General features: G+C 49.1%; 2 protein-coding genes and 1 long non-coding RNA gene across 16 annotated transcripts; 1 reads left to right on the top strand and 2 right to left on the bottom strand.

Annotated features, from left to right (window-relative positions):
* Positions 1-26,129: 26,129 nt before the first annotated feature.
* On the bottom strand, positions 26,130-27,726 carry SST (somatostatin). The gene is made up of 2 exons (XM_071437791.1): positions 27,497-27,726; positions 26,130-26,628 (listed from the first exon to the last, which is right to left on the bottom strand). Exons 1-2 carry the CDS (start codon positions 27,632-27,634, stop codon positions 26,416-26,418), a joined length of 351 nt encoding a protein of 116 aa, XP_071293892.1. The 5' UTR covers positions 27,635-27,726; the 3' UTR covers positions 26,130-26,415.
* Positions 27,727-36,687: 8,961 nt separating this feature from the next.
* On the bottom strand, positions 36,688-54,933 carry BCL6 (BCL6 transcription repressor). The gene is made up of 10 exons (XM_071437789.1): positions 54,826-54,933; positions 46,186-46,224; positions 45,010-45,177; positions 43,724-43,945; positions 42,593-43,576; positions 41,806-41,987; positions 40,662-40,829; positions 39,452-39,582; positions 38,893-39,030; positions 36,688-38,000 (listed from the first exon to the last, which is right to left on the bottom strand). Exons 3-10 carry the CDS (start codon positions 45,168-45,170, stop codon positions 37,857-37,859), a joined length of 2,130 nt encoding a protein of 709 aa, XP_071293890.1. The 5' UTR covers positions 45,171-45,177; positions 46,186-46,224; positions 54,826-54,933; the 3' UTR covers positions 36,688-37,856.
* A 277-nt stretch (positions 54,934-55,210) lies between these two features.
* LOC139594993 (uncharacterized) lies at positions 55,211-69,386 on the top strand. Of its 14 annotated transcripts, XR_011680809.1 has the most exons (5): positions 55,211-56,011; positions 60,450-60,519; positions 60,882-60,980; positions 62,299-62,446; positions 62,647-63,580. It is a non-coding gene; the product is annotated as an uncharacterized lncRNA (long non-coding RNA). The 14 variants fall into 14 exon arrangements; XR_011680811.1 differs by lacking the exons at positions 60,450-60,519; positions 60,882-60,980; positions 62,299-62,446; positions 62,647-63,580 and adding exons at positions 64,006-64,170; positions 65,864-66,126; positions 69,084-69,386; XR_011680808.1 differs by lacking the exons at positions 60,450-60,519; positions 60,882-60,980; positions 62,299-62,446; positions 62,647-63,580 and adding exons at positions 64,006-64,170; positions 65,861-66,126; positions 69,084-69,386.
* The last annotated feature ends 359 nt before the right edge of the window (positions 69,387-69,745 follow it).

Genomic DNA, 69,745 nt, shown 5'->3' with positions numbered 1-69,745 from the left:
AGGACATGCTCATCCTGCCACAGTGATTTGCCTGTCTTGAGCTGTCCATTGAGCATCTTGGGTCCAGGGTGCTTTCATTCCTTTCTGAGTTCTCTCTGGAGCTTTGTCTGTAATGCCTGTAAGTGTCTGGCAGCTCCCTTGCACCCTCTGTGTAGCTGTGCTCATTCTGCATAAGGAGCATGCTGGAAATGCCTTGCTTGCCCCAAAACTGTGCCTGAGGCTGTCTGGAACAGATAGATATGGAAGAGTGAGAGGTTGGTTCTCTGCAGAAGGGTTCAGAGTCACTCTGGCCCTGCTCCAAGCAGACCCACAGTGGCCTCCACTCAGCCTGAGTGAAGACCTGTTACTCCCTGTGCAAGAAGGGCCTCCCTTCCTCACTGCCTCCTTCATCACTGATGTATTTCAAAACAAGAATTTTTGCAGTTCATTTTTGCCAGTTTCAGAGAAAAACCCTTCCTCAAGGCAGCAGTTCTCTGACTCAACAGCTTTGTTTATATCACTGCCTGCAAACAGGCTTCCAGAAGCCAGTCTCCAACTTATCTCCTAATAAAAAAGTTTCAAAGATACTGGTTTGAGGGAAGTTCCTGAAAGCTACTACATACCCAGGTCTTAGCAATGTTGCTCTCTGATAAAGCCAATGCTCAGGATGGTTTTTGTGAGCTCTGACTATTGCAGGGCCATTGGAGAGAACCCATGCAGGTGTGGGGAATGTCTTCTTCCCTGAACTGGAAAACATAAAAGCAAATTATTCACAAAACTCAGCCCCTGAATGGCAGTTAAAGTCTATGCTGGGACAGATCTTTCCAAACCATGGCCAATCCCCATTAAATGAGCCTCCTTCTGCTGCCAGCAGTGTTTTATCAGCTCCATGAATTCACAGACCAGGGCTTGCTCCTGGCCTTTGGCTATGACTGTGTGTCTGACTGCTCAGCCCCTGGGACATCCCTACTGCTCTTCCAAAGTTTCTCCCATGGACCAACAAATAAAACATCCCTGGTGCTAACAACTGATCTTGGAGATGTTTTATTCCCCCTTCGCGTAATGTCCTGGTTTCTCATAAGCACAGGAGAGCGCAGCCTCCAGTTCTGCGTGGTACACAAGTGCCATTAGGGCAGCCTGAGCAGCAGGCAATTTAGGATGATAGTGTGCTAAAACAGTTCAACAACCCACAGTCAATTCAAAAGCTTTCTGGCAGCTCTCCCTTCATTTTGGAGATTTCTATCTGACAGACCTTTATAAGAGCAGATTAGTAGAGATAAATTGGATAGCAGCTCTGCCTAATGTGTCAGCAAGGCTAGATTACAGCTCTCAGATGCTTTGTAATGCTTGGTGGTGCTGTCAGAGGTTCCTCCTAGGTCCTGAAGGAGGCTTTTGTGAGACTTTGCCCAGAGCACGGGGGCCAGAGGGGAGCAGCCATTTCCAGTGCTGAGTTTCATGGTGCTGGTCTCAGGCTGCTCTGTACCCAGATGCTGCCTTGTCCTTGTCTAGCTGTACAAGCTGTCTGTTCCCCTAATTACTCCATGGCCACTGGAAAGAGTAAGGGGTCTGTCAGAAATTGAGGAGGACTTCAGGCTTGGTGCCATCTCCAAATTGCTCCCTGGAGACATTGTTCCTCCTCCTCTGCTGCCTGCAAAGCAAGGAAGGACCCCCTGTGAATTTATCCTGTTTGAAGTGCTGAGAGGCAGCGAGCTGCCTCCAGTGTGGGCGAGCCTGCCTTGGTGCTTCTACAATTCCCTGTGATCCTCACCCTCCTCTCTGATCTTGTCCAGATGCCACCACCACTTGTTAACTACAGCATCTTTGCACCCAGCTGCTCAGCATCACCCGGCTCTGATATGCAGAGATTCACAGCAGAGGGTAGCTGTGAGCACGTTCCTTTCTGCCCATAAATACAGATATTTTTCCTTTTAAATCGTGACTATCTGAACTCCATTCTATTTACTCCATTACCCACAGGCAAATTGTAAAATGATAGCCCTGTACTTCAGCTGGAAGGCTGTGCTTTGAGCAGCTTCTGCAGCTCAGAACCTCTTATTAATGCTGTGCTGTGAAGGGAAGGGTTGGGGACCAGGGAACGTGTGATTATTCAAGATAAAAATAATGGGAAATACTCCAAGAGGAATGTACTAAAAAGGCCCCCCAGTCTATTAACCACTGAGACTGGAGGGTGTACTGAAGCTGCTCAGTTTAAACCTTATTTGCCACTCCAGGGGATTTTGCTCACTTTCCTGCTTTAATCCACTTACTTTTATAGGCAGACAGGCAGATGGACAGGGCCTGACCCCTCTCTCACTCCTCACCCCGTTATCTGCTGACTTTCGTCTGTCTGACACCATCATTTTGTGGCCTCTGCCTGCATTTTTTAAAGGTGTTCAAAATTATTCTTTGAGAGATAAATCCTCCTGCAGTTCAACTGAAAAATCTGAAATAGTCCTGGCTGGAGCAGGGATTAAGCAGCAAACCCTCATTTATTTTCTCCTCAATGCTCAAATCAGACTTTTCCTGCTGTTCCTGTGAGGTGTAGCTCATCCTGCCCCTGCAGACCCATCCTCTGCTGAAGGGCACTTCTGGCATCAACGTGCCCTGGGAATTGAGGAGAATCCCCTGACTGAGCAGGAGATGCTCTGGGGGATGTCTGGGGACCACAGGGGACACAGAAAGCAAAACAGCCCCATCTGCCCACAAAATTTCCCATCATTATGCATTTCATCTGCTTGTCCTAAATGCACTCACATATCTGGAAGGAAACATCCTTGTGCACATTTACTTTGTTAATATGCTTGTTTTTATCAAAATGCACTAACTCTGAACATTAAATTGTGTTTACTGCCCCTCTGGAGACGTTTTGGAAACTGCCTAGCAGTAATCTGGCCTCTAGCTGTAATCAAAATGGGAATCCCCAGAAAAATCTATGAAAGATGGTATCTGGGGTCTGAACCGACAGGTAATGGAGCCTTCAGAGCTAATAACTTCATGCCCTTTTGTTGACTGGCAGCTTCAAAATTGAATGTCTCTGGTTGTTGCTCTTGGGAGCAGAGCTTCCTGTGGCTGTTCCTCGGCAAACAGTGATTAAACTGCTTTATGCTGCCAGAAAAAAAAAGAAAAAAGATGGAGAAAAGTAGCTTTGTAAACAAGCTCTCAGGACAAGCCCTCCAGTGTGCCCTGATCACCTTGTACTTTCTCAAAGTGAACATAATCCTCCATCTCTTCAAAGTTCTGATGTTTACTTAAAAATTGCTAGACTAATTTTTAAAAAAAAAAAATTATTGCTGTTATTACAGTCTATGTTGGGAAACTAATTTGTCTTTTTCATTTTGCCATTGTTCAGGTTCTTGTTTTTTCAGCTTGACTCTGAACTGTATGGGCAGAGGAGAGCAAGACAGGGACCTTGAGCCCTGGCTGCACAGGACAAAGATGTGGGGATCACTCCTTGTCCAGGCAAACCCCTCTGCTGGCTCAGTCCTGCTCTCTTGGCTGCTCAGAGACTCTGTACCCCAAATGGGAGCTGCCTTGGACAGGCCTAGTAAGGGGCTAAGGAATAGCAGGGCTCTGTGGTTATCCTTCCTGGCACATGGAATTACAGCCTGGACACAGCCAGTTCTCCACTCAAGGCTGCTGCATCCCTGTATTCACCTGCTGAGCAAATTTCTGACAGAACATTTGAAAATTAGACACTCCTAAATGTCATAAATGAGCAATCACTTCCCCCCCCCCCCCCCCCCCCCCCCCCCCCCCATCCTTTGGCTGGTTTTTCATCTTCATTTTCACTTGTTGGTACTTGGGGTGAGACATGACTGCAGTGGGAGCAGCACAGGAGCCACCTCCCAGTGCCCCTTTGCTGTGCCAGGGCTCTGGAGCAGACACTGGCTGGGAGACCGAAGCAGATGCTGATAATAAAAAATACTGAGATTAAACCCAGAAAAATCCATCATTTTCCTTATGCCCTTCAAATAAAACTCTCCTCCTGTTGAACAGGGACTTATTATTGCAGCATCTTGAGAGGAGGGATGTTGCCATATAGCTAATGTGATGATTTCAGGTACAGTTGCTGCTGCCTGATGAAACATCTCTGGGATCAAGCAGACTGCTTGGATTGAACAGGCCATTATTCTATCCCGCTAACAGCAGACTCACAGAAGCAAGTTATAATTAAAATCAGGATAAATGTCATCACTAAATTTTGATGAAAAGAGCTTCTGGCTTTGTGCACATCCAGGCATGTTGGGTGAAATGCAGAGGACAGATTCTGCAGCTTCCTCCAATTCCTTTCCCTTCAGCACAAGGGAGCGCATTGTAGTGGTGGGTTAGGGATTTTTAGGGTATAAAACACAAGATAATTCAGAACTTGTAGGACTAGACTAGATCTGTTCCTATTGCCAGCACCAATTACACCGGCCATGCCCCAGGTTCAGAAAAGCTGGCTCAGGAGTTGGGGGCTGAGACCCTGAGTCCAAGCCCTGCTGTGGGTTTGGGGATATACTGTGGACAGCCTTGGTCTTGGGACTGATGTGGAATATTTAGAGGAGTAACAGAGAAGACTGAAGTAGTGGAGAAGATGGGAGAGCTGCCATAGGAAGAGACAATAAAAGAGCTGGGATTATTAGCAGGGAGAGGAGAGGCTTGAGAAGGATGTAATCATGAAGGTTTTAGGTAAGGTGACTTGTTAACTGCACCCCACAGCATCCTCACTGAAACTAGCAGGACACCAATCCAAAGCAGGTAGAAGGTGGCAAGGACTTGCACAGAGGCAGAACACGTCCTGAACATGCTGCCTGGAGATTGTGGACTCTGACAGTGTCAGCAGGGCTGGTGCAATTGAGGTGTTATTGAGGCTGTCCTTCAATCCACAGCACGGGGCAGAAGCAGCAAGGAGCACAGCACCATCCACTGCTCAGAGCTCAGCAGACTCTCTTGTTTCCCAGCGTAAGATATTCAAGTAAAGTCTGTACAATTCCTGAGGCTGCTTTGCATGTGGGATGTTTGTCATGATCAGCGTGGGGTGTCACTTAAACCTGATTCATCCAGATCCCCCTGGAATGACAAGTTCAATATGAATTATCTTTTTTTCCTCCTGCAATTTTCTGCTCCTCTCTATAGATCTGTGAGATATAGAAAATGCCATATAGCTTCTTTCAGGCAGCCAGTGTGGAAATTAAACATCTTACCTCCTCAAGGGACAGATTTTTCCCCTAGCAGGAGCCCAGGTAGCAGAGGTGGCAGGCTGCTTTGTCCCTTCTGGTTTCAGAGACACAGCCTTGGTCAAAGCCCCTTGGGGACACACGCTGTTTGTGCCCCACAGCCCTGGTAGCACTCCTGCACCAGTGCAGCTGGCTTCCACCTCTCTTTCCTGCCAGGAAAAGACAGGAAAGAGATAAAATCCTCCCAGGGAGGCTCCAGTGCAGTTCTTGCATCATGAGATGCCTGAATCTTTTTGTAAATGTGAAGCCCCCAAATTTGTATAGATGAGACATAAGCAAAGGGCTCCCATCCACACCTCCCAGCCTGGGACACAGCATGGGACATTTCCCAGAGCTTTTCCTCTTGGAAGTGTTTTCCATAACTTCTCTGGGTTTTTCCCTTCAATCCCACCCTGGCTCAGCACCACCTCATTAGTCCCACTGAAGTTTCCCTCTCTGAGGTGTTGTGGTTTAACCCCAGCCAGCATCAAGACCCCCACAGCCATTCACTCATTCCCCCACCAGCAGGATCAAGGGGAGAGTCAGAAGGGTAAAAGCCAGGAAACTCATGGGTGGAGATAAAGACAGTTCAATAGGGAAAGCAGAAAGTGATCAAACAAGCAAAGCAAAACAAGGACTTAATTCACTGCTGCCCATGGGCTGGTAGGTGTTCAGCCATCCCAGAAGAGCAGGGCCTCATCACATATTACACCATCACTCCAAATATCCTCCTCTTCCTCCTCCTTCTCACAATTTTATATATTGAACATGATGTCTGGAATACCCCTTTGGTCAGTTTGTGTCAGCTGGCCTGGCTGTGTCTCCTCCCAGCCTCTCCCCCATCCCCATCCTCCTCTTCATCATGGCAGTACAAAAAGCAGAAAAGGCCTTGGCTCTGTTTAAGTCCTGCTCAGCAATAACAATAACATCTCTGTATTTTCAGACCTGCATCCAACACAAATCCAAAACACAGCCCCAGACCAGCCACTGTGAAGAGAATTAACTCTACTCCAGAAAAATGGGGGTAATCTGCCCAGCCCAGCAGATTTGCTGCCCCAAGGCCGAGCTCTGTGCCCCAAAGGCCCACCAGAGAAGGCAGCCCTGTGGCTGGGAGTCTCTGGCCCAGTCACAGCTGCAATAGCCATGCACAGACACATCCCTGAGCAGGACCAAGGCTGTGGGCTGAGCAGTGCCTGGCTCTGAGTCTGGAGCAGGACCAGGGGCTCTCGGCGTCTCTCGTTGGCCAGAGTGACGTTGGAGAAACATTAGAAAGTCTCTTTTCCCAGCCCGGTGCTTGAAGAAGGAGTCAGAGCTCTTCATTTCTCGGTCTCAAGGTTGTTTATTGTATCTTATCTATAAAATTTTTTCTCCTGTCCAGCCGAGGTCCACTCAGCAAGACAGTCCAAGGCACTCTGCCTGCCCCCAGGGTGGTGTTATCTTTTCATACTAAAAGCTACGTGTACAATGTTTACAATTACTTTCCAATACCTATCACCTATGTTAGACAGTGAGCTTCTACTCTAAACCAGTCTAAAAGTGCCAACATCACCCAGAAGATGGAGGCTAAGAAGAAGAAGAAGGAGAAAGGCTGGACACATCCAGATTCCTCCATCTTGCCTCCTGTACCCCTATTCTAAAAACCCCAAAAAATCTATTTTTCACCCTGTGATAAATTCACTATCATTGTACTTAAACTTTTGTGGCTTGCAATTCTTCATATAAAGGTTGGTAGTTGTTTTTTCCAAGGGCTAAATCAAAGGCACAGGGATCTTGGGCTCTGTCCCAAGGTCTCTGAGCCCCCTGGGCAGGGACTCGATTCCTCCAGGGCAGCCAGAGGAATTTCCTGGGTTCTGACAATGGGCCACTCCACAAAGCTGAGGGCCAGCAGCCACACATGACAGGAGTGTGTGACAAGTGCCTGTGGGTCTCTGCACACATCCACTCCTCGTCCTTGCCTCTGCAGGGACATGTGCCTGCGAGCACACGTGTGAGCCTGCATGTCCAGACTCCTAACCCCATTTCTCTGGGAAGGAGCCACTCAAGAGCTCTTTCCAAGTAACAATTCCAATGAGGAAACCTGCGCAAATGGTGCGTAAAGCTTTCATGAATCAAGGCCTTAATCAGGACGTCGGGTTTCCGAGCACATCCTTCAGGCCTTACAGCCCTTTAATGCATTCATCACATTAAGAGTTAATTTACGACACGCGGTTCGAGGCGAGCTCTCGGCCCTTTGCTGAGATCTGCCTGAAATGTGAGCCCTGCATTAACAACCCAAATGTATTCCACTCTCAGGGGAAAAAAAAATTACCCTGGATATTTTTGCCCTTCAAGGGAGACTCTGGGCCATGGAACAACATGGCAATGGTGTGACAGGACCACCACCGCGTTCATGAATTTTAGATGCCTGCGAGAAATTATCTATTTTTCTGGACCCTTGCTGGGCTCAATCAGTTCCTCCGTGGTTGGTGACAATTAAAGAACCAATATGATGCAAGGAGGATATTTTAGACACTGCTTGACACCAAGGCTCCCATCTCACTGGCTTTGGCCTCTTCCCTACCTCCCAGGACATGTCCCTTCTATCTCTTGCCCCAAAAAGGATCAGCACGTTTAATGTGCTCCCAGGAAAACTCCAGGAAATGGGCTTTCATCTCCAAAGGTTGTGCATCTCTATGAAGAAATTACAAGTATGTTAGAGGAGGAATTCATCGCCTAATACCCTTTGCCCATGCAGGATGCTGGGAAGTCTTGGGGCTGGACTGTGGAGCACTGTGCTCCATGCAGTGTGGATATCAGAAAAGCACATCTTCCTCTCCTGTCTTTTCTTCTTCTCTCTGTTTTGAATGCAGATGACAAATTTCAGACCATTTTTCTCATTTGAGACAGTGCTGTTTTGGAACCAAACCGCAAATCTGCTGGTGAAATGAAAAGGCCATGCAAGGGCTTTGTTAAGCAGCATGTTTCCTGGGGAGATCTTGCAGAGCTTTGCAAAGCTCTGCACTTCCAGAAGGGCACAATAGTTACCAGAGTAATGTTACTGGTAAATAGAAACTGGTCAAAAACTGAGACACAGAGGGCATGAAGGGAGATTACAAAGCCTCACTGCTGGCACTGGGACACTTTCCTCCCTCCTCAATCCCACTGTCCCCCTTTGCTGCACCGAAAGGCACAGCTCCCTGTCACATCCTAGCTGCAGGTGTGGGTTCCACTGTGTTCAGTAAAGTCATACCCAGAGAAGGGAGATGATAATCAGCTGTGCCCCTACTAAAGATGGCCAGAAAAGCTTTACAGTTTTGGATGAAAAAAAGGCTATTTTGATTTACATGAAAATCTTTTTCAAAACATATCAATTTCAGCACAATATTGTCTAGGGAAAAGAGGCTCAAATTATCCTGTATTCATATGCTGGCATTGGATGATTTTCATTTTTAATCTGTTTTGATTCAAAAACAAATTCACAGTTTATAATGTGTATACCTCTCATATAGCTTTAAAGGTCAAACCAAAAAGCAGCTTGAATTTAGTAAAACTAGACATTGCAATTAAAACAGTTTTTACAAGCTGAGAACATTGGAAGAGTTTAAAACTTCATGGTTTTCTACTTCAGAAACAGAAAAGAAAAAAAAAGAAAAAAAAAGAGAAGGATTTGTGGAATTTCAATGAAAAAAATATGGGGTTCCCACACTGCTTTGCATGATGGAAGAAGGAAACCAGAGTTCACATCCCTCACCTGTGTACTTTGGAGATTTGGATGCCTCTTATATAAAGAAAAAACAACAACCCACTTTATTTTTCTGTCATGGGCTTCTGACATTTTGTCCTATTCAAACTGTTTCACTTTTCTACAAGATAAATAGAACAGACCTGTTAGGCTTTGCCTGGACCCTGCTTAGAGCAGCATCCCTCCATCAGGGTGTTTTCCTCTTCCTTGGTCTGACCAATTTTAAACAGCCAGAGGAAGCCATTGCTTTCGTTAGGTGAAATTTGCCCGGTCCTCCAATTAAAACCCCTCACATTTCCTGGCATGTCTCCAGCCTCTGCTCATTTCTGCTGTTGGGTTTCTCTCTGTGTTCCTTGCTCAGCAGAAAGACTCTGCCTGTGAGCACCTTCCCAACATTTCAAGGCCTGGCCACAGCTGAGGTTGTTTCTCTTTTCTGTTGCACAAGGACCTTGGTCAGGGTAATGCCGCTGTGTTTATGATGGATGAGGAAAGTTGGGTGGTGTTATTGAGAAGGCTTCAATTTCCCAGCCCAGGCAAATACTCCACTGACTTTTCCAACAGAGCAGAAACAAGTTCTCTGCTGCACAACAGGCAGACAAATAATCCTCATGCAATTTATCTCAAATCTCTTGATCCAGTTTTTGAATCTAGGAGCTTAAATCATGTAAATACATATGAAAGCCTATTAGCTCCTTTGATCACATTAACCTGCTGCTGTTCACAATTAGTTTGAAGTCTTTGTCTGAAAAGCTCCACATTAGTGTAAGAAGAGACACAGGGGAGGAATTCAGCCTGTCAGAAGAAAATGACTTTTGAGAAGGTGAAAATTTTGTACAGTTATGTGATTCAAACATAATTCTTGCTAGTCTAACATGGAAACCAAATCCAGCTGTAGCAGAAAGAGCTCCAGGATGCCACTGAGCCCTCTGCAAGGCTTGTCTTGGGGCAGACAGGCTCTGGCTGTGGGTGGACACAGCATATAATGGGGTGACAAGCATGGAAAAAAGGATAAGGTCAAGGCCTGGACATTAAAGAATTTATGATCTAAATAAACAAATATTTTTGGGAAAAAAATTATATTGTTCCCATTTTAAGGTCTTATCAGGGGCTAGTCCAGATGAAGTGCTGAGTTTTCAGCCCTGTATCTTGTCTTACTTGTGGGATGATCCCTTCCTATCTGGAGGGACTTGATTGTGTGTTCTTTGAAAATGTGTTGATTGGGCAATTGGAGAGAGGATTTTGTATAGTGCAATTTCACCTTGGCTGTTAATTATACCAATTTCATTGCCTGGAATACCTTTGTCTGGAAGGGATGACCATCTCCTGTTTCCTCCAAACATTGCCAGACAACATTCTTGGAGTAAGCTGTTGGAGAAGCTCACTATCCTTGTGAGCTCTGAGCTTGGACCCATCTCTTCTGTCCCATTCACCTGATATTTTTTTTTTAGCCCCTGCAATTAGGTGAACGGATCTAGGATCAATGACTGCATTTTTTGCCTATAGAAGGCATGGAAATTAGTGCTTCTAATCTTGGATTTCTGCCTTCATCTGCCACTGTTTGAGGTGGCTGGAGCTGCAGCCTCCCAGAGGAAATGTACAAAGCAGCCACATCTCCACTTGTGCAATAGCAGCAGTGTCTCTTGTCTGCAAAGACGATGTAAGTGGTGAAACACTCCATCTGAGCCAGGCACAGCCAGGTTTCCAGTTTAATTAAATGTGAGGATCTGTTGTAGGGGGAAGGGAAGAAATCTAACCCTGTTCAATGAGGGTATTCCAGAGGGAGCTGGTTAAAATAATCCACGGGGCTAATTAGGCATGTTATTTTCTTGTTATTTCTGTGTACCCTGCATGGTATCAAATGTTTATAGTGGCTATACTCCAATCATCAGCAAAAGGAAACAAAGAGCATCCTCTAAACATGATGCTGGAAGAAAGTTCACTCTACCACATCTTAATCTGTGCAAGACTCTGGGAGATCAGCATCTCTACACAGCTCCTTGGTCTGTCAGTGCTAACAAAATACAGTAGTTCTCCCTCTTTCATGTGTCTGGCAGTGCTCACATGCTCTGATATTCTGGGATAAAGCCTACCCCACTCTGCTAAAAAAATCTGCTAAGCTCCTTGCTGTGCAACTCACCCTGCTGCCATCCCTGTAGCTGACAGCCAGTCCACACAATGAGACTTAAGTGCTTTGTTTTTCAAGAGGGAGATGGAGGCAGATGAGAGCTACACATGCCTCATGTTTTGTATTTGCACTCGTCCTGATTTAGCCCTTGCAGAGGTTTAAGTAGAGCAGCAGAGAAGCTCTTGTGGCCACTCTGAAGGACCCAAAGGCACTTGTGTCCTGACTCTGCCTCACTGAGCCATCGATGAATTGTGGCAGAAGCGCACCAAGGTGGTAAGAAGAGAAGAAATCCACTTGTAAACCTAAAAAGAGTTTGGGAAGCCTTCACCTGAATGTGATAACCTGGTTTGTATCAGACAAGAAAGTGTTGGCTTAAAAACCCCAACCAAATATTTTGGTGCACAGAGCAAAACCTTCAGCAGTGGGAGGAGCTGTGCATACAGGATATCAGTTATGTGGTACGTGGCACTTTCAGAGGATGTGGGACCTCATCATTGGCAGAAAAGGTGCACATTACAAATTAAACTAATTTTCAGACCTGTTCTTGCCCTTCTAGCCACAAACACAATGTCACACCAGGCACAGAGCAGCAGCAGGGGATTGCTCCTGTTCCTGCAGGCAGAGGGGATGGCTCCCAGTTGCACACACGTCCAGCAAAAGCAGTGCCACCTCCCACTGCCAGTGGGCTGTGGAAAAGCCACATTCCTTGGGCAATTTGATAGGGCATGATACTGGGAATAATAACAACATCTGAACATTGCCATGCTTCTCTCCTCACTGAGCCAAGTGACACATGCTTTTCTGGCACTATGAGGGACTGTTTGCTAAATGACACAGCAGCCAGGCATTTCCAGACTTGTGATAATGTGGGGAATTGTAAAGAAATAAATTGTTTGCCAGCTGGATAGAGAAAAGAGAGGAGCCAGGAATGCAAAACCTGAGGAATCTGTTCTCTGCTCCCCTGCTAGTGATGATACTCTGAGAAATGATAATTCAGGAGCAGCCCTTTGCCTGGCAGAGATGATTTTCCAATTAGCCAAACTTCCAGGTCAGCTCACGTGAGCTCTGTGGAGAACTCACCTATGCATTATGCAGATCTGCTTGTCATTTCTACCCTTTCAATTCACCTTGATTTCTGCTCTTCAAAAACTAGGAGAGTCAGGAACAGGTTCATACCTGGATATGTTCTATATCCAGGAAAATGCCAGAGATCTGCTTCACAACAGTTGTAGCCATGAAGAAGAAATGAAGGCAAAGGGAGCTCTGCTGCTCTCTCTGGGGTTTGTCCTGAGTGTTGGACTCCTGCAAATGCTACTGGATTGCAGTCTGCTTTCACCACTGCTGAGTGCTGACAGAGTGGCAGCAGCACTGAGGGGAATGTCTGGGGATTCCTCAGTCATCAGCACTTGACACAGTCATGCAGAGTGGCCTCCCAGCATGAAGCATGTACCTGTAGCTGAAGCATTTTGAAGCAAGCTGAGGTTCTCATTATTTCCTGAGTCTGGCCACAGCTCTGTTACTTCCTCTGAGACTGTTCCTTCTGCTTCTGAGGAGCTGGCAGGAGCCCACCCACTCCCAGCTGGCAGAGAGAGTTTCTGAATAAGCACCCTGGAGTTGTGTGCAATGCTCAGGGCCCAGCCTTAGAGACCAGGACTGTGCTCTCACCACTGACAGGCAGCCAGGTAAGGAGAATCTGGAGAATATCCTGAATATCTGATCCTGGCTAGATCTGTGCCAAAGAGAAGCCCACAGCCCACAGCAGCACCTCTGTCCCAGGCAGCCTTTTCTAAATGGATACTGGGAAGCAAATAAAGATGGCAGATAGTGGTTGGAAGCATGGAGAGATCTCAGCTATAAGATCAGAGCTGTCTTGGTAATTCCTTTAGGTATGGAAATGGTAACTTTCCTATTTGTCCCTTGGTGTGTTTTGGTTCAAGCCCTGCAGGTCACTGATGGAGACAATGAATTAGGGACACTCAGAGAGTAACAGACACACAGACCTCAGAGAGTAAATGGTGTCTCTGATGGACTGTTTGCTGTGGTGGTGTTCAGTCACATTTCTCTCACTGTCAAAGCCAACAGGGAACCTGTTGTGAAGAACATCACCACACAAATACTGTAAATCCCATTGGCTCCAGCACTGGAGCTTGGAGGGATGAGTGTGTGCTATGGGAAGCCAGAGTTTGGGAAAGGTTCTGGGAGCCAGGCTGCTGGTGTGCCAAAAGTCCCAGTACTGAAACTTTTGCCTGAGTTTCTTGGGTGTAATGGCACATTTCCCAGTCATGATCCCTTTTTCCCATGGGCTCCCAGAGTTTTGAGCCATGCCAGATATGTCAAATGCTCTCAGATCTGCACACTGAAGTTTCTCAGAGATGAATTACCACATGTAATTGCTGTGATGGATAACACAGCAATGTATTGAACAGGGCCCTGGAGTCATTCAGGACCTACATTTGCCCCTTTTGTTCAGATGGAAAATTAAATGATTCTTAAAATAATAAATGTGCACCCTGGAGAGAAATACTCAGCTGCTCCCTCAAGAGGTGCTGTGCTGTTGTGTTGAGCAAGGCATAACGAAGGTAATTGAAAAGTTATTACTTTGGGGGCAAATTTGTCTTGGCTTGTACTGCCTTGCAAATAGATTTAGTTGTGAAGCAACCCATGTACTGCAATGGGGGAACAGATGTGCTTCAGGAAACCAGGCCACCAGATCTGGGGCCAGATTCTGCTCCTCCTTCTTCTTTGTGCGGTCTTGCTTCTTCTTGCTGGAACCAGCCTTTCTTCCTGTACTTTTGTCTTCCATGTAATTTTGTTTTCTCTGTGGCTGTAGTAAAATGGTGACTGTGAGAATCTCTGTCTTTGGAGATGTAAAACTCAGCATGATGAAACATGAGCAAACATGATCTAACTGTAAAGCTGGACCCTTTGTGCAGAGGGGAGGGCCAGAGACCTGCAGAAGTCCCATCCTGCCTCAGTTGTGCTGCTGCTCTGGTGCTGGTTTGAAAAGAAGAGGAATTAAACCTTGCTAGTTCTGCAGAGGCCAGAAAGCTGTGGGAGAGGCACTCTGCCTCACCAGAGAGTTGTGTCCCAGACTGAGGTACAGCTGATAAATACTTTGTTGGTTGTGCTGAACATCTTGAAGGGTTTTTTTGTGTCTCTGATGATGAGGCAATGACAGTGACTTTGTCCCCTGCAGCTCAGGGGTGGGACAATGCACCTTCACCTACAAGAAGGTGCATTGATTCCTTTGGATGTGTTCAGTGATGCTGCAGGAAGGGTTGTGTGAGGACCTAGCGTGTAACTGGTCATCCCTGTCCTGCACACCCCGAGGAGAGAAAAGCTAGAGAAAAACAAAAGGGAAAATTTGCTCCTCAGTGTCATCTTAGGACTCAGCCTGGCTGCAGGGAATTGGAAAGAAACATTTTGAAAACAGGTTTTCTGTTTTTTGATTTGTTTGGTTTTTCCAACTTCTTTTAAAAAATTAATTCAAGTGAAATTACAGTTTTCACATGTCGATTTTCTGTTTTTAAAAAAGCTCTCAAATAATTAGAGTACTCAAAGTAAACGGTCTGTTATGCTTTATTACCTGATGTGTGCTATGACTCCATTAAAGCCCTGTTGCACTTCTGCCATTTTTCTGTATTTCAAAATGCTTTGAAGATGGAACTCAAATCATCAACATTAATTGCCAACCAAACAGAAATGAACCTTTTAAAAGGGAAATAATTTTATAGCTCTAATTTGATTAAGTAGCAAAGCGTGTTGTTTCCATTTTAAGTGGACAGTATAAACATAAGTAAAGTTAATATTTATTAATCTTAATGTGCATGCCAGGTAATTGCAGGCCCACCACAGCAGTGAGGGCTGTGTGACTCTTGCTCTCTCGCTGTATGTTTGCACACCCTTCAGGTAAACAGGAAGGAGAGGAAGGTTTGCTGCTAATGAGATGAAATTCTCTTTCCAAAGGGCTCCTGATTTTAATCATGTGCTGAGGACTAGGGATGCAGGTAGGGAATCGTGTTTGGTGACCATGGCCAGAATCCAGGAATGGGTGAGCAGCTCTGGGAGAAGCTGTGACTTGGACACGCAGAGTCACACATCTACACTCCTGCATGGTAGTCATTTCCCACACAGAAATCTTTCCTTACCTCCAAAATTGTTTCTGTAATCTTATTTTTTTTTAATTCTTGTCCCTTTTCTTGCAGTCTTGAAGCAAATCCGGCTGAGGTGTGGAGCATCCTAACACTGTGAGCAGGACCAGCACTGCACTGGCACCAACAGGAGTTGTGGGACATTGCTGGAAGCTGAGTCTTGAGTTCAGGAACTTTTGGGTTGGATTCTGGCCTGCTGTGACTCTCCCTGTGCAGAGGATGACACAGGGCCAGAGTGAAGGCAGGGTCAGGGCCGAGCTGCTCTTGCTGGCTGGCAGAGCAGGGCTTGCAGAGCAGAAGAGCTTTAGCAGGCACTGGAGAATTGTCTCTCCTTGGCTGCGAGTTTGAATCCATCTCAGGACAGCCATGTCTGAAGGATTCTCCTCCAACAGTTTTACTGGCCACATGTCTGTAATTCTGCTCCCTTCCACCACTGCAATGAGCTCCTCAGCACCTTGTCTGGTGGACACAGGGCTTTCTGTAGGACAGGTGCATCAACAGGGGAGTGGAGATCCACGTGTGGGAGAAGGGCCATGGCAGCTGCCCAGGTAGATCAGAGCCATTGTGTTACTAAGTCAGAACCATACCAGGGGCAGAGAGCTTTCCTGTCTCTGACTTTCCTGAGCCTGAGTTGAGCCCACTGTAACCACATGGGCTTCACATGGCAAGCTGAGTGTTGCCTTCATCACACCATGGCTGTTTGAATCCCAAGCCTGGCTGGGATCTGCCAAGCCAGGCAAGATTGGCCCCACAGCCCTGCAGACGGGGCCAGTTGGTATGAAACCTGTGGCCTCTGGATCAGTACTGACTCAGATTAACACAAGCTATTTCCAGGACCATTTGTGCTGGGCAGGAGCAGATGTAGAATCTTTCTAACCTCCTCTCAAATGACTTGGTTGAGAAGAAAAGAGCCCCAGAGCATCACAGGTCTAACATTTGATTTCCCCATCAAGCCTGCTCAGCATCTTGCAGGATTTGCCCTCCTGCATCCTGCCTTTTAATTGCTGACTGATTGTAATATAGGATTTTATTTTCCCTATAATGACTCTTGGGGCCCCCAGATGTTCTCCTCAAGTGTGGTTGCGTCAGCACTAGAGATTGAATGACTGATACCAGCAATTTTTACAGCTTGAAAGAAGAGAAATATGTGAAGGGGATTTAATTTAGCTCCAATATTGTGTCTTCATCTTCAAGACTCTACAAGAAAATGACACCAAAAGGTTATTTTACAATGAGAGGAGGGAGAATTAGCCTGAGAGAGGGAGAGATCACCAGGCTGGCTTTCTAATATCAGTTCATTACAGAGAACACATTTGCGCAGCCACTTCACTGCTGCTGTTAATTTAAACTGGGATGATTAAAAGCTGTAATTGCACCATTTTAAATAAATGTCCACTATCTGGATTATTATATTTTTAATTACTGTGTCTCTGTCGAATGTTTTTATCCCTCTGATTGATTTGTTTATACTGTATTTATTTATAATTCCTTGATCTCCCTGACCCTGCTACCTCCTGAGAGCACAGTTTGATTGTGATTCCAGCAAATGGAAGAGGACTGAACCAGGAAAGAGCAAAAGGTACCAGGTCAGCTTTCCCTTATGAGATCTTTGTAGCTCTCCTTCTTTGTCTCATGACCCAGGTGCTCTTCTGCTCTTTTTTCTTCCCCAGGGCTGTGGGGGAAGATGAACAGCCTGGAGGACTGTCTGGCTGGGAGGCAGGAGAGGGAGAAATTGAATTGTTATCCAGCAAAGCTCAGCCTGTGGAGCTGGCGAGAGCATCATGCTGTGTGTTCAGACCCTTTCCTTAACCATTGCTCCACAGGCAGGAACCTGCTGCTGTGGTGTAAGTTCCAGAATAAGCACTTAGACCCATGATACCCCATTGCATGTTGTTGTCTGCCAGGGGCAAGGAGCTGCAAGCAAGATTGACTTGCAGAGATCATGATCTGAGTGCTCAGGGCGCTCCTGAGAGCTGCTCTGGGACTGTGCTGTGGGGCACCTGAGAGAACACTGCTGCTGAGAATATTTGAGAGGCTGCTTGCTCCTGTAGGACTCCAGGCATCTCTGCTGATGTGTTTATCTCCCATCACATGCAGTATCTGCAGGACAGGGACTGTCATTTGCTCTGACTTTGTTCTGCACCCTCTACAGGAGGCTTCTGATGGCTGGCAAGGGCTCTGAGGCACTCTGATAGCATGAATGCATAGTTTGCCTGCCGGGCAAATATTGCAAAGCTTCCAAACACTTCACTTTCCCCTGTTTCCTACAGTCTCTGGGACCCTTAAGGAATGGATCAGGCCTTCAGCATAATAGAAGAGGAGTCTGCACGTGCCCCCCCATAATGTGTGGCCTCACCATATTAGTTCTGTCAGTTGTTTAATGGCTTTTCCTCTAGCAGTGAGTCAGATGCAGCACTGCAGCTGCTGTGTGGGGCAGGGGGAAGCCTGGTGAGACCCCAAGGCCAGGGAGGCTTTTGCAAAGGGAACATTCTTACTGGGCAAATTTCAGTGTGGACTGAGTCACAAGGCAGTGGATGGACAGACTTATCAGGTAACTATACTGGAATGGTGTTTGGGCATCTGTAGAGAGCATTTCCAGGAATGAATGCCCATGGGGCACTTGCTACTAGGAAAAAGGGAGCACAGCACTGGAGGAAGCCTCCTGGAACAGCACATCCAGTTGCCTGACCTAAGAGTTCAACACGGATATGAATTTACTCTTAGAGGGCCCCATACAGGGCAGCCAATTATGTTGCATGTAAGTGACACAGCTCCGCTCCAGGTATGTCCTTTAGCACAAAAACAGGGGGTGTCACAAGGACAGAGCAGCAAGGAACAAAAGAACAGAACCTCTGCAGGCATCAGCCATGTCCTCATTGTGAATCCTCCAGCTACACAGCCAGAAAATTAGGCAGAAACCACACATGAGCACCAAAGCATGATTTCATGAGTACTTGAGCAGCCCTTGGGCAAGTACAGCACAGATGAATGGGATAGGTGAGAGGGTGGCCATGATTTTGTAGCAGCATTAGAGAGAATTACAGTCTGCAGCAAACCAGTCATTTTGGTCATTCAGAAAGGGTAATTACACTTTGAGATCTCTGGGAGGTAATTTTCTTGTTGGCTGGTAATCAGCCTGTGTGTTCCTTTTTTCTTATTTTAATTAAAAATTTTGGTTTGCCATGTTCACCAGGCACCTAGCTCACTCTGCCTGAGCACAAATGCTTAATAGCATTTTGTAATTGACTGAATTGTCTATTAGTAAAAAAGCCATGTAATTCAGTGAGCATCATTGAAGTGCTTACTGTTATACCTGACACAAAGCTAAGGACTCCCACCTAAAGAACTTAGAGACAAGAGGGGTGTTAAAGACAAATTAAGGCGATTTTACATGAGAATAGCAGTGTACTCGGAAAAGTGGAGCTGATGGATGGGCAGGGTGAGGCATTGGCATTCTGCAGTCGTCCATAGCAGCTCTGCTCTCTCAAACTCTTTCAGTCTGACAAGTGAAAGTGGGTTTGAAAGTCAATGTATTGATTTTAGCTAAGAGAAGCCCGCAACTTTTACAAATCGCTTTCTCCTATGAGCTTCCTCTTGCAACCTTTGTCTCTGGCAGGCTCCCTGGGCAGCTGGTGGTCAGTGTTCAGGAAGGCAGAGATGCTGTTTGGATGCCCTGATCTGTCCCTCATCTGAGAACCAGGGCACAGTTGGTCTGATACTTTACTAACTATGAATATTAGAATGCTGGAAAATGCCATGGCAGGGCTCCTGTGAAGGCTGTTCAGGAAGGGTCAGCACACAGCTGGCTCTCTGTCCTGGCCAGATTTGTATGCTCTGTACTCAGTTTTGACCTGAGGTATCAATGTCACCCACCTTCCTTTTTTTAAAGGGCAAAAAGAGATAACTCACATGGTTATTTATGCTGGAGTTTATTCTTAATTGGTTTGTGGTTCTCACCATCTGCCTGCTGATACATGTGTGGAGGAGACCTGGAAAATTCTGAGGTGCCAGTGCTTTTCCTGCTGGTGGTTCTTCCTGCCTCCAGGGACATCATTCCAGGGAGAACCACGATATTGGCATCCTTTGAGGGGACCTGACTGGCAGGGAACCTCTTGTAGGCTGTTCAGCTTGCAGGGCTGTGTTGCTTGTGCAGGGTAATGGCTGTTGCTGCAGTCTTCCAGGCAGCAGGATGGAATCAACTCCTTCTCCTTCATGGACCCTCCTGTGATCTCTGTGGATCTAAGAGGAGATGTTCCCACCTTAGGATGAAGGAACAAGGGAAGAGAACCTCCTCCAAGGGAGGAGGAGGAAGAAGCTTCTCTGGTGTCCTGTTCTGTAACTGGATGATGGCCAGGCTTTGCTTCACACAGCTCTGCAAGAACAGGGGAGGTTTTCTATGAAAAACTCCAACTTCCCCCAAGCCACTTTTTCTTACATTCATATATATAACTCCTCTAGACCTTCAAACTCTATTTGGAGAAAATTCTTTGTGCTTTGCAATCCTGTGAGCTGCCCTGGGCACCTCCCCTCCTGCTCCTACAGTTGATTCACCAGCCCTGTGCTTGGCAGTAGGACTGTCTGTCTTTTGGAGGGAAGCTTCCACCTCAGAACCAGCTGCACCTGAGTCAGGGTGAGGTGGTCCAGCATCCTCACTTTTGCACAAGTTATGCAACAGTTTTCAGGGTCTGCAGTGGGAGTTTGCCCCGCTGTGTGCTGCCTCAGTGTTTCCTTTGGAAAGTCTTCCTGAGCGTGTGGGCATCCAGCAGGATTGCATCCACGTTGCTGCAGATGATGCCTGGCAGAAGCCACGTGGTCTTTCACTTGGCCATCAGCTCAGAAAACTTATCTGGCTTGCTCTCAGCAATCAGGCTACCTTGGAGCACAAAAGATCAGCATGTGGTCAGATTTTTACAGCACCCCCTTCATGAGGACATTAATGACTGTGTTAGTTTCTGATTTTCCTCTGTGCCTCCATTCGGGAATTCTAGCACTGAGGTAAAGAGGTTGTTCATTCCATCCTTAAGCATTTCCAGTAAGGCCTCCTGAGCCAGTTTCTTCTGGAAGGCAGAGTTACAGGATGACACAATTACATCACTGAATGATTTGTTCCTTCCCTTATTTCTTATCTTCTTCCTGCCGCTGGTTGATAAACTTGATTGATTGAAAGCTGGCTACAAGGAACTCATTAATGTGCCCAGACGTGGCTTCTACTTTGTTCCTCTGTCTCAGGATCGCCTCAATTTTTTTTCTTTGCCTTGTTGCTGGTGTCAGTATCACCACTGCTAATGTGACAAATAAGGGAATTGATGGTGGAGGTGACGTTATGACATGTGTCATCACTGTCTGAGGAGATAAGCAGGGTTTGGAATTCAGGGTTCATATCTAACTGGATTATATCTTTCAGTCTAAAGAGACTGTGTTTTCTGCAGAGCAGCCTGCTCACTTGCTTACTTGCATGTGGAGGCAATGTCTGGGGAGCCATATCCACAACTGAAATTTCCTCCTCGAGAGCAGGTGGGCTCTGGCTTCAAGGGTGCATCTCTGAATGCTGACAAGAGACTTCACATCTTGTGTTTGAACCATGCTGAGGTTTCTCATTGAAACACATTGTTGAAGAAACTCTTGACCTGCCGGGTTCCTGTTTTGCAATATGACCCAGCATCCTCATATGTTCTTCAGGAAAATCCCCAGCTGTTTTGAACAGGCTAATTCCTTCCCCTGCCCTTGCCACTGCTGCTTAGACTGTGACGTTTCAGAAGATCTGAGTGAATAAGGAGAGGATGAAAAACAAAAAATGCTAAGGGAAGAAGATTTACATGGAAGTAGTTTCTTGAAATTTGCCATTAGGACAAACCCACTGCATTTTACCCCAGGTAGAACATTTAAGTTATTACCATGTTATTTAACTTTATTCTGGCACATTAAAAACTGGCAACTGTGACATGAGAAATGTCTTCTAGAAATGAGAAGCAGGCACTTTGTTTGGGAAAAAAAATCCTTGTCAGTGCAACTGCACTGCCTGCATCCTGACACAGCTCTGGCCCCCAAAAGTGCTGCTCCATGGAAAACCCCTCTTTGCAGGACCTCTGACTGCAGCCCATCTCCCTGTGGTGAGGTTGTAGCCAGAGGTGAAACAGCTCCTGGCACAGAGGACCCCCATCCTCAGCATGTGGGCACACACGGATGAGCAGGGCTCTCTGTGCTCTTTGGCTCTCTCTGCTGGCTGCAGAGCCCCCCAATCCTGGGCTGGGGCACTGTCCCCCCAAGGGCACCTCTGGGGAGCACGCTGCTGTGGGGCCAGGCACACAGGCTGAGGAATACCGTGTTTGAGCCTCCAGGAAGAATCACAAACCCTGCCAGGCACAAGCAGTAAGGCAGGAAAAAAGAGCTGCCAGAAAAGAATTACAAAAGAGCTTTGCAAATGTGACAGCCGATTTCCAGAGGGATCCTTTTCCTTCCTCAGTCGTGAGCAAAAGGAGAGGTTTTCCTTGAAGGCAGAGTACAGAGCTCTGTGCAAGGGAGCAAATGATCTACCTCGGGCAGAGCAGCACTGGGCTGATTGCTGGGCTGGGAGGGAATCACTGACTTTGACTCTGTGCCTGGGACATCTCCTAACAGGGGCTGTGGGATGAGTATGGAGGGCCTGGAGCATCTCTGAGCTCTCCTCCAGGGAATGCTTTTCCAGGGCTGGAGGCCAGAAGCGTTTCATCCTTCTGCACCACAGAGCACAGCAGGCTGCTGCCTGCAGGAGCCAGCTGCGAGGGAGGGGAGGCAAGGGAGGGATGCTCTGTTGTTGTATATGTATATGTTGTATCACTCTCTCTCTCTTCTCCACAGCCAGTCTAGGTGATAAACAAAGCCTGGGTCTGCATTATTTCATGTTTTCTCAGGGAATACCTTTGTAGAAAATACTAGGGACCTTTGTTAAATTAATTTTGCTAATTAAATGACCAGGTGTGTTTCTTTATCAGATGATGCTGGAAGTAATGATTCATGGAACAAACTGGCATTTTTACTATATATATGAAGAAAACTGAACTTGTGGGGTTTTTTTGTGACTTTGTTAATTTTTTTTCTTGTATTCTACAAGTTGTTTATGGGGTAAGTTTTCTAAGACTGGGATACAAAAAGTTTTCTGAGATACCCAGATCTGGCCAAACAGCTATTCTCAGAGGTGTAATTGGGTTTTGGGAAAAAAAGTAACAAATAACTCCCTAATAAAATAAAGACAAAGGTGAAGAAAAAAGGAATAAAAGTGTTTTTATTGCATTATTCTGGTGATAAGCTGACAGAGAGTCAGAGGGTGTTCAGTGAGCAAGGAGCACAGTCTGTTCCTTTATCATAATAACTTTTATTGCCTAGGTATATCTTCTCTTACCCTGCTCAATAACCATCCTGCTGCTTTGCTTGCTGAGGATTAGGACTCTGTTGTAGCAGTGAGTGCTTCTCTCCAAGCACCTGGTGCTCACCCATGCGGGGGCTGGGGGTAGCTCTGGTGCTCCTCAGAGATGCTGGGAGTTGGTGGGATGAAAGGGAAATTTCCTGTGGTGCAAGCAGAGGTCTGGGAATCAGAGATGCTCCTGGTAGCTACAATCAGCTGGTGCAATTCTTGTGAGGAGCCCCAGAGGCAGAGTAAAGGCAAAGGCACCACAGAGCATCTCATGGGCTCTTCATGGGGGAGGGAATTTGTGCTCATGGGTCCAGGTTCTTGGTATTTTCTGCAGAGCCAAAAGGAGCTGGATGGTGCCAGAGTGGACTCAGGATATGAAATCGGGGTCCCACAGTACTTCTTCTTAGCACAGCTAGGATCACTTCAAGCTGTTTGTTCCCAGTGAGCCTTCTGGAACAAAGAAGACTTCTCTTTTTTACCAGTTAGAACTGCACCTAAAAAATAATCTTGGCCTGCTTGCTAGATCAAGAGACACCCCCTGGCATCATTGGAGACTTTGCCTTTGGGGATGGCTGAGAAACTCCTCACTGACTTCCCACAGGTCATGTGTGTTTCCAGGCCTTATACAATTTTTCTGGTTTTCATTAAGGGCAACTCTTCAGGCAGCAGTTTCAAGCCTGTTTATGTTGTTGCTTGCAGACATTTCTCTGCTTTGCCTCAGATGAATCACCTGCTGATGAAGGTACCTGCTGGAGGGGCATTACTCGGGTCTGCCCGTGGCACCAAGTGCAAGAGGGGAGATGAATCAGCTGAGTGTGGATCACCACAGCCCCTAAGGTCCCCCAGACCCTTGCTGAGGCTGTCCCTCCATGGAGCCTCCTCTCTGACCTGCAGAGAATGTGGCTTGAGAACCTCTCCCAGAAAGTGCTCTGCTCTTGGGCAGCCCTGGCCTGTGTGCCCATCCAGACTCAGCCTTGCCCAGCAGGAATGTTCCCAGCATGGAGCACTGTTCCATGGCTCCGTGTCTAGGGATTAACTATACTTATTTAGTCTCTTTAGCCCATAACTCCCACATGTCAAAGGGAAAAAGAAATCTTTCTTTTTCTTTCTAGTCTTTTTAGCTCGGCATGGCAGAGCATCGTGTTTGTTCAGCTCCCAGCACCTGGGATTGCTGGCACTGCCACAGTGCAATTGCATGTGGTGATACTGCATTTAATGCCTTGGAAGCCAGCTCCCCAGACTCCAGGAAATCCCGAGCTGACACAAGGAGCAGTTTGTCTTTCTGTCTCTGAACTGGGGACATGCCTTCACCAGTAGATCTTCATTAAGCTTCCCAGAAGCTGCCATGGCATGCCATCAGCTGTATTGAAACAGGCTGGTGTAGCTTATGAATCACAGTCTTTAATTCCTGCTTGTGACTGGGGATCATCCTCATCCCTTTTTGGGATGAGTTTCACTCCAGCAATTGGCAGGATTAAACTCCCTTCAGCAGCACGGGTTGAGCATTATGAACAAGGGGAAAAGCCTCAGGTGAGTAGTGGTCTATTTATATCCCATGAAAGATGGACTCTCTGCATAAGAATATTCAAGCCCCTGGCCCCTCCACCCCCCTCCTGTTCCTCTAGCTGCTCTCTTGAGGCTGTCTCAGCACTGAAAAATTAGTTTCTTCTTGAAAGCTAAGAGGAACCTCAGTCAATACAAGAGTGAACAGCCAGAGATGGGGAGGTCTCTGCTTTACTGAATCCCCTAAAATCTGCTCGGTTGATGCTACACAGCAGTGAAGGAATCAGATGTGAGCTGGGACAATTACTGTCTCCTCACAGAGTCTGTCTCCACATTTTCAAGCAGGCTTCTATTCTTACCCTGCCTGCTTTTTGAGGCTGATTACTGATCTAAATTACCGGCACTTCTCAAATATCTTTTTGGAGGCTTTTTCCTGCAGTGCAGCCCTGTCCATCCCACAACAATGAGTTAATCCTGCATCCTCCACAGCTGTACCAGCTGCAGAAATCCAGGGCTCTAAGAGGGTAAGGCTCTCTCCCTGTCCCCACAAAGTGCTGTGAGAACCACTGTGCCCTGCCCAGTCTGCACTGCACCCAGCTATGGTAAAGAGGGCAGAGCCCCTAACCCCAAGGCACTGCATGTGGAGCAAGCATTTCGCCATCCCACTCCCAAAGAAGGAAGAGAGAAGCTCCCAGGAGCTGGGGAGACACAGGATGGTATCACAGCAAGGCTTTTCCAGCAGGTGCAGGATCCAGCTGGGCCAGCAGCAGTCCTTACCCCTGCCTGCAGCACAGGCTAAGCCACGACTGCCCTGCTCCAGGGAGGGAGAGCAGAATCCAGCCCTGCCTCTGGCCCCCTCAGAGGGGCTGAGACCAGCAGCTCCCCTCCCTGGGCATGTCCCTGCTGCCTTTGCCTGTTGCCTTTGTTTGTGGAGGAGCCCAGTGAGCTCTGTAGCAGGGCTGGGATTTCACACTTTACAAGACAAGGGATTCACCTTCCCCTCAGCTCTTATCCAACAGCCCCCTGCCTGCAGGCAAAGGAGGCACAGACCAAGAATGAAAGCAACGGTCCATAAGCCATCAAGAATGATGCCCCACAGAGAGCTACACTCAGCACAGACCAGAGGCAACTTAACAAGCCTTCAGCTGGGGAATCCACCTTCACTGGAGTCATGCTGAGTCCTGTGCCCATGAATATCTCTGAAATCCCCCATTTTTCACCCTTCTTTCACATATGATGGCTACAAAATACTTATTTTTAATCCTGAATGATGAATTTCTCATCAAAGTGGCACCTGTCCCCTGTGCAGGATGTTTTCTCTATGGCTCCAATTCACCTGTGAGTGTGTGGCACAAACCAGCACGGCCAGAAAGCTGAGACTCTGCAAAAGCATGAAAAATCTGTCTTCCATTGAGAAAATAATGTTTTTCTCACAATGCTAATCTCCTACTCTGCTGAACCCTTCAATATTGCCTTTCAAGATGATGAGGTGGGTAGAAAAACTGCTGTGACCAGTTCATTAGATGGAGAGGGGCTGATGCCATGGGGTTAACATCTCAGCTTGACAGGGATGCGAAACTGCCCCCTGCACAGCAGAACAAAGGAAAACTTTCTGAAGGAATCCCTGGAACAGTGTTTGTCAGGAATACTGCAAGGACCAAAATATGCCAAGTAGGGAAACCTTTTAGTGCCTGTGGCTGAGGAGGGAATGAGATGTGTGGTGTAAACTTGTACCATGAACTACTTTTACCATCCCCATCACTCAAAATACACAGCTGAGATTTTTACTGATCCCTCTGGTGATGGGTGTAAATCCTCCAGACCGACTTGAAGCACTGATTTGATTCAGCCACAACTGTAGGGATTTGATATCTAAAATATCACTGTGGCTCTAGTTCTTTCAGTAAGATCACAGAAAAAATATCCCATTATGATACACTGTGTGTGTGTGCATATGTGCGGATGTGCACGGTGTTGGCTGCCCTGAGACTGGCAGTGCTCTGAAGATGAGCAGCCTGAGAGGTAACCTCAGTTTTCTCATTGACCACCGAGCCTTAGCATCACCGTTTGAAACATAAATTTTATTGCAACAGAGAATTAAAAATAGTACATTTGAAAGAGTTGCAGAGTGCATGTCATCAAAGAACTAGTCAGAAATCACAACTCAAGCAAATCATGTACAATTGGAACAGAAAGTTTTATTAAAACAAGTGGAAATCAAACTCAAATTTTCCTTGTTTAATTTCACCATAACTGTGGATTGTGTATTTACAGTCTTCGCCTCTTGTGGTGAAGGTTCTGCTCAGAGCAGGGCAGGGATGGATGGGGAGAGAGGTGGGTTTCAAAAGCTAACAGGATGTGAAAGTTTTCCAGAAGAAGTTCTTGCAGCCTGCTTTGCGTTCCCGGGGTGCCAGAGCGGGATTTGAGTTAGCCGAGCGCTCCAGCTCCAGTCTCACTTCATCCTGCTCAGCCCCTCGGGACAAGTCCTCAGACTCCAGGGCTTCATTTTCTGTCTGACTTGGCTCTGAAAGCAGTTCTGCCAAAAAGTACTTGGCCAGTTCCTTGGGGACAAAAGACAGAAAGGGAGAAAGAGATAGAGAGATCACAATTACTCCTTGATTTTTGGGGGCTCACCACTCTGTTCCTCTAAGACTTCTCCATGGCCAGATTAGAGACATTCAGGATGCAGGAGGAGAAGAGGAGCCCTGGCTTTCCAAAGAGCCCAGCCTGACAGCTGCTATGCAGCAGTTGTGTCTATAGCATCTACCTGCTGTGGGGAACAGACTGCTGTCCTGTGCATGACAGGGAATGAACTTGTCTTTACCTTCTCTTCCCACGGCTCCAGCACTCAGCGAGGATGCCATGAGCCTGCTGCTAAAGTGACACAGGAAAGGTCTTTGGGGAAGCTGGCAGGGGAGGTTGAATTGGTCACCATCTCACTGGGACTTATTTTTCTTCTAGTCCCTCCAAGCCTCGGCTGTCACCCAGCATGGATAAGACCATTGTTCTGTGCTCTGAGAAAGCTGCTTTCATTCTGCGACCCGGAGAAAACCTTGGGAGCTTCACCAGGAGCCTCTGCCCTGTGCTCCAGCAGTGCCTGCTCCTTACTGACCACCAGCACCCAGCTGGACTGTCTCACCTCCCAGCACCAGCTGCCCAACCTGTCGATGGCTCAGCCCCGGCGGGGAACGGGGGATCTGCGGGGAAAGAGGGGTCTGCAGCAAGCAACCGCGCGTCTGAAACAGGGACACTGGGGAAGCCTGGCGAGGAACGGGAGGGGTCCGCAGCAGGGGTGCCGGGGCTGTGACAGGGAGCGGGGGTTCTGCAGAGGGGAATCGGGGTTTCTGTAGAAGCGGGAGCCTGCAGCGCGGCCGTCGGGGCGCCCGGGGGTACCCGCGGTGTCCGCCCCGTCGCGGGGCTCTCTCTCACCTGCTTCCCGGCGGCGGCGGCCAGCGACTTCTGCAGGAACTGCCGGAGCCGCGGGTCCGACGGGGCGGCCGAGACGGTGCCGAGGGCCAGGGCGATGGAGAGCAGGGCCAGGGCGCACTGGAGGCGGCACGACAGCATCTCGCCGGCGGGTCGGGCGCGGGAGGCGGCGGCGGGAGGCGCTGGCGGCTCCGCTGCGGCTCGGCTCCGGCGTTGGGGATCTCCTCGCCGCCCGCCGCCTTTATAAACCCTTTTCCTGACGTCAAGGCGGGGGCGCCCCCCTCGCCCCACGCCGCCGGGGGTGGGTCTCTGGAACGGGGGGGGGGAACGGGACCGGGGATGCTCCGCTCTGCCCGGCGCCGGCCAAGCCTCCGCGGTTCCCCCTGAGCTCCCCTCCCCTCTGGCCGCCCCCAGTCCCCGTCCCAAATCACCGCCCCGACCACAGCTCCCGACCCTGCCCGTCCGCTCCCTCCTCCCCGGCCTCAAGCCCACCCGAGCGGCGCTGGGGGGTCCCGGCTGTCACCGTCCACCCGCGGCTCTGACCCAGCGCCGGAGGGTGAAGCCCCCCAGCAGCCGCGCTGCCAAAGCCCCTCGCCCTGGAGCCGGGTCCCTCCCGTCGGTGAGAAACGGCTCCAGAATCCGGGGAGCGGCAAAGGGTCCCCTGAAGGGCGATTGCTTCCGGCTCCTGCAGCGGGTGGGGCTGCTGAGGTGCCCTTGGGGTCGGTCCTTTTGCCTCCCCTGCCCCTGTGGGTCGCTCCGGCACCGGTCCGTCCCCAGGCTCCCTCCCGCGGGCAGCTCCGGCGGCAGCGGGAGCCTCAGGGGACAGTGCCCGGCTCCTGCCGTGGCTCTGCCGCTCTGGGAGGCGAGCACAAACCTGTGCCTGGGTCGGGGCGTGCTGGTCCCTGGCTCAGCCTGCGGGGACCCTTGTCTCCATCTCAGGGTCGCTGGACATGCTGGTCCCTTGGCATGCACCTGTCCCACTCGATGGTGGGACAGTCTTCCCCACTCCTCAGCCTCTCCTGTGAGTTGGCTGGTGCCCACAACGCGGAAAAGCTGCTTCAACCCCCCTGAAGGATCAGCCTCCTCAGCTGTCTCCCAGCTGGCAGGAGCAGAGCGGGATGTGCTGGAAAGGGCCTCTGTTGTCAAAAAAGGGGTATAGGAACCTCTCCTATCTCAATTTCCAGCTGAGCAAAGTCAAAGACTTGAGGGGACAAGAATTCAAGTACTGTGAAAAGGTCTCCAGAAGCCTTCAAAATGACATTTTGTTTCATGATGAATTAATGTGCATCCCCTGCTCCACTTTCAACCCTGGTGCTGCTGTCTGGGTTTGTTGAAGCTGACCAGGGAGTGTGAAACATGAAACAAAGTGTTCCTGCTCTGTTTCACAGTCCAACATGATGAATTGGTGCTGGTTGCTGGTTCCAGACCAGGCAGGACTTTGGGCTGCACTGTGACTGCCCTCCCTGGATGGTGCTCCCTTCCTTTGTGCAGTGCAGCTCTGTAGCCTCACATAGCTTTCATCCTCTTCATCTTTCCCAAATTATGGAGCAAAATTAATGAAAATCATGAGAGAATAAGCCTTCATTTGTAGCCCATGAGAGCCTGAGGGTTGGGTTTACTTGTGCTGCATTATAGCCAGTTTTTCCTCATCTGCCTGACATGGACAAGGCCAAGCTCTGTGCTCCTGGGACCCTGTCTGTCTTCTAGCCCTCGTCTTGCTCTGGGGAAACCAGTAGAGAAGCATCAGCCCCTGCTCTGGTTTAGACAAATTCCCTTGCTTTGGGCACAGGACACAACCTTCTACCAACGCCAAAGGAAATGACTGGACCCAAAAGAGCAGACTGTCCCTAAGGGCCGTGACTGTCAGAGCTTTTCTCTCTACCAAGATCCTGTGTGAACAGCTGGACCAGCATCTCTCTCCTCCTGTAGGCAAAGAAGCAGAGCCAGTCCTGGCCGTGGCAAATGGCCAAGGCAGCAGATGCCAGGGCACCAAACCTATCCTGGATCTCTTGCCTGCCTTCCAGAGAGGTTTCCTAGGAAAGGATTTTCTCAGCAACAATAATTTCGCCACTTTTCTAGATGTGCCAGTAGCAGCAAGCTGGGCTCTCCATTCTGCTTGCACTGAGAATAGAGTTGTTTTGTAGCCCCCAGGCTCACCTGCTTGGCACAGCCCAGCCCAGCTGTGCCACACTGCAGTGCAAGCCTGGGCCAGCTTTGCAGAAGGCTCCAACTCCCCACCAGCTCATCCCAGCTCCCCCAGCCCAGGGCAGTGCAGCTTGCTTGGGTTCCACATTGGAGAAGAGCAGAGATGGGAATGGGAGACAACGCTGGGTTATTTCAGACTCCCCTGTGGCTTACTGGAAACTCTTACCTAACATCCCCTGCCACTGCACAGCAGGCAGCTCTCCAGGCTGGCACTCCTTCTGTCATTCAGTGTCACCCCAAGGGGATGGGCACACTGGGAACTCCCATCACTCCAGAGCTACCGTCCTGCTTTGGCTCCCACAGTGATGGGTCTGCCCTGAAGTGCCAGAGGGATCAGTTCAGCACCTGTATTTCTTAGAGCACTGCAATGGGCTGGAGTGCAGCCCTGGACTGCTGCATGGGATGGAGAGCTGTGCTACATTTCATCACCCTTTGGACCCACCTGGACACTAACATGGAGATGAGAGCTGTAGGAGCTGGCACAGTGCAGGAACAAGCTCATTGATGAGTTCCCCTCTTTCTCATTACCTGATAACTTCCTGTGGGACCAGCAGGACTTAGACACACCTAGTGGGATTGTGCAGAGTTGCACAGCTCAGCTGGAGATGGATGGGTCCCAGGTGGGCTGGCAGGGATGGTTTCAGGAAGTTGGTATGGTCCTGCTGCCATCAACTGGGGGAAGATACCAGACTAGATTCCTAAGGGGTTTTGAGAGGCCATTCTTGATGTCCTGCCCAAACCCAGGCTGCTCAGCACCTTGCTCTTCCCCAGCTACCCGCAGCACCTCTGTGTACATGAGGCCAGCTCTATTAAAGATGTTCAGACCAGAACTGTTCCTTCCCTGTCTTCACTCACACCTTGTTTTTCATTTTTGCATTTATTCAGCCCAATCCTGCCCTGCCGACCCTCCATGGCCACCTGGCAGTGCAGGGGATCCAGCCATAGAACAATAATGCCCAGCGGGACTTTGGGTTGGAGAAATGTTGTTGGAGTTGTGCTCCTGACAGTCCAGTTCCAGGCAAGCCCAGACCATCAGTCACACTGCGAATTCCTGGCTTGGATGTTCACTGGCTTTTCCAGGTACCTGGGGACAAGACTTGGAAGATGAGGTTGGCTCTGACTCCATCTCTCTGTGCAGCACTGGAGCTGGGTGGCTGTCCCTCTGTTCCCCCCTCTGCCTGAGGGAGGCTGGAGGAATTCCATCAGTGTTCCCCAGGAACAGGGGAATGGTGACTGCATGGAAGTGTCTTGGATTTGTCCCACTGAATTTCAGAAGCTCACCTGAGGAAAGTGTGGTTGGTTTCTTCTCTATGGTCATGCCCTCCATTGGGACATGACTAAGCTCCTGAGCCAGAGCAGCCTCAGAAAGGCTCTGACATCCACCTTTTTGGGATTTTACCTTTTTGGGATTCAGCTGAGGTTGTGAGGCTGGTGAGGCAGGACCAGAGACAAAGCTTTGATGGGACTGTTCCCCTAGAAATAACTCAGCCTGTTTAGAGGAGAGAAACTGAACTCTCATAGCGTCTGAGCCTTGTTGACAGATACAATGTTGAATGGACCAAAGTTCTCAGGTGATGTTTGTGAGAATCCCTCTGATGTTCTCCTTCTGAAAAAATTATTCTTTCTTTTCAAGGAAAATCTAAAGGAAAAAGACCACATGCTTTGGTTCAGAAAAGCACTTGTGCTGACCTGAAGGAACCAGCAACAAGGGAGTGGAGAAAGGAAGTTCATCTGCTCCATACAAGTCTGGACTGTCTCCCGCAGAGGACTCCTGGGGAAGGGGTAAGGGCAGACCTCCAGATGTCCTCATGGCTGGTGCAGGCATAGATCAGCAAGTGAGCTGCAGATTGACTTACCAGTTTCCCTTCCCCCAGCTCCTCTATGGGATCTGTGTGCTCTGAATTTTTTTGCATTCATTCTCCAGCCAGATAAATCCATCATCCGCTGGGCTGTGGCAAAGGCAATTCTGTTCCTTTCTTTCTGCCGCAGCGCTGCAGGGCATGTGGCTTTGCAGACGATTGAATTGCTCTGAATTCCTGTGACTGCTTCCTTTCCCCCACGCTTCCAGCTTGCTCCAGGGACCCAGAGCAGCCCAGCAGTGCCCGGCTCTGGGTGCCCAGGCTGTGTGCTCGGCAGCGAAGCGTGCCCTCTGCTGTCACCGCAGCCGCCAGCCCGGCTCCCATCGCACCTTATCTCCCTCGCTATCACCTACGGAGCGCTCTCCACACTCTCAGCTCTGCTTCCACGAGCAGAACAGTTCTGCCCTGGATCACTGCCTTGCCAGCAGGGAATACCGCTTTTCTTTATATTTCAGCGCCCAAGCTGGTAGGGCTGAGCGGTGATCTGGGAGCCAGGGCGGTGGCATTCCCCACACTGCCTCTGGACATGCAGCTGCTGCTGTGGGGCAGTGAGGAGGCTGCTACAACCCCACAGCTTTAACAGCTTGCTGGAAATCTAATAAAGCAGGTTTCTGCCCCGGGAGATCCAGATGAGTGGAGGAAAAGTAGTCAGTCATTACCTGAGTGATAATAAAAACCAAGAGCTCAATAAGGGAGAGAGCCTCTGGCTGAATGGCACCATGTACCCCTGGAATGGGGCACAGAGACAGCAGCAATGTTGGGGTTGTACACAGACTTACAACAGCCCTGAGAGGTTCTGTTTTAATAGTAAAACTTGGGCACAGATCAAAAAGAATTTGCCTCTCCATCAATTACAAGCATCTGGGATTTCTGCTCCAGTAGCAAAGAGGGAAGGCAGTCAGGCTGTGGAGGTTCACAGAGGTGGAATTCTAGTACCTAATTTTTGGAATGTCTCTAAGAGCCTGAGCTGTGTTTAGGATTTCTGATGCTGTTACCTGAGTTTTATTCCCAGTCTCAGGCACCTAGGATACTGCCATGGCATCCGTAGGGCTGATAGCAGCTGCCTTGAAAAGGGAGAGGGAAGAGAAAGAGGAAGGGAAAGATATGGTAAAGACAAGGGAAAAAACAGTACAAACACTTGCAGAAACACAGCTGAACAGGCTGAGCTAAGAGTGATGTACCAGGTATAATATGAGAGTTAAATACCAAGGTATTTACTTGTACTATTGCAGTGGCTGCCAGGAGTCGGGGTTGTGTTTGGGACCATACAGAGAGATGCTGGCCTGAGCTGTGAGGAATTGTTAGCATAAGGAAAGAGATGATGGGTACAGATGGATGAGCACATAAAATCAAGAAATAATTATCTCTGCTTTATCTCTGTATATAACTCTCCTCTATTAACACAATTTCTGTTCAGCCTGGAAAAGGCTCTGGGGAGGCCTTATAGCACCTTCCAGTACCTAAACAGGATTATAGAAAGTCAGCGATGGACTTTTTCAAGGATATGCAGGGACAGGACAAAGGGGAATGGTTTTAAACTGAAATAGGGACAATTTAGGTTAGATATAAGGAAGTCATTCTTTACTGTGAGGGTGGCGAGGAATGGGTAATCTAGAGAAGCTGCAGATGCTCAACACCTGGAAGAGCAGCCTGGATGAGGCTTTGAGGAACGCGATCTTGTGGAAAGTATCCCTGTCCACGGCTGGAATTGGATGATCTTAAAAGTCCCTTCCAACCCAAACTGTTCCATAATTCCAGGACTGCGTGCTTAAACTCCGTCTTCCACTGCCCTCTCGTGGAGACTCGGCAGAATGCAGCGGAGCGCCCCGGCCCCGGCCCCGGCCCCGGCCCCGGCCCCGGCCCCGGCCCCGGCCCCGGCCCCGGCCCCGGCCCCGGCCCCGGCCCCGGCCCCGGCCCCGGCCCCGGCCCCGGCCCCGGCCCCGGCCCCGGCCCCGGCCCCGGCCCCGGCCCCGGCCCCGGCCTGGCCCCGGGGGTCGTCCGTCAACGCTGCCAAAAGAAATAAAGCATCCCCTCCCGCAGCCCTGTTCACTCCCCTGGAGTTTGAATTCCCATTTCCATGCTGGGCCTTCCTGGCAAGCAGCCATTCCATAGGCTCGGTGGTGACCTTCCCTCTGAATGCCAGCCTGTCTCTGAAGCTGGGTTTTCCAAGGGCGAACAACCCAGCAATACGGACACGGGCAGGGCCGAGCAGTTCAGTGTTTATGGGTATAAAGCAGGCATAAAGCAAGTGTAGGGCAGCTCTGTGTGTGAGGGCTCCCTCGCCTCTCCAAACACCCTCCGTGCCAGATGCCTGCAGGCCTGTGAGTGCGGATTGCTATCACTTCAGCTGAACTGCCCGGAAAAGCCATGACATCACTGTTTAAAAAAAATAAAGTCTGTCAGGAGGAGGAAACCATGCTCCAGGAAAATACAGTATGTATTTTGCAAGTGCAGCTGGGCAAGTCAATAGGAAATAAAGGTCGTGGCAGCACAGCTGCTTTTCTGGGGCAAGTGGAGCTGTCAGTCCAGCCCTGCCACTTCCAAAAGTGACAACTGCAGTAACCAGAGAGGCGGTGAGCTCAAAGGCAAGCAGGTCCTGACAGGGAGGGGAGAAACCTAAATATGTGTGTCAAATGAGAGCAGTGTGTCAAAATCCTGCTGTGAGGACAGCCAGCTTTACTAAACATTAAAAACCCACCCAAAAAAGGTAGAAAGGGAAAGCAAATGAGGGAATAAGGTGGGAAAGTAAGATTTTGCTATTGTTAACACTCAAGCAATGATCCATTTGTGGTTATTTTTCCACCACCCTGTGTCTAACATGAGTAAGTTGGTGAGGGCTCATGCTGGCCTCAGCCTTCGGGGTAAAAAATAGGCTCTTGCCCAGAAGGATGCTTGGGAAGATCTCAGTTCATGAAATGCCTGCCCCACAGCAGGCAGGCACTTGCTGCAGGCTGCCAGGCAGCTGTCCTGCCTGGCCAAACCAAACAGGAGAAGAGAGAGGCTGGCTTTGCTCAGCTCTTGCCTTTTTGTGGGGTTTCTTCACATGCCAGCAGATCTGGGCTGCTGGGAGACAAGCCAGAGGAGCTGGGGGGGGGGGGTCATAAAATCATAGGATGGCTTGTGTTGGACGGGATGTTAAAGATCATCTTGTTACAACCCCCTACCGTGGGCAGAGACACCTTCCCCTGATTAGAGTTACTCAAGGCCTCATCCAGCCTGGCCTTGAACACTTCATGGATTTGACATCCACAGCTTCTCTGGGCAACCTCATCAGTTGTTCCAGTGGCTCACCACCACCATGGGTAAGAATGTTCTCCTAATAGCTAATCTAAATCTACCTTCCTCCAGCTTAAGGCCATTCCCCCTTGTGCCCCCACTACATGTCCTGGTGAAAAGTCCCTCTCCAACTCTCTTGTGGGCTCCCTTTGGGTACTGCAAAGTGCTCTAAGGTCTCCCTGGAACCCTCTCCAAGCTGAACAGCCCCAGTTTTCTCAGCATGTCCCCACTGAAGACGTATTCCAATCCTGCAGCCAGCTTAGTGGCTCTCCTCTGGACTCATTCCAAAGGGTCTTCCTTGTGCAGGGGGCTGCAGAGCTGGACACAGTACTCAGGGAGAGGCCTCAAAAGACTAGAGTAGAAGTAAAAAAGTTTAACTTTCATCCTGAAACAATATGTTTATTTAGAGGCAAACAGGAAAAGGCAACTGCATTGCTTTTAGATGAGCATAAAAAGCAAGAGCTCAAAGATGTCATAAGGAAGAGTAGCAGACCCAAAAGCCACAAGCTCACAAAGATGAGGACCAGCCACTCTATCCAGCTCAGCAGCCTGTCCAGATCCAGAGGCTATGCTAAGCAAGACAATTCCTCAGGTGAAACTTCTCTAAGAATAGCATTGCTGTTATCAGTCATCATGATCCCACTTATGGGGCCCAAAAGCATCTTCATAGCTCCTGGTCCTAAAAATGTTCAGCTGATGTCAGCAATAGTTGTCTCAGCCTGCTGTGACCATCAGAAGGCCAAGTCAGAGCAGCAAGGATGCTGAAAACCAGCAAATTGGCTCCCCCTCTTCTTGGCATTTTCTTCCCATGCAAAGCTGCTTTTGTTATCTCACATCCACCTCTGTCCCATGGCGTGTTGAAAACCAAATCCTTCTCTTCATCTCCAGCTCCTCCTAAGTGACCCTGCAAACAGCCAGGCCCTCTTCTTCCTGCTGGGGCTTCCAAGTGCCCCCACTGTGAATCATCTGGCGAGCCCCGAGACAAAGCTATCCATGAATTAACTAAACTCAAAATGAAACTCAGACCCCACCCCGGGCTGTGCTGAGCCATGGCCGAGCTCCACACCAGTGCTGGTTCCAGCCAGTCCTGTCTGTGTGATTCAGAGAAACTTTTTGCCTAAGGCTCTTTGGTTTTCTGAAACCAGCAGAGCAGTGCAGAGCTGCTGGGCTGCCTGCACAGAGCTCAGGGCCTGGGCACCCAGAGCTTCTCCCAGCACACCACAGCCATCCAAACAGAGCAAAGCAGCTCCTCTCCCCACCAGGGCGAGCCCAGGGACTCTCTCAGGCTGGGCTGTCTCAGCTCTGGCCCAAAGCCAGACTGCAATGGCTGGAAACAGAGATGCTCTTGGCCAGTGAGGTCCTGGATGGGGTTACAGACCCTGCTCCCCTGAATCATCCCACAAGGCAGGCAGAAGAGCAGCTCCCCCCCCACCCCAGGCTCTGAGAAGAGAGGAGCAGCAGGCGGTCATCTTCCCTGAGCAATTCTGGCAAGTGCACTGGATTCCAGGAAATATAAATAACTACTCAGCCATCTGGAGCTGTCCCTGGGCTGGTTAGCAAAGGTTTCTCCCAGGCTCTGCCCTGTTCCTGCTGGCTACTCGGTGCCAATGCAGAAAGCACCAAGGGGGTGGCACAGTCCCCACCAGGATCCAGAGCAAACTTGAGCCTTGCTCCTGCCAGAGACCACCCTCACTCAAGGCTGAAAGAGGCCCTGCCTTCAATACAGGGCCAGAGCCACACCAAGCCAAGAGCTCACACCAGGGCTTGGGATGCTCAGCCCCTTCCCCAGGCACCAGCAAGGCTTCAAGGTGTTTAAGGAGAAGGACAGGCAAGAACAGACCTCTCACTCCATCATACATCACTTTTCTTCATTTTATTCTTTTATTTGTACAGCTATATTTTACAGAACGCATTAATGCAGTTTAGACACAGCCCAAACCCTGTCTCCCGAGATTGTTTATAACACAAGCATGTAAAATAAGACCAAAAAAAAAAATCCAAACCAAAAAAAAATAAAACATTCCCCCACTTAAGAGTTCCACCAAAACTCCTTTTGCAACATCAGGCTGTACCTTGAAGAAACTGAGCTCAATATAGTCCATACACTGAAAACTTCCATTGAAAAGAAAGGCACCGTGCGAAACCACATTTTACATATATACAGACTGAGAACTAGAACAAAAAATTACACTTTATTATTATTTTAAATTCCTTCTGCAGCTTTGTTGGTTTAATACACACTTTTTTGTAAATTGTAAACCTTCACTTGCAAAAAAATACAAATACACTGATGCATTTAGACAAAATATTTTCTTACTTGTACAGATGCAATACTTTAAAATATCTCCTTAAGTGCTCTATCATAATAAAGATTCTCAGAGTGGCTTCTGCCTGCAGAGTCCAACTGAGCCTTTAATGCATTTTATATATTTTTAATATAGCTTTTTTAAAGGTCTATATATATTTATTTTATATATATATTTATATATTTATATCTATATATATTTACAACTCTGCCATAGATTCCTTCACCTTTGGTTAAAAAAGTTAAAGCCCTCTCTTTAATAGCATACTTTCTCTTTAAAAGAACACACATTTTGCATACAAAAGAAAAAAATCTGTTCCCATAAATCAACATTACATTCCTCATCTTCAAACTGCAAAGGCTGTGAAGGTTAGACTCCAGAGTTTATCAACACTCCACTGCACAGACATTTAAAATGACTATTTTAAATTTTTTTATGTTTTATATACAGTAAGATCTGAATAATTTTATTTTTTCATTTTGTTTCACATAACTGGGAAAAATAAAACCCGTGTATTTGTAATTTTTTTTTTTTAATTTCTAATATTTTTCCACCTATCTGTACTATGGGTTTAGAGGCACTCCATCATGTGATGAATATTTTTTCTCTCTCTCTCTCTTTTTTTTTTTTTTTTTTTAAAGTGTTGCAAGTATCCTTTGGACAGCTGCTCCCCGCCATGCCCCCCAAGACGAGCTCCTCCTGGGCAATCCTGTGCCTTCAGCAGGCCTTGGGGAGCTCCGGGGGCACCTCGCTGGCCGAGATGCGGTACTGCACCTTGGTGTTGGTGATGGCCCCGTGCTTCTGCCGCAGGTGGAGCCGCAGCTGGCTTTTGTGGCGGAAGTGCAGGTTGCACTTCTCACACTGTGGGGAGACAGGCAAAGAGAGAGGGTGTCAAATGCCATGGCAGGGGACATGTCCTCCCCTCAGGGCACGCTCCACCAGAGGCCCCAGGACACTGCACCCACTATACAGGCAGATGAGGGGAAAAGTGGGAACATGGTGGGAGGAGCAGCACCTGCGGGCAACCCCATCCCGGGCTTTCAGCAGCATGTATTGGTTTTTGGGATGTACAAAGGGCAAAGTCCCTCAGGAGATTACTCTGACTCTGATAGACATAGCACCAAGCTCCATATCTAGGTGATCAAACCAACTACAGGGCTATTTCTGGAGCTGCTTTTGGCCTCTGCTGAGCTGAATGGCTCCAGGATGTTAGGATGTCAACCTCTTCTTGGATTCTCTTTTGAACAGATGGTGAAAGCCAGGAAAGCCCCAGCAAAGCGCTGGGAGCCCACAGGGCTGCAGGCAAGGCAGGGCATACTGCTTGCTGTGTGTGATTATCACCATCAGAGGGGAGCTCAGGCCAGGCTGTCTGCTCCTTTCCCCTATCCCCACACACCACAGGCAGCTGTAATTTAAGCCACAGCTATTTGAAGTAGTGTGACCTTCTTCCAGATGGGGTGGAAGAAAAGAGCAACTAAGATGTACCCAGCTTGGGCTGCATGTCAGTGTTTCCAACACAGCCACGCCTGAAAAAACACCACATCAGCATCAGCTAATGCCCAGGAGGGAAATGGGGCACGAGAAGCAGGGATGTGACCTTGGTGTGGGGCCTCATGAGGCTGGCAAAGGGTGTTAGGATGCTGCAACCAGCCTGTGCAAATGTCCTTGTGCCTTCACAGCCCCTCAGGCTTGGCAGCATTGTCCCCCAGCCCAAGCTGAGATTCCCCACCACCAAAAAAAGCAGGGCACTCACATGATAGGGTTTCTCTCCTGTGTGGATTCGAAGGTGACTTTTGAGGGTCTGCAGGTGCCGGAAGCGTGTGCCGCAGATCTCACAGGGGTACGGCTTCTCCCCGGTGTGAATGAGCACGTGAGCACGGAGGTGGGCCACCTGCAGAGAGCAGCTCTGGGTCACAACAGCCCCAGGGAGGATGGCATCCCACTGGGAGCAAGGGTATCCCTGCGGGAATGGGGTTCTGCCCAGACGGCTTTTTTGGTCTACTGGGTTACAGCTGGGAGTCAGGGCCATGTGTCTGAGCTCTGGTACCTCCAGTCCTTAAGACAAAATGGAGCAGAATAGCCACAACCAGCAGCCAAGGTTTCCTTACTAAGCCAAATTTTTCCCCTTGGACCTTAAGGTCCAAATTTATCCTACAACACCATGGGAAGAGCTGCCCAAGGCAGCAAGCTGGGCTATCATCACCCTCCTCTCTGCCATGAGGCATCACCAGTTTTGGCAGTGAAGATCTGGGCAGAAGATCCAACCATATCCCACCTCCCCAGGCACCGTGGGTCCCAGAGGCCACACGCACCTGGACAAATCTGGCCCCACAGGTCTCACACTTGTAGGGTTTCTCCCCAGAGTGGATGCGTGTGTGGGTTTTCAGGTTGGCTGGTCGGTTGAACTGTGCCCCGCAGATGTTGCAGCGGTACGGCTTCTCTCCTGCAGAGCCCAAAAGAAAGGGTGAGGGATTAGCTACAGGTGTGCTCAGCACCCAGGATCCATGGTGCTCCCCAGAGTTCAGTCCCTTTAGCTGCCAGACCCCATGGCATGAAACACCAGCCCTGACTCCTGTCCTTTTTGGAGATGGCTGTGGACAAGCAGCATTGGGCAGGGTGTCCACAGGGCAGGGTGAGCTCAGGAGGCAGATTTTCTCTTTTGGATTGGGAGCTGCAGCCTTCAGGGCAAGAGAGGAAGTCAGGCAGCTCTGCCAGCAAGGATTAATAGCATTGTTCCTCCTGACCCTGGGACAGCAGCTGGCATCTACATCTCCCTAGAGCTGTCAATAAGCACCCTTGAACACTGCCCTGGTACTTGTGTTGTCTCAGTCCCCTGCACAGCCCTCCTGGAGCTCAGCTGAGACTGTGGGAATTTGGGTCTAATTCAGTGCAGCAGTACAGAGTCATCAGCCCAGACTTCCCCTCCCCAGCTTGTGAACTGGCTGTTGACATGTTAAGCATTAAAAGCATGAAATAAAATAAGCCCTAGGTTTGTCAGCAAATGACTAAACCCTTAATATCCTCTTCCTTTCTCAGCTTTCATTGTGCTGATTCACAGAGTCCATCCATTCACAGATTTTCTCATCAGCACAGTTTATGCCAAGCTAGATGTGACCTGAATTTCTAGGATGTAAAAATAAATCTCAGACTTCTCCCTAAATGTTCTTTAGACTATTTTTAATTTTTTTTCTTGCTTAAGTCTACCACAAAGTTACCTAGAGGCCATGCATTTGCTCCCAGTTATGAATTCTGCACGACACCTTTAAAAATAGTGGTGCCCAGTGCTTTACAGCGAAGGAGGTTGAGTTCCACCCTTGCTGCAAGGGCAGGTATCTCCCCCATTCCCAGGTTTGGTGCTCTGTCCAAGTAGCAGTGCCAAGTAAAGCACCTTGCTCTTCCCATCAGGGACAGCTTGTGACACAGAGTAGAGGACGCTGCACCAGGCACAAACCTAGCCATAAGCACCCACGTGTTCACCAACCCACAGCCTCCCCAAAGCTGTCCCCACAGCCAGCACTGTACCTGTGTGGACGGTTTTGTGGCTGGCGAGGTTCCCCTTGTAGCGAAAGGAGGCCTGGCAGCGGTCACACTTGTAGGGCTTGTCACTGTGGACTTGCAGAGAATGTCTCTTGAGAGAGGCCTCCTCGGAGAACCGGCAGTCACACTCGTTGCAGAAGAAGGCTCCATTCTCTGGGAGGGCAGAGAGAGGAGCAATCAGATGGACAGTGCATGGGTCACCTTCTTGGTAGGCTATGGGATAGATTTGGGTTGGAGGAGAGGCACAGCCAGTTCAAGTGTTGGAACAAGCAGCCATGTGCAGGTGTTCATATTCAGTTGTGCTTCCACTGTGCTGTTACCTCTTCCAGAGAGGTCCATGAAAGCACTCAAGAGATCAGGCATCCTCTGAAGGATGCTCAGCTCTGGAGCAACACCTGCACCTTCAGAGGTCTTTTAACCTTTACAGGCACAGAGCTCTGCCTTTAGCTTGGGAAGATGATCATGATGCAAATCACAAGGCAGACTCCCCCAGTAGGAGGATGCCCAACTCTTAAATGTTGTGTTGAGTGTTACCACAGTGATGCTCCCTCCTTGGATCTCTGCCCACACTACAGGTGGCAATGCTGCATTCCCCCTCCCTGAGCTACAGGCAGATGAGTGCACAGATACCTGTCTTTGGGCTTGTGGGGTTTTGTAACAAGATTGCAAGCCTCATTATCTGCATTTCCCCAGATGTGCACACTGGGCTCCCTAATAATAAAGATATCATGACGGATGCATGAGACATGCCAGCTTGCCCAATCCCCATTACGGGTCATTACATCTGTCAGGCTTGTTCTCCTGTGGTTCTGGTGGGGTGGGGTGCACTTGTTTCCTGTCCTTATCTGCCAGGTTTGCAGCAGGTGACTACCTCCCTGCACAAGGTATCTGAATGGTGCTGGGGAAGGGGAGGAAGGCAGCAATTCCCATTTACATGTGTCCCTCATATGCATGCACACAGCTGGGCAGACAGTTAAGAAGGGGCTGTAAAGCACTGTGGGATTCACCAGCAGTGGACCTGGGACAGGTCTGACTGTGTGCTTGATCACAGGGCACTCAGTGATGGGTCCCTACATTGCACAGCCCCCAGCTGCTAGCTGAAAAAGATGACCAAGGATGCAAGACTCACCGCAGCTGGAGTCGGAGTATTCAGACTGGGTTTCCCCCATCTCTTCTCCAAAGTTTGAGCCAGGGGTATGAAGGCACATCTCAGTATGTTGTGGGGACTGGCAACCACAGGAGCTGCACTTTGATGAATGCATGTACAGTGGGGACTGCCCTTCGCTGCTCTGAGGGGACCCATCCCGGGACCTGTGGAAAGAGAGCAATGTACACAGCTGTGAGAAGGCCCTTGCTGTGCTCGAGATACTGAGGGTGTTTGCACCCCTCCCAACACAAGGGACAGACATGTTTTATGGGGACGTCTTTGTCGTGAGCTGCACAGCATAGCCCTGATCAACAACAGATCCTTAAGCTTCAAACCTTCAGATGTTCATCACCAAATGACCTTGTATGTCTTTAGGAACATCCAGGTCCAGAAGATGGCATATTGTTCCCTGAAACTTTGGCCATTCCAATGCTTACAGCCAACAAAAAACTTGAGGCATAGGGAGTCTGGTGGAAACACAGGCTAGGCAAATCCAGGCTCCAGGAATAATCCAGAGCTGCCAAAGTTACCCAGGGATTCACAACCCAACATTCCCAGTTCCTTTGCCAGTCTTCGCTGGCACCACTACAGTGGGAATGGTGGGCACTAATGTCACTGGCAGCCCTCCACCATAAGCAGGGGATTCCATCTGCTCATGACTGGACTTCCCAGCCCAATGCTACAGATATTTCACACTTCCAAACCCTCACCAACAATGCAGGAAGTCCTGTTTCTCAGGGAGGGGCAAGGGGGGTGGAAATCTTCTCACCTGTTAACAATATTGTTGAGTCTGCTCGCTTGTGGGATCGTAGAGTCTTCACCATTCACGCTTATCTTGGTGGGGGATTGCACATTGAGATGCTCCGGCTCCATGGACTGCTGGCAAGTGGACATGGGCACATAGGTGCGAGGAGAGAGGGTTCCCATCTCGTTCTGGTCAGCGCTGTCTTGCTTGGTGTTCTGGTTGAGAGAGTTGAGGACAATGAACTTGTACTTCTTCCAGTTGCAGGCTTTGGGGTCTGTGGGGCTCTTGGTGAAGAGGGAGCTGGAGTTCTGGCCGATACGGGCATTCTTGCTGCTGCTGGATTCAGTTGGTGAGTTGGGCTGGCAGTCTGACTTCTGGGGGCTCTGAGGGCTGATGAGTCCCTTGCGGTCCAGGGGTGTGTTGGTGGGCTCAAAGTGCTGGCTGATCTCGTCCTCTGAAGAGGTCCGCTCCTCCTCTTTGGCCACTTTATCGCAGGGGAAGTAGGGGTTGTTCCGGACTGAGGGGATGACAGGTTTGGGCCCAGAAGCCACGCTGTAGTGCATGTCACTCCTGGCTTCTTCAGCAGCACCTTCTTTAGGAGCATAGATGGTAGCGTGGCACATGTTGGCAGAGATGTCGGTGATGGTTCTCACGTACTCAGTGGGGATTGTCCTGGAGCTGTCGCACGGCAGGATCCTCTCCTTGGGGAAGGCACCTGCCCTTGAGAGTTCAGAGAGAGGCATCCTCATCTCCCGCAACTCATCATCCACCAGGAAGCTATTTAGAGGGAGAGGGCTGTATCCATGGTAGGAAATGGGGGATCCAGACAAACTGTTGATCAAGCCAGGTGCAAAGGCCCTCCCGTTGCAGAGGGACCCGTTTTGGAGAGGCATTCCGTTCTCTGAGACATCTCTGCTCCTATAAGCCATCACCTCTGGGTGGCCCAGCATCCGTCCAGCCAGAAACTCTTCCCTTGGGGTCTTCACAGCAGACACCATCTCTGCTTCACTGGAATCAGGGAAAACAAATTGTTTAGGAGGGAGACAAAGTCATTTTCAGCTGTTAAAGATATATTTGCAGATACTTTGTCAGTTCTTCCCTTGTCCACCCAAACACACAGTCCCCAGCTCTTCAAAGCTTACCAACTGCACTCACCTAGACTTGACAAACCTTCGGCAGGTGTCAACCACGTGCTCCATCTGCAGGTAGAGTGCTGTGGCCATCACAGCCATGATATTGTTCTCCCTCAAGTTCAGGCGGGAGGTGTACATGAAGTCCAAGAGGATGCAAAACCCCTCAGGGTTAATTTCAGGATCCAGGTTGATAACATTCAAGTTGCACTTGAGCTGGTCAGTGAAGATGCTGTAGAAGAGGCCACTGCAGAGGGGAGACAGTACAGAGGAAAGTGTTATGACAAGTCAAAGGAAAAAAAGGAGAATTTGTATGAAATCCCTGAGTACAGAGGGGGTTTGTGAATGGGAAGGGAGGAGGAGGAGGCAATTACTGAATTCCCTGAGCTTCCCCCTTATTATCAAGCTTGGTTTCTCAGCTTAGTAAGCGTCTTCTGCACTGCACTTTTCCCAACTGGAACAGCCTGCTTTTAGATCTCACCTGCTCAACAACTCCCCACTGCTTCCATTTAGTAATTCCCCAGCTTTTTTGTTTTTTTCCATTGTTGTTCTTACCACCATCCCCCTTCCACTATGACTCATTTCTTTCAGAAGCCTCTTGAGGCATCCACACAGTTTTAAACCAGAAAAATAAAAAAAGGAGAAATGTTGGCAAAACATTTTTCAGACATTTTAATAGTCAAAGCTTGGCTTTTTGAAATCTTTACACCATGTCAGCAAGAGAACCTGGAAGGCATTTGCTGTAATTCAACTGGGCAATGGTGGGATATTAATTAGCATTCACTGGGAAGCAATTCCAACAGTCTTAGGAGATGGAAAGTGATTTCAGACTCCATCAGGCTTTGAAGAAAAAAAAAATTAATCAACTAAGGTGGGTGCAGCCAGCAGTCTGGGAGCCAGGGAGGAATAGCTCTAAAAATAGCTGTGGCAGGGGACACCTCGGTCACAGAAGACTCACTCATCCCAGCGAACATCCTGCCCTCCCTCTCCTCTCCTATCCTGTCCCTGTGGCACATCTGTGCTTTGCCTTCAGGGATGTGCCTCACAGCTGCTGTGCTCCTGCTGGTCTCCATGGGCTGTGTGTGGGCAGATGTGGGTACACAAGGAGAGGTGAGGGCAGCACACAGGAGGGAAAGGATCTCAGCTCTAATCCCATTACAGGTATAAATTTCTTGGCAGCCCCTTTCGGTTCTGTTTCTCCGCCTCTGATTCCCTGTGAATCCCACGAGCCCCCACAGGACTGCAGCAGTGCTTCTGGAGGCCAAAGGCTGAAGGAGCAAGGAGGGAGCTAGGCAAGGAGCCTGTTCTCACCTGCAGGCCATCAGGACTGTTTTGTGGGCTCTGAACTGCTCCCGGTTCACGATGATGACAACATCGGTCAAGATGTCCCGGCTTCTAAGGCGGTTGAGGTTGAGGAGGACGTCGCTGGCGTGGCGCGTGAACTGGATGCAGCTGTCTGCCGGCGAGGCCATCTTGAGTCTGGGAGACACAAGCATCAGAGGAAGATGAGAATGGAGAACAGCCAGGCAAGTACCCTAAACCTGAGGAAGAGATGGCTGCTGCTCTGGGACATGCTCAGATGGCCAATTGCTCCTGGTAGGGGCAGCACCAGCTCCTTGCTCCCAAGGCAAACAGTGCTGCACCACACCAAGCTCTTGCCAGGCTGCCTGGTGAGGTCCCTGGTCTCCTGATAGTGAGACCTCGCATGTCTCATCCCACCCATCAAGCTGGTGGGTGAAGGCAATCAGACCCTCCTGATGATTAGCCAACCATCTCCTCTTTCTCCCTGCCTCACCCATGGCAGCCCCACCCCAGGCCACTCCACCCACTCGGGTTCATCTCCATAATGTTTCCAACATTAGAAGCTTCTAGCCTTCCAAACTCCCTCAGGAGCGATCCTTCTCACCTGTGTGATGTCTAGCTGTAAATCCAGCCACAGGAATCAAAACAAGCCTTAAGGTCCCAACTGAAGTTGAATGATTTCAACATCTGGAAAATCCAGCCCACGATGGAATACCAGCCCTCACCCAGGAAACTACTTTCCTGTTCCCAAGTGGTGGTCACTCTGGAGAAGACCTGTCCACAGTTTCCCAATTAACTGGTGAGGAGTAGAACTCATCTAACCTGCTGGGCTGCTACCCACACCATGGCCCATGAGCAAGGTTTGGGTTAGTCGAGGAATATGACTTCTCCCAACACGACACCTGTTGACACATCTCAGAGGTGTCCTCTGAAGCAGCACCCAGGATGGCCCATGTCTCCCTGAGGTTTGGGCTGGAATGTGCATCTTTGGTGGTAAATTCTTCGATGATCAACCCCCTCCCATAATCCTGATTCCTCCTTCCCCAGTGACACATGAACATACAGTAGTTTCTACAGAGCAGCTGCTCTCCCAAAAACAAATTCCAGCTGTGCCTAATGAAACGTTGCATTAAGGAAAGGGGGAGACAGATTAGGAGGGAAAACACAAGATTTAAATTTACATACCCAATGCCTCAATTCACAGTCCAAAAGTTTCTTTCAAACCTACAAATAAATCACAAGAAAACAAACACCACATTAGCTGGTAATTATGAATTGGCATGGCAGGTCACAAGGCTGCTATTTCGCTCAAGTATCAGTTGGATAAAAGCTCGAGATAACAAACCTTCTACTCTCCAGTAAGGTTAACATTTGTTTCTTCCGGTACAGTACGTTCTTATCACAATCACAGGCTTTGAGAATCCAATCATAGCTTCTTCCACACCCTCTAGCCCAAACCATGGGCGGATGCCAAGGAGATTTTCATTTCCATGACTCAGGAACTTAAAGGCAGGTGGGGAAAGGAAGTCAAGCGAGAATTTTCTCACCACTTCTTTTGGAGATAACTCTTCCCCTGCCAAAACTGAATTCCTGTCCAGTGCCACATTCAAGCCATGCCATACTCCCAGCACCCTGTTAACAGGTATGACATACACACAAACATCTGCTGCCACTCTCCTCAGAAACCCACATGCTCCAGCCATTGGTGAAAACGCCCTGGGATGGGATTGCTCAACAGATTTGGGAGGATATAGGTGTCAAGTATACACATGACTTGGCCAGGACTGCATAGGAAGCCAGTGGTGGAGACAGTAAGGATGCAGAACAAATGTCCCTTCCTCTTGCTGCTGCCAAAGCCTTCCCTTAAACCACAAGCTGTGTCTCCAGGCACTGGCTTCACCCAGCAATGTAGCTGGGACAGAACAGCAAGGAAACCAGGAGTTAATTGCCTCGCAGAACTCATACTAATCCTCCAAAATTTACTTAAACCAAACCCAATTGACTCGGCACCAATGCAGAAAGAATGTCCTTAGAGAACTGCCTCAGCAGGTAGAAGCACAATAAATAAGTGAGACAACAAACCCCAAGACCTTCATCACACCATTTTGAGGACGAATCCCTGGACTGTTAAGACAGCAAGAAGCCAAATAATCCCTGTGAGACAAGGGATTGTCAAGTTGCTTCACCTCTCCCTTGCAGGAGATGTGCAGGATTGGAGCCCACGATCCCCTCCCATCCCCAGAGCCACTGGGATGAAGAAATGGGATTTAAGGCAAGGTATCACACACAAAACCCAGAGGGTGTCTTACAGCTTTATTCCAGCCATCAAACACAAATCTTCAGAGCTGCTCTGAGCCTGGCCAGCTTAAAACTTCACGCACATACAAAAAGTGACTCATTTCCCAAATACTGCAGACTCTGACCTTTCTGTACATGCTCACTGCCAGCCACTCACTACCATGAATTGCGAGCCAAGGGACTCAGAGTGTTCTGCAAGGAGCCCAGCGCACATCCCTGTGCCCACATGAGCAGATGTGTGTGCCTGGGGCAGCTAGCTGGTACCCCAACCTCAGCCACAGTGGCAGACATACTCTGCCAGGCTCTGGGGAGTCACCTCAGTGTCACAGAGGTGAGGAGGTGATCCACTTGTAAACCAACAAAGTTACAAACAGCCAGATGAACTCTGTACCCCTGAGCATCATGTGAGAAGCCGCTACTGTCGCCAAATCCCCTTATCCACAGTGAGGGCACAGCACTGCCAGAGGGACACCCAGCTTCTCTCCCAGAGCTGGACCCCAGCACAGCCCCCTCCCCACCCTTCCAAATTATCCCTCCCAGCACAGTGCTGCTGCAACGTCCACAGCCCCAAGAGCTGGGCAGGTGCATCCCAAGCAGCTCCTGGCTGCAGGATGTGGGCATGCAAAGGGAAAGGGACTTTCCTTCCTCTTGCTGTGCTGAGCTGTGTTAACCCTGCCCCTTCCAGTCCCCACGCAGCACTAGCTCTGTACCCCAGCACGGGAGGATACTCAGACCACAGAGAACAGGATGGCAAACAAGGACCAGAGACCAGTGATGGGGACAGAAAAAACCACTGCAGCCAAGCATGATCTTTGCCATCAAAACCCCCCTCAAATCCCATGAGGCTCCTCCAGGCTCAGCTGGGGCCAGAGCATCATCCCACACCCCTGCCTCCCCTCCAGTTTTCCTGTCCAGTACCTTGAAGGTGTGAGCTCTCTGGCAGTGCTCGAGGCTGTGTGCCAGGGCTGGCTGTGCCCATAGAGGAAGGTCTGGAATGGGCACAGGGCCCATTTTGGGGGTGGCCACACGGGACAGTCACTGCTGTTGCCTTCCAGGAAGGCAATGAGTCTGCCCCAGCGGTTCAGGGAACAGCCCTTCCCTGCCGGCACCTCCCCGAGAAAACCCATTCCTGGAAAGGAGCCCAGAGCTGGCCCTGCCTTCCCTGCAGCTCTGTGAGCACAGGGAAGGTGTACCTTCGTGTGGGGGAACCTCTTTCAGCTCAACCCCAGGCAAAGAGGAGACCCTCTTTGCTCACTTACTCTAGGGCAGAGCTGAGAACCAGGGACTTCCAATCCATTTTTCTGCCATGCCTCTCCATTGATCTACTCTCCCAGTTAGAGGCAATCCCTTTTCATCCATCCTCCTCCCATTCTGTGCACAGGGGGGAACTCCTTGCTCCCCTGTCCTTCTTTGCATGGTGATACCCCATGGTCTTAACCCTTCTCCAACCCCCAATCGCATAGGCAGGGAGGAGAGCATCAAACACTCCCCCTCCCTGGGCCCCAATCTCCTACCCCTCCAGAGCCTGCGGCGCCGACTCACTCACATCACCTTAGAGGGGTGGCTGGGTGAAGTCTTCCTTCCCCACAGCCTCATCCCACACAGTGTTCTGAAACTGCCCGCCCAGGGGAAGCTCCATCCTGCCCTCCTCCTCCTCCCCAGTCCCTGCACCCTGCAGGGTCCCAGCCCCATGGGAACATCCCCGCTGCCTGCCAGGGCCTGCTGCCAGCTGCCTCTCCACCCTGCCAAGGAATGCCTGGTTTCTCCTGAACAAGGATCAGGGGGACAACCAAGAAAATGAGGTGGGGTGTGGGTGGCTGCCCCAGCAAAGCCGTGGGTGCTACATGCCATGGTGAAGAAGATGCTTTTGGCTGTGGGTGTGCGAGTGCCCAGCTCAGCTTTCTGATACCACGCAATCCAGGGGCACTAAGTGTCCTTTAGTTGTCACAGCAGTTTTATTAGTTTAGTAGCTTGTGGTTAGTGTCTAGGCCAAAACGTGGCTGGGTTAATAATAACCCAAGAAGAGACTGAGAGAAGCCCACAGCGTCAGCACAGATCAAAAGCAGCACCACCAGTGCAAGCCCTGTCGTATTTTCCACCGTACCCTTCCGAGAGCGGATCGCGCTCGCTCTATCGAGCGGTCTCAATCTGATCCAATTTCCTGCCAGCAAACAAATGTTTCTAGGAAATGCAATGCATTATCTGGACGGGTTTATTATCAGCATTTGGAACCAGGAAAACTGCATATTTTCTCGAGCGCCGCAGGGAACTTTATAGTTCATACTTCAAAAGAGGGTTTAAAGGATTGCCCTTGAAAGCTGGCCCAGCTCAAGTCTCACATTGTTTTGGTCTTTGCAGAAGAAAATGCAGAGAAGGGAGGGGGTAAGCACGCTAAAACTGCCTCCAATGTTTTCCTACTAAAGAGGACTCCCCTGCCCTCTACGGAGCCAAGCTCTGGCTCTGAGGCAGAGGCAGTGCGTGCCCTTGGGAAGCAAGGAGTCGAGCCTTCCTCAGCATTTCAAACGACCCCAAGCAATCTGGCACATTAATTTTTCAAGGGAAGGCAGGAACCATGTGTCCTGGCTGAAATCTAGGGAGCTACTCCAGAGAACAGAAGATGGACTCCGTGCCCTGCCAACACAGCCCTGCACTGAGATGCTGACCCGAGAGCAGGGTGCAGCTGGAGCCGGGTGTCCCCTGCAGCTGAGCTGGGTCCCTGGCCCCACTGGGCTCCAAGGAGGTGTGTGATCATCCCAACCCTGCTCTGGGACAGAAAATTATCAGCTGGCACCTGACCCTCCCTGTCTCTCTACTCCTGGGGCTGAGGGTGGCACAGCTCCTTCTGGCAGTAAGGAACTGCTCTGGAATCCCACCTGGATGGGATGGGACACATGCCCAGTTTGGGGTGCCTTGGCCAGGGCAGAGACACCCCCTTGCCCCTATATTTAGCCAAACAGATTTAAGGAGGTGAATTTCAAAGGGTATCTAGTCCTTCAGGACACCTTCTTCAGGAGCCATTCAGAGCCCCCTGTCCTGCAGTGTGCTTGTCTCAAGCTCTCTCCTCCATGAAAAGGGGTACCACATTCCCCATGGGTACCCAGCATACAGCCCAAAGGCAGCAACTGACCAAGAGAAAGAGGGGAAGGAAAACAATATAGATCAAAAATTCCCTAACCCTCTCCCAAATGCCCCTAGTTCTGTCTCTGGCTTAGATGGGAAGCTCCACTGAGATTACTGGGGTTTTAAAGCAGTCCTAAAGTCTACACACTTGCTCCAATTTAGGGGTGTGTGTCTTTTGGCTGCCAGTGTCCTGCAGTGATGCTAACACATATGATCTAGCCTGGATTTTAAAAAGAAAAAAAAAAAAAAAAAAGGAAAAAGGAGGACTACATTTGCAGTCTAAATTTGCAGTCTGAAGGAGCTCACTGGACAGATGCTGACTTTTGGATACTGATCTAACCAAACTGCAAACTGTGAACTCCTGAGGTTTGCCAATGCCTGCTGTAAACATGGAAACCAAGTGTCACTTTTTGCCAAACAGAAGAATGGTTTAAAAATAGATCTAGAGAAGAATACAGGCACTCGGCATACAGGCTCCCGTTTATAGACTCCCAGGCTACTATAAAATGGAGCAAGAGGTTATGAGCACACAAGCAACCTTCCACCAAATTTAGATTTTACCAACTTCTCAGAAAAATGAAAACAACATTTCAGGCTCCAGCTGAACCAGTAAAAGCTCTTTGAGTGAAGTTCCCAGCCCAGGTATTACAGAATGCAGACTAAACCAGGCATGAAACAGTTCTTCAACCTTAACACCATAAATATATGAAGGTACATAAATTGCACACTGAGAAATGCATCTACTGATTAGAACTTCATTTTATTCATCTATAGACTTTGTAAAAAGGTTTTATTTTTCATGGAAAAATAAAGTGAGAGGACAGTTCCACCACATAGGACTGGCACACAAAGTTTTACCACCTGTATTTGTATGGGGTTTTGAGGATAACATTACTGTTTACTAAGAAAAAAAATGTGCTCCAAACCCAAATACTATTCCTACAAATTCATATTGGGCTGCTGCAGTTGGACACTGAAAACTTTCCCCAACCAAGGAAAAAAAAAAAAAAGAAAACAGAAAAAAAGCATCGCTTTACAATACATCCTAAATTAGGCAAAAATTCAAGGGCAGATTAACACCACAACTCGGAAAGATTTTCACATGTGATTTCATGACCAGACCCAGAGAGAACTCCATATGGAAATGTCAGTGACTTTATTAAGCACTCGGTTGTTTCCAATTAGGCTCCTTAAGTAAGTTCAGTGGCATCCAGAGTTTCCTCTGCCACCTTCCTCCAAGCTGGCAAGCATTTTTTTTTCTTTTTTTAACGAGCAGTTAATAAACATGTTCCCACTCTCCCGAGGCTGGCGGCCCCGCCAGCCCCGCGCGGAGCGGCGGCAGGTGACACTAGGTGGCACCAGTTCGCTTTGCTGCAGGAGCAATTTTTCCCCTTGGAAAATAAAACACCCCAACCAAACCTGGAAAACATATAATTTTGTCGATGTAATTCTGTTTCTCTTAAAACGCATCTGAGCAACATTATTTTTATGAGCTTTTCCAGCCTTGTTTTGAAAAACTTAATGTTTCTGTTAGGTTTATTTTTGTACCATCCAACAGCCGGCTGAATCCTCCCTGCACTGCAAACAGGGATGTCTAAAATGTGTCACAAAGCCTTTTGACGGATTTTTTTTTTTTTTTGCTTTGTTTTTGGGGTGGGATTTGTAAGAATCACTTCTCATTCCAACTTCTTCCTTCACAATAATAACTAACCAGTTAACCTCTACTTCCTCTCCCAATATTGACTCAGACAGTCAGAACTGAGGAGGATTGGAAATTGGAATTGAAATGTATCTCAAGAGATCTTTGATCTGTTTTGCCAATCAAAATTGAACACCAAGAGATGAACTCTTTTCTTACTGGAACAATATAATAATCCATTCTTCTGGAAATTTTCTAGATACCCTTTGAATATTTTAATGGTTTAGTGATATGTTTCATGGGGCAAAATGTTTGCCATCTATAATGCAAGTTTTTAAACCTGCAATCCTACCCTTAGGAGAAAATAACAGAATCTTTGGTTCTGCTTCTCTGTGCATATATAAACAGAGGATTCCCCTAAAATATTTTTAGAGCAATTTTCAAACTGTAACCTACTCAAGGACTGGAAGAAGGAGCCTGCATTTGCTCCTAAAGCTCTTATTCTTTAAATTCTTGAAACAGTATGGCAAATAATAATTTTTAAAGCATTTAAAGGCTCGGGAGAGGAATCAATAAAATTCCCAGATCGAATAAGGGCCAGATCCCAAACCCAGCCCTGCTGACACTTCCACTGGCACAAGTAGCAATTTGGCCCAAGACAGAGATGTCGGACCAATGTAGCAGCTTCTCATTGAGCCTCATCCGTCTGTCCCCAGCCTCCCTTCGCACTGATCCTGCGCCTACTTAAGTCAGTGGAAAAAACTAACCGGGGATGGGTTTGTTTTTGTTGATTTTGACTCATGATTTTAAGCCCAGATTCGCCTTTTCCCTGGAAATGCAACAGGGGGGTTAAAGGCAGCTTTTTAGGCACATCTGAGAGGCTGCCGCGGATTTTTCTAAGCAAACGCCTTGCTTTCTGTTTCCCTCCTTCCCAAGAGGCGATTTCATAACATTTCATATTGTGACTTTGCAAACTACAGGCGGGGGGAACGGCGGGGGGGGGTGGGGGCGGCCGGGAGAGGTCGCTGCCGTCCGACCACGAAAGTTTTCATAACAAAGTTGGGCTTTTTCGGTTTTGTTTTGCCTTTTATTTTTAAAGGGGGGGAGGGGGAGCTTAAAAAAAAAAATTAAAAAATTGCGCACACAAGATCACGCACCTAATAAAAAGCATTAAAAAACCCCAACAAACCAAAACAGCGCTCTGTCTTCGCCGCCCGCTCGCGGCGGTTTCGGGGCCGCAGCGAGCGGCGCGGGGGTTGCGCGGCTCCCCGCGGCCGTTCGCTCCAGGAATAGCGTGTGGCCGGGGGCCAGCCCCGCGGCTGCCGGCGGCAGATTTACGAGCGCCTGTCCCCGCGCCAAGTCCGCCGCGGTAGTAAACACAGGGCAAGGGCTGCGCTGGGGGCAGCGGGGGGCTCCGCACGCAGCGCGCCCCGGACCCCGTCCCTCGCATCCCTCGCACGGCTGCGCTCCGCTTCCCCCCGCCCGCCGCCTTCCTCCCGGCGGGGGACGCCCGCTCCTCCCCACGGGTGGTAGTGGTGGTGGTGGTGTTATTATTATTATTTTCAGCCCTACGCATGATATTCAGAGTCGCTTCATACACTTTTGCCCCTTCGCGAGTTTTGCGTCCCCGGCCGGCAGCCGCCCCGCACGCACCGTCGAGGCGAGCGCGGTCCCCGCCGCCCCGGGCCGGCGCTCCGCGGTGCTCCGGGGCCGGCAGCCGGCGGCGGCCGAGCCTCCCCGCGGGCTCCCCCCTTCCCCGGGCAGGGAAATGCCGCAAGTCTTCTCCATCACCGCCCGCTCTTAGCCCGGGGCTTGACAGATCACGGCGCAGCCCCGCCACAGGTTGCAAAACGCACTAGCCCTTTCGCGGTTGCGCCGGGGACAGAATAACAATAATAATGCTTTAATAACAGAAACAGAGAGAAATGGGGGCTGGCGCGGAAAGGCCGGTGCCCGGTGCCGCCGAGCCCCCGCGCTGCCGCCAGCCCCGCTCCGTGGCGGCTTCGTGCGGCGGCGAAACGACAACAGCGACACAACACGCACACACCAAAAAAAAAAAAAAAAAAAAAAAAAAAAGATAAAAAATAAAAAAAAAGGCAAAAAAAAAAAAAAAGGCAAAGAAAAATAACACACCCCGACTGAAAGATCCAGCCATTGAGAGCGGACCCCGAGTCACGCCACAAGCCCGGCGGCCGCCAGCGCTCGCCGCCGTCCTGCGCCCGCGGAGCGGCTGCAGGTGCAGAGAGGAGCCGCCGCCGTCCCCCCCGTCCCCACCCGGCCGTCACGCGTGCGGGAAAGCCAATAATCCCAGATAACCGATAATCCCCGGGAGAGGACGGCGAGGGGAGACACTCCCACCCACCCCGCTCCCCTCCCCTTATACACGCTCCCAGCGTTAAAGACATGCAGGCACCCCTATTTCCCTAATTTTTTTCTCGCCTGACAGCGGGAAAGGGAAAAGGGGGGGATGTGTATGTGAAATAAATAAATAAATAAGGCAGGGAAAAAAATTAAATTGAGATGATAATAATAATAGTATTAAAAAAAAATAAAGGGCACCTGCAGCGCGAAAGGGGGGGGGAAGGAATGAGGAGGGAGAGGGAAAAAAAAAGGGTAGAAATATATAGAGGCGGCTCCGCGCCAAGCGTCGGAGCGGGGCAGGGAGGGAAAGAGGAGGGAAAAAAATGGAGAGAAAAAAAAAAAAAAAAAAAAAGCGAGCGAGAGAATTAAAGGGTAAAATCGGCCGCGGCAATAGAAGCAGCAATCACCTGGTCTCCGGGCTTTCCTAGAAACTCCTTGCATCACCACTTCTAAGAACCCCAGTTCTAAGAATCAACAGAGCCCAATTCTCGGAATTTGAGCTGCGGACTCTACCATCGCGCTCGGCATGGGGAGGGCCACGGACCTCCCCCCTCCGCTCCTTCCCCGGCGCCGCGCCCCTCCCGGTGTGCGCGCCCCCCCGGGGCTGCCGCCAACAGGGTGGGCGAGGTGGGGGCGCGCGTCCCGGGGGGGCCGCGGCGGCGGCGGGGGTCTCACCGTGTCGCCCCCCGTTCATCCCCCTCCCCGTTCCCCCCTTCCAGCAGTGGTCGCGCCCGGCCGGCGGGTCACGTGGCGGCGGGTGCTGTCGGTGACGTGGGGGGCGCGCGGGCGCGGAGCAGCGCGCGCGGCGCGGATCGAGCAGCGGCGGCGGCGGCGGCGACGGCGGCGACGGCGGCGGCGGGAGAGGAAAACGGGGGGTCCCGGGCACGGCTCCGGGCGGTGCAAATACACATCTCACCCCCCTGCCACCACCAGCCTCCGCTTCTGGTTTTTTGTGGGTTTTTTATTTTTTTTCTCCTCCCAAACCTCTCCGAAAACGAGCGAAGAGATCTTGGAAAAAAATGCGCCTTTTATTTTTATATATATTTAAATATATATATATATATATATATATGTATATGTATTTTTAATTATCATTTATCTTTGTTTATTTTTTAATTTATTTCTTTTGGGGCGGGGGGTCACTTTCGCGTTTCTAAAACACCCTCCCCCCCTAAAAAATACCCTAAACCAACCAAACAACCCAGCGAGCAAAGCCAGGAGCCAGCTGCATTGTTCTGGATTTTTACTTTTTTTTCTTTAATTATTTTTCCCTCATTCAGCTTTTTTTTTTTAATATTTTTTTGCAAACAGCCGCACTCGGCTCAGGGCCTCCAATGGGATTTACTCTTGGGGAAAGAAGCTTTTTCCTTAAAGACTGTTCCCCATGAACTCCCAATATTCACTTTTGGTTTTATTTTTAATTTTTTTTTCTTTTTTATTTCTTTACCAGAATTCTCCAGACAAAACCCCCCCATTGTGATGATTTTTTCTTCTTTTATATTTTTTTCCATCCGTGTTCTCTTTTCCTTTCCAGGACCCTCAAGTGGTGGGTTAATTCTGTGTAGCTGTTTTGTTATTGTTGCAAAATAACCTGTAAGTCTATAAATATTCTGCTTGTATGGAATTGTTGTACTGTGCTGGGGATGCAAAATCGCTTTGGCTTTTCTGGAAAGGGATTTTATTTCTGCACTTTTTGCGTCTTGCTGGGCAAAGGCCTTTGCTGGGAGGTGGGAGGGGGGGATGATGCAAAGCCTTGCAATCAGTGTCTCGGGTGGGTGTCGCAGGGGGTGCCGAGGAGGGGACCTGTCACCCCAACCTTCCCCGCTCCCCTGTGCAGAAGTAGCACCCTGGATGTAAATCTCTGGAGATTTCTGCGCCTGTCCCCCAGCCTCGCGTGTTTATTTCCTGGGGCCCTGCAGCAAGGGTTGGCTTTAGGGGTGGTTCAGATCGCTCATTTTGCTTTCCCGGACGGGTTTTTGGGCTGCGAGCTGCCGGTCGCGGTGGTGGGGAGCGGGGGAAGGCACGCTCTGGGCTGTGAAGGCATTCCCGGGCCCTGGTGATTAATAGAAATTTGTTTACGAGAATAACCACCGCAGGTCACGGTGCCCTCGGTCCACTGGTGCAGTTGCTCGGAGCTACTGATTCCAGCCCTGGCGAGCCCACGGAGCGGCCGCCTTGGACGCAAAGTGCCCGGGTGTTGCCTTTATTTTCATTTCTCAGCTGAGCTCTTGAACCGAAACATTTTAAAGCAAGGAGGTTGGGCGGCGGGGAGGGGGGGTAATAAATTAGGAAGAAAGCCCTTCTGCTAATACGACTCGTCATTAAAAATAGCCCGGTGGAAAGACAGGGATGGTACTCCCGAGACACTTGAGGTGGTACAGATATGCTGGAGAGACGGCTTCCCTGTAGTTAAAATGCGATGTGGGATTCCCAGGGAGTGAGTGCGGCTGGAGCTGTGTGACTTGTGCGACTCCGATCCCGGCCCGGGGCAGGGAGGGGGCTCCCGGCTCTGCAAGTGACCGAAGGAGGGACGGACCCAAGAATAGCAACTCTGTTCCGGGATTTTGATTTGTTTTTTTTTTTTTTTCTTTTTCCCCGGCAATGAAAACCAAAGGAAGGGGGTTGTTGGGATCGACAGATCTGTTCTGTTTGTCATTTCTCTGCAGTGCGTGACGCTTTCGCTTTAGCCGGAGCCCAGCGAGCCCAGCGCCCGCGGGACGCTCGGGAGCAGCAGCAGCAGGGCTGCCGCTTGGGGGATTTTTGGTGGAGACCCGAGGTCGAGCACAGCTTCCGTTCAAGTAGCACTCTTACGGGGGAGATTTCTCACTCTGCCTGGCCACAGCCAAGCCGGGCTTACATCAGAGTTTCCATCCTAACCCGCCTCATTGCGGGGACATAGGGAGCAGCCAGCAGCATCCCTTTCGGACTGGGAGCTGAGCGGCCTGGGCGCCTTTGCTGAGGTTTTGGCCTTTCTGCTCTGGTGTCATACCTTCTCCTACTCCCTCGCTGTCACTCAGGGCCTGGCTGCAGCTACCCACAGGCTCTTGCCACCCACCTCTGTTCCCCACTGCTTCCTGCTGCCCCAAAACCAACAGCGGTCCCTGTGTTGCCTCGCTGGGGACTTCAGGGAGCTGGGGATGGAGTAATTTTCCTGGGAGCCCTCTCCCACCATTGGCCAGAGGAATCTCTGCTGAGTGCGGCCTTGACACCCTCTTCCTTTGCCTGTCCGAGCTCTGGGGGCCTGCACGGCCGCCGCTGGCAGTGGTGGTGGCTGCCAGGGTGGCAATGTCCCGGTGGGACAGCTTCCCCTGCCTCTGCAAGCGACAGCAAGTGCTTTCTCTTTGGGGGACAACGGCGGCCCCGTGGTGGGGAGGGTGGCTGGTGGGAGTGTGCAAAGCCACCGGCGGCCCCACGTCGGCTGTGGGACGTTTCTCAGCGGCCCCGGGCTCGGCGTGGCTCCTGCACACCCACGAGGTGCCTGTGTGGCACGTGGAGGAGCAGCAGCTCGGCCCTGCCTGTGGGAGGCTGTGGCAACCCCGCTGCGGGGGTCAGCCCCATGCACCCCTCTCTCAAAACACCCTCTACGCTGCAGAGAGCTCCTCACCCAGGCAAGGGTTTGAACCCCTGAGTGCCACCCCTCAAAGTGGTGGCAGTGCTGGCACAGGGATGATGCTGCTGGGAAATGGTCCCCCTTGGAGTTGGCAGGGGTATTTCTGGTCGCACTGAAGCAGCTCCAAGGAGCAGGAGCAGAGGCAGGAGCAGTGCTGGGCATTGCCACAGGTGCCTCACACCCTCCCACGGACTGTCCCTCTCCAGCTTCTTCATGTCCTCCCCTGGCAAAGCTCCTGGGATGAAAAACAACCCCTCTGCCTGTGTGCTGGCGTGCAGGGCACAGAGCAGTGTGAAATTATTCAGCCATCTCTGGGAGCTGCAGTTGAGTGCTGAAGGGCCTCGGAGCTGGAGGTGCTACTTGGCAGTGAGGGGAGTCCCTGGGCTTGGGTCGTTTCCCTCCGGGGACACAGAGCAGGTTTTTATGGTATATCGAGGCCAGTGCGTATTTTTCCCAGGTGAACCGCACCCTTGGAAAGAAATGCCTTGTCTTCTACAAAACACTGCTTAAATAAACAATACCTTACTATAATTTTTTCTTTTGAAATTAACTCCTTCAGGCCATAAGGCTTCCCCATCTTCACACAAAAATAACTGCCAGGACTTTTAAAGGGAAAAAAAAAATACGTGTCTAAGAGAGAAAAGTTTAGCCTGACAGAAGAGAGCCTGTGAACCTCTCTCCTTCGCTGTGGCCCTCGAGGATGGGTTTTAGGGACAGCCTGCCTGTTTTGAAGCTGGGTGCCACTGCATGAGGATGAGTTTCAGGGACAGCCTGCCCATTTTGGAGCTGGGTGCCACCGCATGAACATTACTTAAAAAGAGTTTTGTGCACATTAATGCAAATGCAGCGAGGCCAGGCTGCGCAGGGACAGCCGAGTCCCTGCCTGAATTCAGCTATCTTGTTTTCTAATCTAACCTACTTTTTTTCTTTTGCCTTTTTTTTTTTTTTTTTTTTTGTCAGAGGCCGGTGCTTTGCAGGAACCTGTTCTCAGTGCAATCTCAGAGCTTTTTGTGGGTGTCTGATTTCTGTAACACGTTTTGGTTTCCAGTATGAATGTAATGTACAGAAAACATCATGACACTGCTCTAGGTGTATGTGATCTTATCTACCTGACATTTAAGGTTTTTTTAAACCGTCCAATTCATCTGATTTGCATAGAAATCACATGATTTTACTTTTTTTCCTCCTTTTTTTCATGCATCATCATAACAAACTACTAAGGTTTACCAGGCTGTTTTATGTCTGTCAGCATGAACATGGGGCCTGTTTCTCTCGTCTTCATTCCTCCCCGGTGGATGTTGGGGATGTAAAAGATGGCACTTGGAGGGGACTTGCGATCCCAGCCAGCCACTGAAATCCTTAATAAGCAATTATGTACAGTTTAACTTCCCAGAAAACAAAGCAGCTGAGCATGCATGCCATGCAGTTGTTGTTAATTTAAATAGTTGAGACTTCTTTTTATTGATAAGGAAAATCCTCTGGAACAGCCCCCCGGATCCCAGCAGGCTCCCCCTGCTGCAGCCGTCCTCATTACAAAACAAGGCCGCAATTAAAATAAACTCCAAGAGCTAAACAAACTGCTGCCTCTTGCTGGTCATGTGTTAGCTTTAGCCTTTAACGCAGAACAAAATGTTTTCCTGGGTATCGGAAGAGGCATGGGCTCCGACCGGGAGGAGAAGAGGGAGCAGCAGCTGGGCCTCTGGGAATGGCAGGGAGTGGGGTGCTGCAATGCTCATTGGGGCTCCTTTCTCTTGCTTTCTTTTTATTTTTTTCTTGTAAATTTGAGTGTTTGTGTTCTAACTCGATATTTACTGCAAGGGAAAGGGCTGGAAGTGGAAAAACTTGAATGTTGTGGTAAAACCTGGCTGTCCCAGCACGCCCTGGGCACACCTGACTGTACCTCTCCCTCGCCCGGCCTGGCTCCCACTGAGCCCACTGGCCACAAGCCCCCAGCCCAGTCTGTGTTACTTCCTTTGCAGTGGCTTTAGGTGGCTGCAGATACCACTTGGCATCTGCCAGCATCTGCATGGGTGCTGGGAAGGGAAGCACAGGGTGCCCTGGAGGACAGGACCAGAGGGATGAGGTCTGGATGGAGGGAGGGACAGCCAGGGGCTGTGGAGGGGTGTGTGGCTGGCCGGCCCTCAGTGCCTCCATGCCATGCCACGGCTCCCTTCACGGCCTGAGGACACGTTTTAACCCCCGTGCCGTGTCCAGCCGTCCTGTTTGGGATACTGAATTGCCCTCGGATGAATACCCTGCAAGAAGAGCTGCTCTGATGATGGAGGGGTGTACATCCACGCTGTGTGCACGTCAACCCCCAGGATAATATTCTGGCAAAATGATCCAAATAACTGGCATATCTGCTTGCTGACAGGAGACAGTGTAGACTTGCCTGTCAAAAATTACTTTCTTGCCACATAGGAGCAAGATACTTGCCTGTCTCCTGCCTGATCTCCCAAACTGACTGAGCATAAACAGCAGTTCTCGGAAGGTGCGTAAGGACTGTCCCCATTCCACAGAGCACTCACAGCCCCACATCAGTTCTGCCCCATCTTAAATTTAAAAGGGAAAATTCATCCTAAAGTTTTCCAGCTGCAAATAAATACCTCCCACCCCACCCTGGACCCAGTCGATTTTTAACCAGTTATGGACTAAAGCCTGTCCGTGCCTCAGTGGGGCTGTGCCGGGTAAGGAGCCTCCTGGCACGGGATGTGGTGGGGCAAGCCTAATTCCTTGCTTGTCCCCAAATCTTGTCATCCTGGCACCCACCAAACTGAAGTGTGTGACCAGTGGAAGCTGAAAATCCCTGTCCCATGGCTGAGCAGCACTACTGACCTCTTTTCTTTTCAGCAGATCTGTCAGCGTTCAGACGTTACAATGAAAAAAACCTCACTAACCCCTACAGATACTTCTCTCATTAGGAGTTGTGCTGAGGTAGTTCAAACCAAATGTGTAAGTTGCTTTGTTGGGGAAAAAAGTAATAAAAAGAATAAAAGGCAGTGTTTGCTTTGAATGGTTTATAATATTATTTATACTCCTACGTCTCAGAGAATCTTGCAGATACCTGATATTAAAAATCAGCAGAGAGACTAAGAAGAAGGACAATGCCTCAAACTTTTAGAGGCACAAGAATAGTGTAATTAAGAGAGGGATTTGCATTGACCCTGATCGTTTTGAAACAGGTCTCTAAAGTTCAGGCTAAACTAGCCTGGTTTATTTCTGTTTTTCCTTTAATAACTCCCCAGACTCTCAGCCAGTAGAGTACTCTGTGAATTTCAATTTCTCTCTTCAAATAAAACATCGACGTAATTTTTATATTCTTTGAAATGATCTGTGCAATTTTGTTCACAGAAACTCTTTGATTTAGACTTAAAGGATTTAGTGATTGGATAGGAGGGTATCTGGAAGTAATGGTGAAAATGGTGATTATTTGTTTTACTGCCTTCTGGAATTCTTTTATTTCTCCGTACTATCTCTAAAAGCATGTCTGGCAGTAACAAGCTGTCTCTAAAAAGAATTCAATTAAATGTATTGCCAACAGAATATTTTATAATTTTTTATACCAGTAGTTAGAGTGTTAAATAATATATTAGTAGATTTATAGACTACATTTAGGTATGACTATGAATAGCTACAGTAAAAACTCAGAATATTCATGTAAAAAGGGAGGGGAGGAAGTTTGGTTTCTGGGGTTTAAGATTTTTTTCTCCTCGTCCTTATTTGAGTTTCAGTTTTAGGACTTAAAAAGAATTAGATTTTCACATCTTTTTTTCTGTTATTCTCATATGACAAGAAAAAGTCAGCTATTTTTTGAGACAAAAATTCCCGTGAGATTTCTACTTGTTTTAAATAATTAAATATTAAAGGAGTAAGAAAGAAGCAGGCAGATCCTACGATATGGACATGAATCAAATGGGATATTTATTTGCATAGGTACATGGCAAATAGGAAAAAATCGATCCCGAAGCTGTATGAAATTGCCAGTTACTCCATTACAGTGTTACAAATAGATTATTGCTTATAAGAATGTAACTCTTAATGTACTAAAAATAATTTAATACTAGGATTATTTTTATTTAATTTGGTAAATGACAAATATATTTTTGATTCCTATAAAGCAGAAATAAACCATCTCCCAGGAACTGGGAACTAAACCCAACTGCTCCCCCCACCCCTCCTATTTTTTTATTGACTTTTTTTTCCTTTTTTTTTTTTCTTCTTGTTTTATTTTTGCTTTCCAAACTCTCATCGGCTCTTCTGAATTTTGCAGTTCATTTCTCATTCCTTCTCCCTCAATAAAAATACTTTTCATCAGAAAACTTGATACTTTTTTCCTTCCGAGCCTCCCTGCAAATTGCCTCTCTCCCTGCAGACAAGTTTCGAGGATCAACAAGTTAACCTTCCCAAAGATTACAAAGGTACAAGTGGGCTGCTTAAGATGTGAATCATTAAATGTAAGGTGAAGTATACGACTGCAGGAGGTTTCAATTAAAGTGAGAGTCGAGGCAGCCTTTGCCTGCCCGGGAAGCTTTGCTTTTATTGTCAGAGCCGTGCTGGGAGCTGCGTCCATCCCAGGCAGGGAGATTTGGTTCCCAGTGTCTACATTCTGCATTCCCAGGTCTGCTGCTGCCTCAGTCCTCACTCCTGAAACAACTCCACGGGTTTCAGTGTCATAAATTCAACTGTCACAGCATTAAAATGTGGGAAAGGAGCCAGATCTTCTTTATGTCCCATTCAGGCTGGAATCAAGGAGCCCACCTTGGAACTGCCCTCACTCAATGCTCCTCATTACCACGTCCTGAGGAAGAGCCCACGACCTACCCCATTCCTTCCCCAAATCCTGCTCGCTCCTACTTATTTTTATGTTTTTGAAGTAGTTTTGGTTTAATATCACAGTATATTTGATGAGCAGCCCCGGGGTGGAGGGAGAAATGCGAGATCCTTGCTGGGTGGTGGAAATCCTGCCCCGCTGCTGCCTTGTCCCCACATCCCTGCGTCTGCTCGGCATGGAGCACCCCTCGTCCTCCTGCCAAATGTCTCATTTGCCCTGACACAGAGCCTGTGTCCACGCACAGAGGGTAATGCAAAGACAACCAGTCCACGGGCAACTGCCCTTCATGGAGGTCCCACGTGCTTTGAAGCAGTACGTGCAATGCTGGGCTTTTTTTCCCTGGCTTTCTGGAGTACAGACAGCACGGTGGTGAGGCAGGAGGTAGAAAGGGCACAGGCTAGATATTGTCCTGCATGGAGCAGTGCTGTGACATTTTTTGGCACTTTGCTGATTTAAATTTTAAGTATTTCTGAGTTTTACATTTTGCTCTGACATGTTCCCATATGGCAGCCCCAAGTGTGGATGATATCCTCGCCACAAGGATGCTCCAGCGATTGGGTTAATTCCCTCCTACTAATTCCTTACATAATCATGTGGGCTCAGATCCTCAAAAGTATTTGTGTGCCTGCCTCCCTTGGAAATCAGAGAGTTTAATTGTCTGCTAAAATTATTGTGTTTTGTTTTGAAAGCAGAGCAGGAAATAAACTTGGATTTTATGAGATTTGTTTGCCTCTCTGTGGCCACAGAACACTTTTTTTACCTTTGCAAATGAATTTCTGTTAAATAATGTAATGCCCAGATTACAGGTGGGTTTTTAGACAGTGACCAACAGGAACTTGAGTGCCAGCATAGGTTAGGGAAGCTGGGTCTTGGCCTTTTGGTACTTCTGGTCCTGGTTAGTAAAACGTGTGTAGGACAATAGCAGAGTCTTGAAGAAATGCTGGAGGGAAGAATCCATTAAAGCCTGTGAGATGCTGAGATAGGAGGATAATAGAGATCACGTCAGTGAGAGATGCCATCTATTACAGATAACGTTTGCACAGCTGACTGCATCTCCCCCTCTGGAAATGGCTCCTTTCTTAGTTTCATTTTTGGTTGTACAACCCAAAAGAATTCTTCTCACTCCTTGGCATTTGTCCCCTTCAGATATTTCATGCAATACGGAAGAGGGAGGAATCAAAATTCCATGACATTGAAGTTCATTGCCGATTCTGCTCACGTCAGTTGAAATCAGTCACTAAAACCTCAGCCTGCAGGACCCCGTGCTCTGTATTTTTCTAGTCTAGGTAATCGCGATGGCAGCAGGGGGAGGTAAGTAGAAGGAAAAATGAACTGATTTCATTAGGTGTGAGAAGAGCTTATTAGAAAATAGGACAAAAAAAGTAATAAAATTATGAAGGCGGGAATTAAAACAAGTGATGAAATCCAGTCTCTGCTGACTGCAAGGGGACACTTCTCATGCACCCTTTCTTGGTTTGGAAGATGCCCAGGCATTGATAAACATTTTACGAGAATTCAACTCCACAGCAGCAAGCGGCGGCGAATACCAAGAGAAAATATACTCGTGTGCCAGGATCAGCCCAGCAGCTTCAGAGGCAGCATTTAACCTGCTGCCTCACAGCCTCTGGGCCCTGTTTGGGTTTGTTGTCAGCCAGCAATCTGGATCTGCACTATACCTGGGTTATATTTAGGACAATTAAATTAATTGCTGGAACAGACAACCCTTTTTAGACCCAAGGCACTTTGCCCCCCTTCTCGATACCGTAGGGCTGATGTAGTGATTCTGGGGCTTTGGCTTGGCAGCCAGAGCATGTGTGTGTTTTATGTAAGAAGCAGCAGTGGGGATGGATGCTGCTAGACAAATATTTGGTTAATTTTTGTAATTATTAGTAATAACAATACTCTGCTTTCTCAAGCACCTTTCATGTCTGGGTGCTTTTGAAACACTGGTAAAGTCAAGTGATGCAGCTCCATTCTAGGGGCTGTAATTAGCTTTAGCTCCACTTTGTAGATGTGGAAAGTGAGGTGGAGGGAGGCGGGAGGATTTGAGGTACAGCAGAGTTGGGGGGTGGTGCCCTGAGCAGCAGCCAGCAAGAGCTACCAGAAGTAAATCTCAGGCCTCTGCCAGCCTCTTGGTTGACCTGATCTGAGAGACAAGCTCATCTCACCACGCTGTGCTGATATTTGGGCCAGCGCCTGAGCCAGGAGCCTGAACTTTTCCTCCTAGGAGGTTCAGATACACCCTGTCCAGGAGGATATCCCTTGGCCACCTGCCCCACCTGCCCATGTCAGCTCTCCTCATTGTCAGAAGTGATGGGACAAGATGGTTTCATGTAGTTCCTCTTCCCAACCCTCCTCCTGACTGGGCTCCACGTGCCCATGGGATGAGAATGGTCCCTCAGTGACCAAGAACAGGAGGGACCTGCTGGGCTTTGGAGCCTGGTCCTCACAGGCCTGGGTTACCACATCCTCTTTGGCCAGGTTGGCTTTTTGCCTCTGCCTGCCTGTCACAAGATCTCTTTCCCCACATGGTTAGGGTGTTTCTTCCACTTTCGTCCCAATGCTGGTTCACAGACCGTTGGTCCCCCACCATGCTTAGGTCAGCTCTGTACCAGCTCTGTCCTTTTGCTCTGGTCTGCTCTAGATCTCTTGGACATCTGTGTCCAGGCTGTGTTTGTCTTGGTAACAAATTATAGCAAACTCAAGAATTTGCAATTATCCCTTAGGAAACTCAGTATTTCATTCCAAAATGAGCCCTCTGAAATTTCAAGGCATGGATTGTGATTTGCATGGGCTCTTCCAGTCTGCACCTTCCTCCAGTAGGGTCATGTCATGTTAGCTGGGATGTAGGCCTAAAACAAGGATGGGTAAGCTCTAAATCTAATCTTGAGTAAAAAAAAAACAAACAAAACCAAACAACAAAGAATTAATAATCTATCATTTCTATTATCTTTTTTTCTCTTCTGTTCCATTCTCATCCATTCCAAATGTGTCTTCCCAGCAGGTTCCCTGGTTTAGGCCCTGAGTGCCAGCACAGAGATTCTGGCTGCAATTCTGAAATTAGTTAAGCCCAGCAGATCGTCAAAGCTTCAACCCAACACAAGGATTCAATCACCTAAGCATATTTTCAGCTCCCAATTGACCTGGTGCTTCTCTCTGTTATTATGCGTGCACAATCTCTCCTGCTGTGCCAAGATTCCTGTGTTCTTCATTTCTCTTCCGTCTCTGATGCCACAAAGTCAAGTGAATGTCTTCAAGGAAATCTCGGTAATAAAACCTATTTCCTCTTCCCAGCTGCAAAGAGAAAGCAGAGTAATAGTTTCTTTATCCATCGGGGACCGGTTAATGCCTCACTCCTCATCATCACCAAATGCAACTAATAAAGGAGTAAAGGAGATTTGGCAGTTTAATGCAGCAGCTAATTTTGTGCCTGCTGCCCTGCCAGAAAGTATTTTCACTTTTGGGTGATGCCAGAACAGCAGAGCTGATTAATTAGCCTTCTCTTGAGCAGGAAGAGCTCAGCTAAGATGCCTGAAGCCCCCAGACATCCCAGGCATTGGCCATCCTTGTTAGTAGCCGGCGTTCCCAGTATCTCAGGGGTTCATCGGTCTGCCTGTCTGGGTAAGGCAAAAAGACGACAGTGCAGAGCTTTCCCTCGGGAGGGAGCAGGTCTGTTACACACATCAGGTCTAGCTCTGAGACAGAGAGAACTGGCTGGAGAATGCTCAGAGCATGGAGGAGCTGGCACAGCACCACTGACGTGGTGGCTCACAGCGGGTCCCTACAGAGCCCAGTGCTGCCTGGGAGGGACACAGTGCACACACTTCCAAATCCCTCTGCAGATGTGGCTTTGGAGGGGTCAGCACTGCAGCTGTTGCACACAGTCGTGGGATCCATGGAAAACAGTGCTCGAGAAATGTAAATATGTTTGTGAGATGAGCAGAAATGCAAAACAAGGAAACTCCAGCCTTGATAGGGAGTCTCTCAGCAGAGACATTCAGACTCCTTCCTTGACTGAGAACAATCAAATACACAGAAAACACAATCCACGTGTGAGGACACCCTCCAGAGCAGCATGAGCTCCACAAGACCACAACAAGCAGAGCTTCTTTGCCAGCTAAGTAGTGCTCTCCATGGGTCATTAACACCTCCTGAGCCCTCCCTGTCCTGCCTTCATCTCCCAGGAGGTGTTTCTGAACAGCTTAAGCCATGGACAGATTAATTAAACTTGACGACAGGACCAGGCAGTTTCTGCAGGGCCTGGTCATTTTCCTGTCCATGTAATTTCTCAGAGGTTTTATGGTAATGCCTGTAAGAGTTTGTAAGACCAGGAACTCAATGAGTGTGTTCACAGACAGAGAAACTTCCTTAAAGCGCATGAGATGTGTAGGATCCAGCAAAACAAGTCCTTTGTTCTTGGTTGGGTCCTCTTTAGATGCTATAACAGTAATGATAATATGGAGAATTTCAGTCTGGAGACTTGGACAGCCTCTTCTGTCTGGGAGGTGGTGAGGGGACAAGTGGCTGCAAAGAGGGGGGCAGGTGGGTGGTGTGGGGTGTTTCTCCTCTGGACCTGCCACTGGGCTGCACTGTGAACATGGGCAGGTACACCAGTGAGAGCATCTTCACTGGGGCTGGATAACTCTGCTGCTTTTGTAATGGGTGCAGAAAAAGAGATGCTCCAAAGAGGCCCTTCAACTAAAGGAGCAGTCCATGGCAGGCTGGCTGTGCCCTTCAAGTACCTTTAGAGACCACCCAGATGACTGCCTCAAGTGCGAGTACCAGCCTTGCAAGTGTTCATACACAACCCCTGTTTGGGTTTCTTCTGGCTATTCCTGCCTCCTTGGGCTTTCAGAGCATTGCTTCTGCCAGCCCCATGTGTCAGGCTGAATTTCCCCACTTGGTTGCCTATTCAGGGAGACAAAGGCTTGAACAGATTCAACACATCTTTAGTAGGAAGCAAGGGCTTATACCCTGCTGCAGGTAGGTGAGGTTTAAACCAGTCTGTAAAGAAATCCTGTTGGAGGGAAGCACAGTGTGCCTTGGACAGAGACACAGAGCAGCTGGTGATAGTTGAAACTTGCCGTTTCTACATGCCAGACTGCTAAACTGCAACACGCACAGAGGAGACCTTGATCCAGCCAAGGAGATAAGGTGTTTCAACTAGTACAAAGTAGCCAGTACAGAACTGGACTGAAAACGCAGAGAAAGTTGAAACTATGAGGTGCTGCTGCAGCCTGGTGATGGGGCACAGCCTTCAGGCACAGTGTGCTGTGATGTGTTACGGAGATAAGGGACAGCAAGAACACAGCCAGAGAATGGAAGGAGTATCAGTTTTGCATTTTTCTGGAGTGAAACACTTTTCCTTGTTAAATGTGTAGTACTGGTGTTTCCCTCACGTTGTAACCACCTTCACGATGAGGGGAAATAAGTTGCTTTTCTTGCACAATCCAGCTTTGATATGGTTAATCCAGTTGGCATAAGACCCTTGGGGCTGCTCATAGGATGCAATAATGACACTGTTAGGAAGGGTGGCCTCGGTGCCTCCCGGGCATGGTGGTGTGTGTGCAGTATGAGAGCCTGGCGAGGCTGAAGGCTCCCCCTGACCTTGCAGGGCAGCCTCTGTGCCCAGGTGAGGCTGCACAGGGCTGGGTGGGCTCGGCACAGGTGGCGCTGCCGGGGCCATGCGCTGCCTGCGTGCTCGGCAGAGACGGACAAATCAACTCGCCTGGATTTATCTCGCTTTCTCAGATGATATCTTGCAATGTCTCAATCCTATTGCTCCAGCCCAGGCTGGCAGATAAGAGGCAGCTCGTGCCTCGCTGGGGCAGGGTTTAGGCAGCCAGTGAGTCCAGCTGGCAGGAAGCTCATTGCCGGACTGCGAGGGGACGGAGCTTTCTGCTGTGGCAGTCACGAGACCAAGAAATGCTTTTTCTTCAGAAGAACTTGTTGATTTTAAAAATAAAGCAGCCATGGCCTATGCTCCAAGGAATGTCTGGGATTGGGAAAAATGGAAAGGCATTTTTCTGTTCCTAGAGGGATTTGCACTGTAAAACCTAAACAATGTTTGTTCCTCTGGACCTCCCCAGCTCCACACTTCTGTGGTATTTATCAACACAGTGTTTTAGTGAATGATCTTCCTCCAGTTAACTAGCATGACTTAAATAGCGTGGTGATATTGCCAAATTCCTGATATCTGACAGCTTCCCTCTTCTTACCCACAGCAGCCAAGTGGATCCAGGCAGTCCTTCATTCATGGACATAACAGGCTGACCTGAAAGTATCTTTGGACCAAGCCAAGGCTCAAACCTGTAAAAACTTAAGCACTTGCTCAGATTTTATAGCATGTGTAATCTCAGAGACTGAACATATTATTGCTATCATTTATTCATATGTGCTATCTCTATTCCTCTCTCCCACTATTATCTGAGTGTCTTGTAAACATTAATGAATGATTTCCCTGCACACTGCTTCATTGTTTGGGCAGCAGGTCACAGGGAATGATTAAAGTGATGGGAAAAATGGCAGGTTGGATTTAAAAAGTCTGGTTTATTAATGTTCCTTTGCCTAGATTCTGGAATATAGGAAATTCAAGGTACCCTCGTGTTTTTTGAGACATTTCAGAAACTAGGAACCATTTCCCAAGTTGCTTTGTTCTATTCCCTTCTGAAATGTTAATGAAAATCTGAAATGAAATGAAACGGAGACATTAGAGATGTCTCCAAACCTTGCTGCCCCTAAAGAGTTAATGTACACAGCTAGAAACTAGATTTTCAGGTCATTTTGGATGAAAAACCATTTCCTCTTATTTAACTTACCTCTTAGAAAAATGTTGCTCCTAATCTTGGCTATCTTCTTTTATTGACCACTGCCATTTTCAGTGGGA

The sequence above is a fragment of the Agelaius tricolor genome, unplaced genomic scaffold (genome assembly GCF_023055355.1).
Source record: "Agelaius tricolor isolate 1412-34295 unplaced genomic scaffold, bAgeTri1.0.p SCAF_12, whole genome shotgun sequence".
NCBI classification, from domain to species: Eukaryota; Metazoa; Chordata; class Aves; order Passeriformes; family Icteridae; genus Agelaius; species Agelaius tricolor.
Note: the sequence above shows the minus strand (reverse complement) of the source record. Positions and strands in the feature narration are given on the sequence as shown.

Excerpts from the sequence above, each read along its gene's own strand:
- BCL6 (XM_071437789.1), bottom strand. The coding sequence starts at position 45,170 with ATGGCCTCGCCGGCAGACAGCTGCATCCAGTTCACGCGCCACGCCAGC. Across the intron at positions 43,577-43,723 it reads CGAAGGTTTGTCAAGTCTAG|TGAAGCAGAGATGGTGTCTG; the intron begins GTGAGTGCAGTT and ends CCCTGATTCCAG. Across the intron at positions 38,001-38,892 it reads CAGGAGAGAAACCCTATCAT|TGTGAGAAGTGCAACCTGCA; the intron begins GTGAGTGCCCTG and ends GTCTCCCCACAG.
- SST (XM_071437791.1), bottom strand. The coding sequence starts at position 27,634 with ATGCTGTCGTGCCGCCTCCAGTGCGCCCTGGCCCTGCTCTCCATCGCC. Across the intron at positions 26,629-27,496 it reads CCGCCGCCGCCGGGAAGCAG|GAACTGGCCAAGTACTTTTT; the intron begins GTGAGAGAGAGC and ends TTTGTCCCCAAG.